Genomic DNA, 72,089 nt, shown 5'->3' with positions numbered 1-72,089 from the left:
ACCTATATGATATTAAGTACACCAAATATTACTTTTTCTCAGTTTCACCATTGTGGAAATTGCACTACTGCTTTCAAGATAAATTTTAATAACTATTATGACTATTTTGTATCTGTTTAATGCCTATTAAAATGTTTTTCCATTTGCATTGGCACATTTATCACATGTATAAATAGCACACAAAAGGAAAATGAACAGCTCAGTGAATTGTCACAAAGCAAATACCACACAGCTACCAACTCAGGTCAAATATAAAACATTGTTAGCAATTAGAACATCTCATAATCCTTTTCAATACTGTCCTGTTCCTCCTACCAAAATCAAACACTGATCCTACTTTTTAATAGTACGCCATATAAGGTTTGTCCATGTTGATCTTTTCTTTCACAAAATTTTTCTGCTATACTTGTGTTGTTATTCATCCAGAAGCTTAAAATTATTGGTCACCTTTGAAGAAGTGTGCTCTTCTTTCATTTGATACAATTTAGTCACAAAATCATCATCATCAAGTCATATACTAACATGTTTTAACATATGCAGGGCACCATCTATTGAAAAATGCCCCATTCTATGTCATTAAGAAAAAAAAGCCATTAAATATTGACTTAAAATCACTTAAAATTTTTGTTATGCATATTTAAAGATCTCTTGTAGATATACTTATACGTTAATACTTTATCATATATCATGTTTGTGCATACACTAAAAAGAAAATTATAAATGTGACAAAATTATTGAGGCATTTCTAATTTCTTAATAGGCAGGATTTGGTGCTTCTTATTTTTTTTTTTTTTTACTTAGCGTTAACATTTTCCAAAGGGTTTTCCTGCAGGATCAAAGTCTCTGTTGTCCATATATTTTCTGTGTAGCATTTCTTCAAGGAGTGCATACTGCTACTATGTTGCAAGTTTAAATGATGAGACTTTCTTGATCTCACAAGAAAGTGTCAGGGAAGGTATTCAGAGAACAACTGATATTCATATTTTCCCACAAATGGTCTTTACTTTTTAAACTTAAAAAAGTTTCAGTCTTCCAGCTACTTCATATGCATCTAGATCAAGTTAGCACATGTCATGCAACGGGAAGTGTAACATCTGCCTCCTGATCAGTATCATTTATAAGATGCCTTCAGTTGTAAGGAGCATCCTGATTTCATAAAGTTAAAAAAGTGGGGGAAAAAACTACATCTAAGAACCAATGAAATATGACTTGACCAACTTTATATATATGGAAGTAGATGGATAGTCATGTCATGATTTGAGTTTCTCTGATGTCCCTAACCTTAAAATGTGCCCTCAAATTTACAATGGCTCTAATTCTATAGAATTTGTTAGCTCAAGGCTTTGCATTCTATGAATGTTCTTAAATTAAGTATAAAACCTGAATAAAAAATATTTAAATTTTTTATCTTAAATTTGTCTAAATAGAAGATTAATTATGCACTGAAAGGTGATATAAAAAACAAGGTTCCTGAAAGAAAAAGACTCGATGTCTAGTGCTATAAACTTCACACTTAAAAAGGTTTCTTATCCTAATCAAGATGCATCTGTAAAATGAGGAAGTTATAATACCTACTTTGTTGAAATGAGTAAATGAAACAATCCATGTAAAGGACTTAACTATGGTATCTATGAAACATTCATTGTGTACTAGTTATTATTAGATACATGATTTGAGCAAATACTTTTTCTGAGCTTTAAACTCATTTTATGAAAAACAAGGATGAAGATCATTTCTAGGTTGCTTTCACTGTTTTAAAACTTTTTAAAGATGACCTTAATCTTTAAGTAGTTTTTGGTTTTATGATAGTGATTAATGCTATGGAACCCTAAGATTAGATGCCAGAACCTACAGGTGAGAAAAGAATGTTGTAATGCTTCAAATATTTTTTTCTATAGAAATAGCTTGGAGGATTCACTATTTGAGGGATGTAGGGTAGCATGCTGAATATTTTATAAAGCATGATAAATGAGAATATGATTATATATTTAGAGATCATCCTGAAACTGGGTGGCTCCTTCTGAAATTTGCTAATAGAGAATCATATTAATATAACTATCATTTATATGTGAGGGATTCAAGAAGTTCTTTTTTAAATTCTTCATACTTGTGATTTTACTTAGGTTAGTCAAATCTGGACACAAACATTGAGACCATTTTAAAAATAATAAAATAGCCAACATTAGACATTCACAAAGAAATACATTATGTTGAATTTGTATAAATAGCAGCCAATTGATTGGATTTATTTAGTCCTATGTTGCCTAGCACTGTTCTTATGAGTAAGGGTTCATCAAATTGTACACTTTCTTCAAATTAAGTTTGTAGTAGAAATGACAAAACAATCCTGGGTTTCAGAGACACATAAAAACGTTGAATATGTATGCCTAAATCTCAAAGTTGCACTCTGTTTTAGTTTTTTAAATAAATACTGCAAAGAATGTAAGTTGGTGGGACTTTACTGAATAAAATCATATCATATTCAGCTATGTAGTTAAGGAGTCGCTTACCTGTCCCCTACCAATTAATTAATTGAGAAGGCAGGATTTTTCTAAGTACTAAGGACACCTCCACTTCATGATCTTTTTATGATAATCTCTAATGCAAATACAATGTCACACTATCCATCAATTACAAAGCAGCCTCAGAATAGAGTGAGGATTTATGGTGTCAGAGAAGCTTGCAAAGCAAATGTAATTCTTTTGGTAAGAACTCATCATGGGCTTTTCATGTGAACTTTCTTCAGAAGTTGAAATTAATCAAAACAGACTCTTGTATTAGCAATACAATAATATTTTTGATCTAGCATCATATGTGAATAACTTGTTTTAAGACACTTTTTTTCCCCCATATAACTGAAGCTTATTGCTTAGGAGCTAATACCTTTAAATTTTACATATTTTTGGATGAGAATTTTATTGTATTGTGTTATATACTTGCCTGCTTTGAAAGATATAGAATGAATATCATTCAACTTTTTCTTAATGATTCCAGTAACTATAATGCTTTCTCTTTTTATTCTCTGCTATGTTACTAGCATTTTCTTTGATTCTTACTTGTTTGTTTGTTTCCCTCTGCTCCTCTTCTTTTTGTCAGTGGCACAGATGTCTGTGCCCAGCTTTGTTGGTGTACTGCTTCTAATTAGGTGTGACTCAGGAAAACAAGTTGACACAATAATTGTAGTTGTATATTAAATTAATAAAGACAATAATATGCAAAAACTGAGGTCAGTATTAGGTGGTTAATAAAGATGAACAAGATACACTACCTAAGTTAGTAATCTTTGGATGATGCTATGAATTTTTTTTCTAGACCTTAATTTCAACATTGTTCTATTCTCCTACCTGATATTAAATTGAATAGTTTTACCATTAAGGAATTTTCAGTTTAATGGGTTAAAGAAGGAGAATAAATCGATGATTATAACTAAAATGATAAATACTATCACAGTGATGTGGTCTGGAAGAGGCTTGAATACAGGAACTTTAAGGTTCGCATTAAATATACACTTGTTGGGATTGCTATTTAAGTTTGTTCACTTAGTTTTCTTGTTGCCCATTGGCTATGTTCCAGAGTAAAGTTGCCCGAAAACTAATTTTTGGATAAATCGCATGTTAGTCCTTAGACTAGTCAAACCAATATATTTTCTTCTTCTGCTATCAAAATTTGTTTTATTTTTTATGGCTCACCAATGCTGTTCTGGAATTATATCCTTCTTTACCCTCAAACATAACCTTAAATAATTTTATTAAAATAACTTTACAAAAATGCATGCAGGAGACAAACTGTCAAAATTAACTCATGAAACACTGAATTATTTTAAAGCAAATAAAATTTTTGGTAAGTAGAGCATAGCTTCACACTTTGGAGTTCTATATAACTGCATAAATTGTTTACACATTTAGCTCTGGTAATGCACCATAATGATAATGATAATAATAATAATAATCTACTCTAAAATATAATTCACAAAAATCTTGATTCATAATTAGCTAATAAGATATAGGTCAGGTGGATGCAATTTCACTGATATGCAAAGTTCCTTTATTAAATCATACAATAGGATAAAGAAATTCTAGACCTGAATAGCCATCTATTATAAATACATTTTTCATAAAATTATTATACTGTACATAGGAAATAATGATTTTAATGAAAAAAACTTCAGTTAACCTTATCCATACCCATATATTACAACAGTTTTTGCCCCTTGCAGCTATCCCAATACATCCTTTTCCTTTTTATAATACCTTGAAGTATACCGAACCCAAATACTTCAAACAATTTCTCCTACAAAATAAGCTTCCCATCAGAAAACTTGTGTAAAGTGCTAGCCCAGTGGCTAACAAAGTATAATAACTCAAGTAATGGTATCTATAGCTGTCCATAGACAAATGTGTAAATTAAAGACAATGGAGAGGTAGACTAAATTAAGTTTTTGTTAGTTTATATACTTGGTTTTTAAAACCACAGTTTTGCACATTACTTTAGGAAAATTTAGTTTGATTTTATGTGTTCTATCAATAATATCCCTCCAGGGGATATTGAAATCCCTTGAAATACTTAATATAAACTAAAATAATAAGCATCCTGATATAGAACAGGTATTCTCAACAAGGTCTGTATTATCCCCAAGGGTGCAAAAATTGGTTCTGAGGGAGGGCAAATAGCAAGAGGCAACTAAGTAATGGGTCAGAGCTACTCTGAGAAAGTACGTTGAAGCTGGCGTTTGAAGAATAGGAGTCAGCCATGTTAAGAGATGAGGAATGGAATGTGAGGGTGAATGTGCAGAGTTCATGCAGCAGAAGGGACTGGAGGGACTTTAGGAATTCCTGGACATTCCATATAGCTAGAGCATGGAAATAAAGTGCCAGGTGAGGGGCAATGCTAGAGAGGGACCATGGACACCTGATAAGACCTTTGCATTTACTCAGAGTAACAGTGGCAAGCAAAAAAACAAAACAAAACAAAACAAAAAAAAAAACCCAAAACAAAAAACAAACAACAAACAACAAACAAAACAAAACAAAACCAAAAAAAACCCGGCATAGATCTCGTTGCCACTTCGTAACATAAAGTGATCTTAATATAAAGAAATCTATGACATTTGAACTGTAGAAAAAATACTAGGAAAGATGTTGAAAGACTCCTCAAAAATGCTGATTTTGCTTGTCTTTTGATCCTTCATAAATGCTACCTCCACTTGCTGGCATGTGATGTCCACCGGATACTTACCCGACATTACCAATATTTTAACATTGTCACTCTTTATTTACATCATTAAGTTTCTGGTTTTCTTTCTGTGTTTTCCCAAATTGAATCCCTCTTAAGGCATCAGACACTATTGCTGTTAAACCTTCCCCGTAGAGGACAACCAACGTGTACTGAGAACATGTGAGAACGAAGTGCTCGTGGAGCTGCAGTCTCTTATTTTTGAGCATATAACACCCCATAACTATCAAAATAGGTAAACAAAAAACAACCCTCATTATTTTGTTGTGATATTCTAGTTTTTCTTTTCTTTTTTTCCCAAATCTAAACCATATGTTAGAAAGCATGACAGTAAAATGTGTCTGAAATTTTGGGCACAGCATTCCAGTGATACTACGTTCCATTTGAAGGTCTTTCTAGATTGGTATCTAGGTCCTTAAAGAACTCCATGGGTGAGACTATTTAATTCTCTAATCTATTCAGTTTTACATTAGCTCCTTTGACTTTGATTCTGAAGACGGCCCATATTCTTTCACAGCGAATTGATTGTCTAGAGGTTCCAAACTCTCAAATTCAGAGTATCATATTAAAACTAAGGATATTTTCTGTAGTTCACCAATCTAATTAACATGATCAGTCAGCTGAGCCAACCATCACACTAGCAAGTCAGTTGTTAGGGTCATTTGAGGTATTTTTAGATTAATGTCTTTAATAACACAGAAACAGTGATGTTGATCTTTAGGGAAAGGTAATAAAGAATTGTAAACAAAAGAAGAATAGTCCTGTCAGTTTCCCCTCTGCAGTCTGTATATGATAAATTTAATCTTGATTGTGAGCAAATAAATTAAAGGAACTTTGGCTTCTCGATACCAGACTAAGCATGTTTTTTCTTGAAATCTTCTCTGAGAATTATATTACCAGCCTTATGAAACTATTTTTATAAATATCCTCCTAATTTTTATGTCTGTTGTATGTAAGAGATTTAAATGGATGCCACATAGTACTAAAGACTGATCTAGAAGTTTAATTTTTCATCAATCTGAGCTATCACTTTATCATTTCCTATTAACTCTGTGATTAATGTTACTATCATGTAACATGCTTACCATTTCTACACTGAAGTGGAATAGGTGAGTGAGAGTTACTAGGGTAACATCCAATGGGTTAGAATGAAAGTTTTGAGGTATGCTAAGCAGCATAAGCCTGAATGTGTATAAATTGCAAAAACTGGAGATGTAGAGACTTTTGAATGGCTATTGTTAGAATTTGACTTTTTTCTCCCTCAGTCCTTCAGTCAAACTTGTTATGTATTTGGAAAAGACCCTATTTTCTATAGGCTTAGTAGAAGTGAGTTCCTATGCTGACCACTATAGACATATTTTATAAAACCAGAATCATGGCTCTCAGGAGCAACCTTGAATTTGGTCACTTACCTAAACTTTGTCTTCCTTGGTTTCTGTGGGGCCCTAATATTCCACTAATTGTTTATATTTGTGCCTAGTACAGACAGTGTTTTTGTTTCTTGTAACCAAATCATGATTCTTCAATACGTAATCAAAGTCTATAGGTTTTAATGGAAGCATAATCATTAGGAGTCTTAAGTAGGGGCCAAATAAGTCAACAGGATGGTCCAGCGATTTTGCCTTTCATCTTTGTATCTTTTATAATGTGTATAGTGAGACTTTAGTTAATAAAAATAGATACAAATAGAGGATTGCTTACTTATTTTTTGCATAAGTGCATGAAACAAAATATGGTAAGTTCGGGGTATGGAAAAGAAGAAATGACACCATGGTGGGGGGGGCGCGGGAATGGTTGTGTAAATTAAGAATCACTCTCTTCCCTGAAATCCTCTAGCAACTATTGACCATCCCTCATTTGGGATTTTGTAGGAATTTCTTAATATTTTCCTTTACATTTTAAGTTTGTGTTCTTGTATCCCTAATGACGTTCCATACCCTGTGAGAACAGAATACGTATTTTGATCTTCTCAGCTTAAGACCTAAACGTTTGAATGTTTTCACCACCATTTAGTAACTGAATATAATTCAGAATAGTCTGTTATGCTTCAGTACAAATGACCTGAAAGTCATGGCTCACACAGAGGTTTATTTCCAGCTCACACTGTATGTCCGTTGTAGATGAGCTGTGAATTTGATTTATGTAAATTTTGAAAAAGAGGGAAGGTGCATATGGGAAACTTTTGGAGGCTCTTAAACATTTTGTTCATAAGTGGCATTTGTTACTTACCCTTACATTTCATTAGATTAATCAAGACATGTGGACAAATGTGATGTCAGTTTGTCTAGGAAGTACAGTCCGCTCATAGCAAAGAACACAGAAGCAACGAGAAAAAGAATTTTCAGAAAAAGGTAATACAACACACGACAAATGATATGAACTAAAACCAATGACTTAATTCCTCCATTTGCAGAGCGGCTATAAGATGTAAATGCAAACAGTGATGAATGTAAAACATCTAACACAATACCTGACATATTTGCATATCCATGATATTTTCCCTCATAAACTTGTTATTCCAAATAATTCACCTTCTTAGGCACTCAAAACTGTCTTGAGTAGAGATAATAATGATGAAGTGATACCTATCTCACGCACACATACCCATATTCACACCCATCTACACACACCCACATACACATACATAAGTATGTAATGTATGTTTATATGCATGTGCACGTGTGTGTGTGTGTAGTACATGTAATATCATCGCTTGGGTTAAGGAGTCCGATCTGATATCAAAAATACTTAAAAATTTTCTGGACCTATGAAATTACTTTCTAATAGCTACAACTTATATATGTTTCTAACGAAAGCAGGGACTTAAAAGCTCATATTTTGGTATTTATTTAGGGAGTGCAATCTCAAGAAAGCAGAAGTGAGAGGAAAGGGTAATGAGAGGAAGAGAAAAGACAAATACATTGGTTTATTACTAGCTGACTACTGCTTAGAATCATGCTCAAATTATGATTCGATACCACTTCACTGCCTTTTTTGAGAATCTATGAATATTGTTCCTCCTCAGGAAGTCTGTTCCAAAAGATGAAAGGAGAGTACTTCGTCTATCAGATCCATTTCTCATGGGTCAGAATTTTTTTCCTACAGATACTAATTTGCCTGTGTTTCTATGTTGTGTATATGTGAGTGTCATTCACATTTTCTGGAATCATATGCTTCAGGATCAATAGCAAAACCTCAGTAAGGGAGGTGGGAGTCACAGGACGAGAGCTCAAGATGAGGTGCCGTTGAAGTTTGCTGTATGAAAGTGGTTGCTGTGGCAGCAGTGGGGCTGAGTCCACGTAGAGCTGGTTGCTATGGTGACAACTGTGCAGAACAATGGCCAAAGGCCTCAACACCAGATGGGGTTAAAGAGATCTGAGATGGCGTAAATCAGACATTATAATTTGTTCTCCATGAAGAATCATTTGAGAGTGAAGGGGGTGCTATTAACAATTACACCTGGAAAACAGGCATAAACCAGGGCAGTGTAAGGCAGATTAGCAGGTGTTGTTACCCACTGCATAAGAGGTTTGTGATAAAAGTTGTCTTTTACAAATATTGAAGAGTAACTGTAAAAACAAACAAACAAACAAACAAAAACAAAAAAACACAAAGAATACTAAGCACATGAAAATTGAGAATTTTGTATGGACAAAATATTGCAAAATAGGAAGTTTCCCAGAAGATGTATCTTCTAATTATACGACAGTAGACAAGTAGACTCACCCTTATCTAAGGATGTTGTTGTGATTACCAAAAATTACATGAAACATCAAATTAAACTTAATATTTAGAATTTAAAAATAATAAATAAGAGACAGACATAGCTCATTCTAGTTGGGATTTTGATTTTTAATTCTCTATTTTAAAATAAGAATGGGCTTCATTGGCTATATTATTATTGAATCATAACTCCAAACTTTGCTAAACATTTTCCCTAACCTGATGCTTGTTTTTTCTCACATAAGGTAATTTGATTTATCTCTGTAAACTACTTTTCTCTTTGAAGTCTGAGGTTGCTAAAATATTCAATTAACTACTTAAAAATTATGACAACTTATTGCTTAGAAAAATAGTATAAAACTATTTGTATGGTTTTCATTGGTAAATATAAATTGTTGACGTACCATTCAAATGTCTAGCATATGGTCGTATACAAGAAAATTTATTTTGGAAGTAATCAAAAAGCCTAATTTCTAGTACCAACACTGTCATTAGCACTATGACAATGTACAGGTCATGTAAGATGTCTGGACAACAATGTTTTGTTAATTTAAGAAAACATTAGGACTAGATCTAGTCAGCAATATGCAGAGTCATATGGATTTTACATAAGTGCTTTAGGAGCATGTTGAGGAGAATTCATAAATGGACAACAATCTAATGTATAACTACCTATTTCAGGAATTTTATAAAAAATTCTCTATGTCATTGGTTTTACTGATTAGGTGTCTGAAAACACTTAAATTTAGAAAGTATCTCAATTTCGAAAACCAGTGGACCCAAATCTATGAAAATGCATGATGCTGTGAAACTTGATTTTGTAACTCAAACTGAAAATTGAGCACCCTACATAATAATCTTTTGAATATAGCCAGCATACATGGACAAACTGAAGAAGAGATTCAATCACGAAACTTTTGAACTAAAAAAACAAACAAGCAAACAAAACCTCCCTAGCATCCTACCCAAAGCCACCACATTTATCTTTTATTTGTAGTCCAGGCAAATACAAAATATTTAAAATAAACAGAAAATGGCAGACCAAATCCATACAAAACTATGATAATTAAAAAATATAAATGATTAAAAAGTGTCGTTACTGAAAATTCACCTGTCAAAACTCAACTATAATCCAGAGAAAACCTATAACACAATATCCCAAGCCCCCAGAGGCTGGCAAACTCTTTTTTGAAAAATGGCAGGAGAGTAAACATTTTAAATCTGGTAGGCCACATAGAGTCTCCACTGCATTCTTTGCTTTGTTTTACCACCTTTCAAAAATGTAATGGACGTTCTGAGCTCACAGGCTCTCCAAAAAGAGATTGTAAGCCAAACTGGGCCTCAGGCCATAGTTTCCCATTCCCAGCCCTGAATTGATTTAATGTTCTTAAAAACTTTTGTAGATATTACCAAAAAAATTCCTGAATTAGACATTTAAAAACTCAGAATATAAATGTGCTAAAAAGTGGACATAGGAAATAAGAATTGACTAAACGCAGAAGAGATACTGAAATAAAACATAAATTCACCTCAACAATAATACATAAATATAAATATTTAGATATAGATATAATTTTTTTGCAGGATACCAAATGGGAATAAATTGAAGGAAAAACACAGTAGAGAGCTCTTTTAAAAGGACAAATAATGCCCAAAAGAAGGAAAACAAAATAAAGAGAAAAAAAGGAACAGAAGACAGCAAAGATTAAACATATGTATTTTAAGGGCATATGAAAAATAAAAATAAAACAATGAAAGATAGTAAATATTATAAATTATAATCAGAGAACATTGAAAACTCACAAAAGGAAAACAACCCGATAAAATATGCCAAATATTTTGGACAATTCAGGAAAGGAGATATATGGATAGCAAAGTAAGCATATGACAGATGCTCAACATCATTAGGCATTAGGTAAAGCAAACTAAATCTTACAATAATATACCACTATACACTGATTAGGATTGCTAAAAATAAGAACATTTAGCTATTCCAAGTGCTGACAAGTTTACAGAACAATTTGGTGTTTCATACTTTGATGATAAGAATGTAACATGACATAGACACTCTAGAAAACAGTTTGAGAATTTCTCAAGTTAAATATTCACTTACCATATAATCCAGTAATGTCAATACTAGGTATTTACACAAGAGAAATAAGAAAGTGTGTTTATTTAGAACCTCTGTAAGAGTGTTTATGGTGGCTTGACTTAACAACCACCTATAGCTGGGAAAACCCAAATGTCCTTAAATTTGCCCATCGATATAAAGAAAGAAAACTTGGTATATCCATGTAATGGAATATTAATCAGCAATTAAAAAAAGCAAACCACAACACAATAACATGGATGGATTTTAAATGCATTATACTAATCAGGAGTTGGCAAACTATAATCCATAGGGCAATCCTGTCCTGCTTTGGGAGCCAAATATGGCCATACCATTCATTTACATATTGTCTAAGTCTGTTTCAGGCTACACTGACAGAGTTCAGTAGTCGCGACAGAGATTGTATTGCTCACAAGCTAAAAATAGTTACTATTTGGCTCTTTACAGAAAATGTTTGCTGACCTCTGTGCTAAATGAAAGAAGTCAGATTCAATAGGTGACATACCATATGATTTCACTTATCTAGCATTCTTAAAAAGGCAAATATAGAATCAGAAAACTTATCAGTGGTTTCCAAGAACTAGAGTTCATGGGATGATTGGATTATAAAAGGACATGAGAGAATTTTTCAGAGTTAATAAAATTGTTCAATACCTTGATTATGGTTGGAGTTACCTGACAGTATGCATTTACCCAAATTAGTAGAATTCTACAATAAATTGGGTGAATTTTATGCTATGTAAACTTTATCTTCAAATAGTGGAGAAAGTAAGATGGAAAGAATAATATCAAACCAATGCAATCTTAATATTACACAAGGAAAAATTAAGGCAAAAAATAAGCATTTAAAAGAAAAAGCTGGGGGCTCTTGGGTGGCTCAGTTGGTTAAGTGTCCAACTCTTGGTTTTGGCTCATGTCATGATCTCATGGGTTGGGGAATCAAGCCCTGCACTGGGCTCTGCACTCAGTGGGGTATCTACTTGAAGATTCTCGCCCTCTGCCCCTCCCCCCACTCTCTATCTCTCCCTCTCTCTCAAATAAATAAATAATTTTTTAAAAAATTTAAAAAAATAAGAAAAAAAAAGAGCACTCCATAATGCTAAAAACTAAAATTCACAATGATAATACAAGAATAGTGAATATCTATGTACTGGATAATACCTTCAAAGAGCAGAAAATACAGAAAGTAGAAGGAGAAATAGACCAAGAAACACTGCTAATAGAATTTCTTAGACAACTTTCAATCCAAAATTGATCAATTGGATAAAGAACAAATAAAGATATTTAAGAGCTAAACTGCATAATCAATAAGTAGATCTTCTAAGTGTATATTAAGATTTAGAGACTATACAGTCTTTTCAAGCACACAGAATATTCTTAAGAATTTTCCATGTCTTCCTTTCTTCCTTCCTTCCTTCCTTCCTTCCTTCCTTCCTTCCTTCCTTCCTTCCTTCCATGTCTCAATAGCTTTTACAAACAGCATTCATGTTTTATAATAAAATAAAACTCAAGATTATCATCATATTAAAGGAATAGAAAATATTTCATTAAAAAAACTTAGCTGCAGGTGAAAATAAAACATGTCATAAATCTAATTTTATTTATTTTATTTGTGATTTGTCCTTTCTAAATCAATTTTAAAAACAAAATTAAAAGTGAGATCTTACTAAAGGCCTAAGCTCTTCTTACTTTTTTTCCAATTAATGCATTTTAACTGTCTCTTAATGTCAGTACAAATATTTCTACTTATGGAAGCACTATAATTGATTTTCCCATAATTTACCAATAGACTTTAAGTTATTTTCAGTGTTTCATAATTCCACACAATCCTGTGAAAAACATGTTTGATGCATTTGAGCACTCTTACAGAAAAAACTTCCTGTAAGCAAATTGAAGGGTCAAATGGTAAACACATAAATAATTCTAACAAATGATATCAAATTTCACACTAAAATTTTTTCGCGTATCTACTTGTTTATATGTTCCTCAAAGGTTGAAAATAAAAATGCCCATTTTATAAAGTTTTTATATTAATAGAGAAAAGTATGAGATTTTCCACATAGCTTATCCTTACTGTATACAAGCAAGCTTTTATTGTTATTTTTTTAAGGTTTTTATTTATTTGAGAGAGAGAGAGAGCATGAGAGGGGGGAGAGGCAGAGAGAGAAGCACACTCCCCACTGAGCAGGGAGCCTGACATGGGGCCCAATCCTAGGACCCTAAGATCATGACCTGAGCTGAATGCAGAGACTTAACTGACTGAGCCACCTAAGTGCCCCAGGCTTTTATTATTCTATTGTTGGAATTATATAGAAATAAATCTCTTCAGTTGATCTAATGTTCAATGGCATTATTTCAAGAAAAATAAAACACATGATATTCACATTGTTCTTGCTAGTATCATATCAGTAATTCCATTATAAGTAGTTTCCAAATCTGTAGAAATTTGAGTTGAAATATGCATTGTATCTCAACCTCTTCATCATTATTTCAGAATATCTCCATTTAAAATAAAATGATGATTGCCAGAGAGGAAGAGGGTGAGGGAATGGGCAAAATGGGTAGAAGGTTCTAAGAGATACAGTCTTCCAGTTATAGAGTGACTAAGACATGGGGATAAAAGGTACAGCATAGGGAATATAGTCAATGGTATCATAAAGCATTGTGTGGTGACAGATGGTAGCTACACTTGTGGTGTACATAGCATAACATATAGACTTATTGAATCACTATATTGTACGCCTGAAACTAATGTAACATTGTGTGTCAACTATACTAAAAAAATTTACATACACACATACATACATACATACAAAAATCTGAAATAAAGTAAAATAAAATAATGAAGTTGTAAGTGGTAAAACTGTAGGATAGAAAACAGAATAAAGGTGTTATCTGTAATTAGATTACATTTTTGCCTTCACTCATCAAAATGTTTTATAATTTAAATTAAAATTGGCAAGCATTGAAGTACTGTGCTAAAGTGCTTATTTTTCACTTAAATATATATAAATTAGTATATGCAATCCAGTTAGCTAGTTTGATCATCAGGCACATATTCTGCATTTTAAAATAAAATCTGTCACTGCATATTTAGAATATGTTTTAGCTAGTTTGCTTTTGGATAGCCACCTGCCCCAAATCATTTATTGGATAGTCAATTTATCCATTCCATTTTGTACAGTATATTCTTTCTTCAATGTATTTTAATGCCTTTTCTGTGATTCATTTAACTTCATAGACATGTAGATTTCTTCCTGCATTCTCTTTTTAATTTGACTACTTGTGTCCTATGTCATATTTCATTCTTTAAGTTACTATAGCATTATAATTAGTCCAAATATATGTAAGAAAGTCACTCTGTTTTAACTTTTTCATTATTGTCTTGGCTCTTTACTTTTCCATATAAATTTTTGGTTAGTTTGTGAAATTCCACATTATAGGTCTTCCCATATGTGAGCATGATCAGACAATTTGTATTTTGTCATTTTTACCTGAATGTATTATCTCCATAGAAGTCTTAACTTCTTTTTTAACTTTTTTAACTTAATTTTTAAGCTTTATGCCTAAATAATTTTAAATGTTGTTTCTATTATGAATGGAATCTTCACTGTAGGTTTGCAATTATTATTACCTTTTCTAGTTTTTTTTTTCAGATATATAGAAAATCTATTATTTTTTTAATTTTATTTATTTGTTTTTGAGAGAGGGAGAGAGAAACAGCAAGCACGAGCAGAGGGGAGGAGGACAGAGGGAGAAGCAGACTCCCTGCTGAGCAGGGAGCCTGACATGGGGCTTGATCCCAGGACCCCTGGATCATGACCTGAGCTGAAGGCCGACGCTTAACCAACTAAGCCACCCAGATTCCTCAGAAATCTATTATTTTTTAATGTAAATCTTGCATCTTACTAAATCTAAACATTTGTCTTTATGTTCTCCTGAGATTTTATATAGACAATCATAATTTCTACTAAACTTGGCACTTTATCTCTGATAGAGACTCTGGTCTTATTGCTCTGATCAGAATTTTAATGCAATAAAAAATAGAAGTGGAACAGTGAACAAATATGTTCTGACTTTTAATAAAAGCATCTAATATCTCACTAATATTATGTCACAGGTTAGAAAAAAACATTATTATAAGAAATAATCTTAATTTTTTTCTAAGTTTTAACATGATGGGCACTGAACTGCATCCAGTGTTTTTTCTGCACCTATTAAGATGATTATAGGTTTTTCTTTCTTCTTAGGGCATTGAACTATATTAATAGATAGATTTACTTTAAATATATTTGCATGCCTATAATTATTTTTAAAATTTACATATACTTTATACCTTACTTGACTTTACTATTATTTGGTTTACAAATTTTGCAAATATTTGCACTAGAGAGCATGACCTCTGATTTTCCTTTCTCTTTCTGTTCTTTCTAATCTTTCCACTATAAAAAGCCCCTTAAGGTGCTATATAGGAAGATATTTTTTTCAATTTTTTGGAACAATTTGCACAAATAAGAGATTAGTGTTTCCTTGAATTTTGGTCAAACTTGGCTGAAGATTCTCAGGACTTGGTTAGTTTATTTTGTGTAAATTTTTTTTCCCTAATTTGATTTCCTTGGTGAATGTAAGTTTACCTCAGCCTAATGTCTTCTTGAGAAAATTTTGGCAAATTTTATTTTTCTTTTAAATTGTCTATTTCATCTAGTTTTCAAATATATTTACATACATTTATTTAGAATATTATCCTATGAAATTCTGATCTCTACTGTATACATGACTATATGTTCTCTCTGCCTTTGATGGGGGGGTGTTTTATTTAAATGCTATGTTTTTCTTAATCACAGATCATTTTCTTTCATGAGTCTCTAGGTTTTGGTTGATCCTCACTGGGTTTCATTGTTTCTGAAATCATTAATTTTTACTTTTAAACTTTTATTTCTGTACATTTTTAGAATATGCCATGGCATTTGCTTCCTGGTTTTGTTTTTGCTTGAATATATATTTTATTAATGTTAACTTATTGTCTTTTCTGTTGTATGCTTCTAAGGTTAGAAATCATCTAAATATTTCTTAGTAAAATCTAAAAGGTCTGTATGAAATGTTTTTACCGCCTTTCACTTCTAAATATTTTATAAATTCCATTACAAATTTCATCTTTGACACATCAATTATTTAGTGGTCTTTTCTCAGTTTTCCCTAGTTGTGATGGATGCTTATCTAAGAGGTATTCTTTTATGAAGTGAATTATAATCACCTTTTTCTTGCTGTAAACATAGGATTTGTGAATTCCATATAAAACACCCCATGTTCACCACGTAGCAGTAAGATACATTCTGCTTTTCCCCATTATTATTCAGATAAAATAACTCTACTTTGAAGTGCAAACATCAATTAGGAAATAGTGGAAGAGTGGGGCACGTGGGTGGCAAAGTCGGTTGAGCGTCTTGGTTTCGTCTCAGGTTATAATCTTGGATTCCTGGGATTGAGCCCAAAATTGGGCTCCCTGCTCAGTGGGAAGTCTGAGGATTCTCTCCCTCTCCCTGTGCCCCTCCTCCACCCCATTCACATTCTCTTTCTCAAATAAATAAATCTTAAAAAAAAAGAAATAGAGGAAGAGTACTTATGATGTGCTAAGCATTCCTCAACAATATGACAGATTCATCAAACTCACAGGGAATACTTATTTTTGCAACCATTTGCCAATGGATCTTTTTCAAATATTTCATTTTTTTAAATCAGAGGTTTTGCCCAAAGACAGTAAATTCAAGTAGTATACATATATAGGACCTCTTTTATTTACTTAACTACATTTATTTACTTAACCATTTTCTCAGGTGTAAAAAGAGGGATAATAATAATACCTACTTCATTGATTTATTGTGTGCATTGAATAAATATTTCAAAGAATTTACAACAGTGTCTGGCACATAGTAAGCAATAAATCTTATTTAAATAAAGAGCATATCGTTAGGTATAAAATATTTAGCACTTTTTCTACAAAAAGCTTGTGTTAAAGCCAAGTCAAGTATTTTCTTTCATAAAAAAATAAACTAAATAAAATAACAAAATGATTTTTCAATTCAATATAGATTTTTCATAGAAAAATAGATGTTTTGCTCTTATTTCAGTGAAACCAGGGCCTAAAGTAATTTCTGAACCCCAGGAAACATATAACTGCCATGAAAACTGAGACAAACATAAGAAAAGAGCTGCATAAAATAAAATGTGTTCTTTGAACTATTGCTTATAGTCAATCATGAGCCTTTTTGTTGAAGGTTTCCAGGTCCTACCTATGTATCATAAACCACAGAAATGAAACTGGGAATTCACAAGAGGAGGAGAATATTCTTTCCACAGATCAGACCAATCTTAACTGTGTCACAAGAGTTCTGGGACTATGTCTTCTTCACTCTCTGTGAACCCTCATTCATTCCATTGGACACAGAATGATCTGCCTGATAAAAGAACATTTGAATCCAAAATGGATGAAGATGAAACCAAACTCAGACCTGGGGAGAAACAAATCAGAATTTGACAATCTTCAAGAGTACAAGAATACTGACCGATAACTGAAATGAGGAAAACCAAATGGCTTTCAAGTACATCTGTGTTTCTAAACTCCCAAACATATATGGAAATATTCTAATAAAACTTTAAAAAATCCTAGCTATAAACAAAATCCAAAAACATAACTCTGAGACAATTAATTGGAGGAGTACCATAAAGATATATAAAGGATACAGATGCAACTTAAGGCTTCTAGAAAATAGAGTTCATGTAAAATCATGAACTCTATCCTTTGAAATCTATCCTCTTTCTTATATTACTTGGAGATACAGATATCATCATATAAAATTGACACATATTATAAGGTAGGTAAGTTGATAGTAGCTATTCATGAGTCCTATGATTTAATTGAAGAGTAATTAAGCTGGGAATACTGACATTAGGATATTTATTAGTGCACACTCACTCATTCTCTCTCTTTCTCCTTCCATATCTTTAAATAACTCTAAACACTACACTTTGTTTATTTATTTTTTATTATTATGTTCAATTAGCCAGCATATACTACATCATTAGTTTTTGATGTAGAGTTCAACAATTCATTAGTTGCATATAATACCCAGGGCTCATCACCACACATGCCCTCCTTAATACCCATCACCCCGTTACCCCATCCCCCCGACCTCCTCCCTTCTGTAACCCTCAGTTTGGTTCCCGGAGTCCAAAGTCTCTCATGGTTTGTCTCCCTCTCTGATTTCTACCCATTCAGTTTTCCCTCCTTTCCCTTGTGGTCCTCCGCACCATTCCTTATGTTCCACATATGAGTGAAACCATATGATAATTGTCTTTCTCTGCTTGACTTATTTCATTTAGCATAATCCCCTCCAGTTCCATCATGTTGATGCAAATGGTGGGTATTCATCCTTTCTGATGGCTGAGTAATATTCCATTGTAAACATGAACCACATCTTCTTTATCCTTTCATCTGTTGAAGGACATCTTGGCTCCTTCCACGGTTTGGCTATTGTGGACATTGCTGCTATGAACATTGGGGTGAAGTGCCCTTCTTTTCACTAAGTCTGTATCTTTGGGGTAAATACCGAGTAGTGCAATTGCTGGGTCATAGGTTAGCTCTATTTTTAGTGTCTTGAGGAACCTCCATACTGTTTTCCAGAGTGGTTGTATCAGCTTGCATTCCCACCAACAGTGTAAGAGGGTTCCCCTTTCTCCACATCCTCGCCAACACTTGTTGTTTCCTGTCTTGTTAATTTTTGCCATTCTGACTGGTGTAAGGTGGTATCTCATTGTGGTTTTGATTTGTATTTCCCTGATGGGTAGTGATGTTAAACATTGTACATCTAATTCTGATGCTTATGACGTGTATGGCACGGGGCCCATCATTGGATCTGTCTGGGTGCAATTTCCTTATCTGTAAAATAAGCAGTTCAGTCTAAATAATCACTGTGATTCATCAGTGACCCAAATTTCTGATTCCGTGAAAACAATTAGTTATATCTTAAAAATAGTCTATCCAATCTTTGTCCCATTGTACATTTCAGTTAGGTTTTTCAGTATTCTATTGAAATACAGGTCCAGACTGTAAGAAGATTATAGAACTGAGGGCAAAGTGGATATATTGTCAAAGGGGTCTGTCTTGTTTTAGACTTGACTGGAAGTTATCCATATGGTCTTCCTTTATATCTTATCAGTCTGAATTCTGCCACGTGTACACACTAACTAAAATGCAGGCTAAGAAAATATATTTTAGTTGTATTTTTATTAATAAGGGGAAAAAAGGAGAGTAGACATCCATAAGCAAACATTTCCTGCATCATCTCTTTAATTTGCTTCAGATTCCCCAAAATAATAATATGCTTGTGATGGTTTATTTCATGTTTTAATTTGGTTAGTTAATCAAATGCTGTGTAGGTATTGTTATGAAGGTATTTTGTAGATATGACTAAGTCCACAATGTTTGACCTTAAGTAAGGGAGATTATCCTAGGTAATGAGAGTGGATGTGATTCAGGCAATTGAAAGACCTTAAGAGCACAGCTGAAGCTTTCCTGAAGAAAAATTTTTGCCTATGTATTGCAACTTCAGCTTGTTCTGTAGAGTTCCAGTGTACAACCACTCATTGGGGTTGTTGGGAGTGGGGGAATGGGTTGTCTATAAATGAGAACATGAGGGAACTTTTGGGATGATGGAAATTTTCTGTATCCCAACAGTGGTAGTGGACACAGGACTCTGAATTTCCCAAAACCCATGGAACTGTATACCAAAAAGGTTGAATTTAAAGCATGTAAATTTTAAAAAGGAAATAACAAGGATGTGGGGAGAATAAAAAATGGAATACAAACTGTAACAAAGAGATCTACCTCTAATGATTAATACAACCACATTGAAGGGGTGGGAAGAAAAGAACTAACCTAAGTAAATTTGGAAAACAATAATTTTTCCTGCGTATTATAAGACAAAAGACAACAGAACTATATACAATCACTGTACTCTAGTTAGCATTTTTTTTTACTCACAGCCATATGGATTAGCAATCCTGATATTACTTAAGAAAATAATACAGTTGAAGAAATAAATAAATATATCATAAATAAAGAGAGCAATGGTTTCCAGTGTCAGAGAAGGAAATTACAGATAAAGAAAGTGGAAAAGCTAGGATGAATCTTGTGGAGTTTGATTGGAATTGGGATATTAGTATGAACACACATTTTCAAAATATATATATAGTTAGGTACAGAAATAAATATAGATGTGTCTGTGCATAGATTAGCATATATACATATAATTCTTAGCTCTGTCTGCTCAACAGGACTAAAAGCAGGGACAATCCTTCTCACACCACTCTGGTTGCACTGTCCATCTTTCCATCACTTGAAAGAGCCTCTCTTTCTCCCATTCAAGAATCTTTGAACATATCATTCTTTCTACATGGAATGTTCTCCCCTCCTGTCTTAACATGTACCAGTTGTTCACTCTTCAAACTTAATTCACTTACACAGGGAAAACTTTCTTAACCTCCTTGATAAAACCAAGTATCTGTGTAATATGCTTTCTAAGTACCAATTTGAGAAATTTTAAGTTTATAATTACTTGCCTAATAATTTGAATAATTTTCATTTTCCTTACTAATCTATGAGATCTATGAGTATTGGGACCATGTCGGTTTTTGTTTTTTTTTTTCAGCCACTGGTTCAGTGCCTGACAATGTAAGTCATATGAACTGAATGATTTCATTGAGCAAGTACCCATTTCTTTTTCCATGGCACCCTCCTCTTGTGCATTGTCCATTCACACTGTATAAGAGAAAGTAGGATTAGGTGAATTTTTCAGCTGCCAATTTGATTTTCCGCTATTCTGAACAGTCTTGAAGCAATCCATCTCATAGGCATGGAACTACTTACCTTACCAATCTTACCTTTGGCTAATAGGGTTTGATTGGAATTGGGATATTAGTATGGTACTAATACTGTACATTGTGTAGACAGGGAAGTAGATTCCATGTCATTGGAAATTCTACTTTATGCAAATCTTCTGTCTGTAATCATTTCCCTCAAATAGAGATGGAGGCATAAGAGGCAGTTAGAGATTCATGGACTATCTTTTAGATTTGAAATATAAGTTTTGGCCTCAATGCCATAATTAGCCAACTGTAAGAACTTAGCAGGTCATACCACTTCTCTAGGGTTTCCTAGGCTCATTTGTTAGAAGACATTGTTGGTTTATCCGGTCTCACAGATCTTCTTCACTACAATATTCTATGCCAGATGCTAATGAGCTGTAAGGAATTGTTAGTAAGTTATTGTCCCTCAAGACATTATAATTAGAGTGCTATATCACTAGCTGTAAAACCGTTGGGGCTTTATAAAGAAGAAGTATTCCAGTAATGCAAACTAGTTCTGTGGTTGTAAAAATTTTATTATCGTTATAAAAATGAAAGTGCTGGTTTATAGAAAATTGATATAAATCCTAATGTTAAAACAAAAATGAATCTTGAAATAAAATTATTTCAGTGATATAAAAATCTCTTACTTGTTTACTTATTATTCTACCAAAAGTATCTCTCATTCTGACCATGGGCACAACATTATTCCATAACCACAAACACAGGGCCTACCATATGCCAGGTACTGGGAGAGAAACCAGGAATTCAAAAATGAATGAGATTTTTTTTTCCCTACAGAAAATACTCAGAGTTAACTCAGAGCTAACTCAGAGCTAACCCATAAACTAATAAACATAAAATACATTGTATATGCTGATTCAGGTAAGCATAGAGTCTTATGAAAGCACGCAAGAGCAGATAATAGCACAACCTAAGGAGAAATTGGTGAAGTTCAAGAAAGTCTTTTTGCAAGAAGTGATAACAAGTTGAATTCTAAATAACAAGCAAGATTCTGATCCATAGTTTTTTCTGTTTTCCAGATCTACATGTTTCCTCTCATTCATTTTGGGGAAAATTGCATACATATGGGAGAATTCCCCATTCGGTTGATAATAGTTACTATGAAAAGAACTCTAGAGTGCAGTTTGTGTGCTCATTGAAGTCACAGATAAGGGGGAGGGAAGCATAGAATGTAAAATAAAGGAAAGTAGAACATGTCAGTAATGAGTTAGAGACCTAGATCAATGATTTCCAATATATATTTGCAGTTATGTACTAAGAGATTTCTATGATTACTGGAGATGCCTTAAGCCATATTGGATAAAACAAGGATGGATTCCCAGGGGAAGCAAAGTAGAGGATAATAGAAAGGGGAATGTGTGTGCAAATGCCCCTCCCATAGTGAGATGATACCATATTACATGGTATAAGTTCCTATGAATTAATGACCCAGACTTTTTATATATAACAGTGTGAAATGTCTCAATAATTCATTAGTTTGTGGGGAAAAAACAGACTATAAATTGGGTACAAAAGAAGGTTTTATTCTCTATGGCATCTCAAAATTCCTGGTATTATCATCTTCATGGATAGAAGGGAAGAACTGGTATCAGTAGTTAAATCATACTTCTATGGATTCTTATTTTATTGGCCTTTGACTCTGGCTATAAGAGATGCATACTTTTTGGAAGTAATTACTCAGATTTAACTATTGATGATTTGCTTGGAAATAATTTGCTTATATTTGCTTTTTTATTATTTCATTCATTTAGTTAAAAATTTTAACCCCCTATATAAAAACTGGTATGAAAAATACGAAAATAACTCAGAAAATAAAGAAGAAATGGTGATGATAATAATAAAGTGGTGTCCATGTGTTCCAGCACTAAACCCCCCTCCACTTCCTGTGCTTAGGGAAGGGATTGCTAATTAATCATTACTTACTGAACACTGGTAGAGTCTCTAAATATTCTTCAACATAACAGTTTACCACCAGTTGATAATAATGGTACAAAAGATCAAATTAATTTGCTATTCTTGGCCAAGTTGGAGCTAAATGGCGTATACTAGAGAGGAAAATTCCCCCTTGCATTATAATTTTCTCCAATGACTCCAATTTAATTACCATAAAACAAATTCTTCAAGGTGCCTTGTAATAGTTTTGATACTAGGCTTATCCCTAGCTTTTACAGAACACCCAAGAAATATACATCCAGTTAGAGGGAGGCAATAACCCCCACGGAGTAATTAGAAAGAACTAAGTGGTACAATGTGTGGTACAGATTACTAAGTTTATATTTAGAAGGAATGATCATTGGGCTAAATTAATCCAGAAGGGCATCAGAAAAAGAGGTAGGTGTGAGAAGGCCTTCAAATCTGAGAAATTTGTGAACATGTTAAAACAAAGCCATATTCCAAAAATGAGGGGCAACTCTGAGAAATGCTTTCACTAAAGAGGTGGCAAAAACTGGTCTTCAGAAGCTTTCCAAGATTACTATTCAAAGTTAATATTCCAGTCACTTTTGCAGAACCATAATGGAATGAGTCTCAAAGATGGAGTTAGACATGTAAATCAGATATAAGATTCATATCTTTTAGGAAGAGCTTCTCATCAAGGCTGTACTGAATGTTTTCCAAAAATGTCAAATTTCTATTTTTATGAAAAGATACTAGCATTATGCATTGTCTAAAAAGTATGGTTAGGAGAATTTCAAGACAAATTGCTTATTATTAAGAGAATTTATGCAATGACTTCTTAATATGGAATATGATGAAGCTTAGTTTCTATTTTTGTTTAGAGAAGAGAAAAAAAAAAACAATCCAAATAGCAAATAATGGATAGAATTTATTGGTTAGAAACCCTAAAAGGCAGGTGGAGAATCAAAGGAAAGAGGAAAAAAAATTACAATGTACCTGGCATCTTGTCTGACACTTTAAATGTATAATCTTGCTTAAATTATATTTTATAGTAAGTGAAATTAAAATTCCACAATGTTCTTAGTTATAGAAAATCTACTCTTATTTTTTAGACTCTGGATGAGGTATTTATAATTTTACATGTAGCATCTCACAAAGTGTTCAACAAGATGTGACTCATGGGCAAAGCACCACCTCAACCACTAACGAAGAATAATTACTTTCCTGGTTGCCAATGCCAGCATATAGGTAGTACTTGGCAGAGAGAAGCTCTAAAGAGAATTCAGAAGAGAAGTCATAAACAGGTAGTCCACTTAGGAAAGGGGTAAAATTTGTTGATATTGGATCAGTTGAAGATTAAGATAACAACCTTGAAAAATGGTAGTTTTTGGCATTAGCTACCCCTAATGTTGCATGTTAGCTTTGCCATATACTAGTGTATTCATTGGATGAGCTAATTAACCTTTCTGAATCTTAGTGCCCTTGTTCATAAAATTCATAAAATAAAAACAATTATCAGCAACCTCAAAGAGTTAGGATGATAATTAAAGGAGATAATTATTATGAAGCTACTAGTATGGTGTTTGACATATAAGTGGCTCTCACATTCATTATTCCTCCTTCTTTACATGGTTTAATAGATGTTAAAGTAGTATAACAGAAATATCATTACTTTTTAAGGTTGGATACCTGAATTCTTGTTCCTGATCAATCACTGATTTGCTGTGTATCCAGTTTCATGCTGCATAAGGTAGGAATACTAGCGCTCCTCTTCTATATCCCAATAGGTAATTATGGGGATTAAAATTTTAAAATATCTAGTGGAGAAGTGCTTTGGAAGTATAAAGACCTATACTGATATACAGAAATATAACAAAATAATATTTGATTTTATAATGTCCACTTTATGATTTTTCCAGATTAATTTAATCAAATACAAAACAAGTTGGTCTTCATGCACTCTTTCTTTTCCTTAATCCTCAGGAGCACTTCCACACTTACATAGTTGGAATAGTTCACTCAGTTTTGTGGCCAAGACAAACCTTGCCAATAAAAGAAATAATTAGTTTTAAAAGCATTGCAATTTCTTTTTTTTTTTTAGCATTTCAATTTCTTATAATTTGTTAACAATAAAGACCAAAGACCATGTCCCCCAAATAGATTGCCAAGTTATAATCCCTTCTGGTAATCCAGCAGAGCCAGTAGTAATTTGACACGTTAACTGCCCTGTATCCCCTCTTGCATCTATGGTAGACATAAGTAGTTGATTGTGGTACTCTTCTGTAGCGTGACTGCAGTCTCAGAAGACATTTAGGATGCACTATTGGCAGCAACTATCCAACAACTGCAATTTACACAGAAATTTTCACCTTATTTTTTAAACCATGGCTGAAACCATTGGGGGGCTTTATAGAATCTTAAGCAAGTTGTTTTAGGAGAGGGGATATCAAAAGAAAAATATTTAAAAAATCAATCAACACTTTGCCCCACTTCCTTCCTTGATCAATATTACTGAGCCAAGTACATATGCTGTATCACCACCCTTGGGAATAGTGTTCAGGGAGAAATATCTGATTATCAATGTGAAAGCAGTTTTGCCTAAATGATGTTGCTTCTGGAGAGGAGACAAATAAATTATACTTGGTGTCATTACAAATGAAACTGACAATGAAATATTGTAAAGGTCCCACATCATTAGTCTTCCCACCTTTCAAACAAGATATTTCAGAAATCTCCTTGTCATTGCAGTTCAGCTTGAAAATACTTTTACAAGATACTATCTGTTTCTGCACTTTACCCATCCAAGCTCCTTACTAGTGACCAGGGAGTACAAAAAGCTTCATGTGCCTTGAAATAGTCTTTTAAACAGCCAACATTTTGGTGAAAAGGGGAAATGTTGGGCACACATAACACGCCTCTATTAAAATGCAAACACCTCCAAGAAAAATTATATCAATTATAATCATCCATATAAACTATGAATGGAAAAACATAATCAGGCTTTGCCAGGAATTTGGGGGAAACAGGAAAGCTGGATCCAGACAGAGGGCAGTGGTGGAGACTCAGGGATTAGAACATGAAAAAGTAATAAGGCATGATATTAGTGATGAATGGGTGAAAGCAATATGTTGCCCAATTAGAATATTTTGTCTCTGTCTAGGATTGCCCTACTTTATAATATCTCTAAAGAACATTTTATCAAACGGATATGATAGTCATTATAAAAATTAATAATTAGGTTACAAATTTTAATCAGGGCCAAAGAACTTACACAAGGGTTATTTGCATCTGCCACAGACTGGGTTTTATATAACATTTAGGAAAAAGGGATGCCATGTGCACTCTAGTTTTATTCTTCCTTCTGTAATTAACCAAGATTAATGTTAAATACGTGTTGCTGGTATGAATCTCTATCATTGAAGTCGTCAGTAAGCAATACTAATACCCTAGATTTTATTTTGCTGCAAAACTAATGAAATTTGTCAATATTAAATTTAGAAACACTTCCCTGATAGTCAAAGTGCCTGGGAAAATGTCAGAAAGTCCATTTGTGTGTATGTGGGTGACTCGTATATTTTGCCACATACGCAGTTAAAGGATCACTTCCTTCTGATGCATCTTTCATCTCTAGGAGTTGCAGAGCAAGGGAAAGGCCTGGTTTCTATTCATAAATGCAAGAACATAACCAGGCAGAGGAATATTCAATGGAAAAACAATTCAGTCAATGTTCTAAGAAATTATTAGATATGGGGAGCACCACATAGCTTATCAGAAGAATATTTCTTACAAAGTCTCAGACAGCAAGAGAGTGTACAGTCTCAGGTTTGGAATGAGAAAAATGTACAGCAAAATTATTAACAGGAAGAATAAACTGAGGGTTTTTAATTTTTTAATTTAATTTTTTTAATTTAAATTTTTTAATTTAAAATTTTTTAAATTTTTTAAATTTAAATTTCTAATACTTTATTCAGAGGGAACAACAAGGCTAGAACTGAAAATATAACTTAAAGTTGCTTTAGTACACATCTTGTTAGCTAATCTTTTTTTATTTGAAGTTTATTTATTTATATGAGAGAGAGAAAGAGTATGTGCCAGTGAGCAGGGGAAGGGGCACAGGAAGAGGTAGAGAGAGAATCCTCAAGTAGACTCCCTGCTGAGCAGAGCCCCACACAGGTCTCCACATGGGGCTCACTGAGGGCTTGATGGGGGGCTTGATGTGGGGCTCCACATGGGGCTTGATCCCAAGACCCTGATATCATGACCTGAGCCAAAAACAAAAGTCAGTCCCTTAACTGACTGAGCCACCCAAGTGCCCCACTTTGTTAGCTAATCTTTATCATTGACTTTCCCACAGGAATTGCAAAGCTGTTGTGTGTCACATCTAGTTCTAGCACAATAATTAATGAAATTACAGTTTTGAACTTTATCCCATAAGCCCATCTTTTCACACATTAATTTGGAAAATAAATATTTAGAAAGTAGTGAATATACTTTTATTTTGTGTATAGTAACATACTTCCCCAACTTCTTTCAGCATTGAGAACTGAGGAGAAAAAGTGAAAATCATATAGGATATAATTATATCCTAAAATGATAATCTTAGCTTGATGCCATATTCTTCTTGATCATAAGAAAATATTTTGCTACAGAATTTGTATAGCCACAGAAATGTTTGTCATACCTCTGAGGATCTGCTTCTCTGTAGAAAAATTTAGAAATGCAAGGCTTGCTTAGCGTTAGAAAATATATTACTGTAATTCAGTATATTGACAGATTAATATGAAAAACTGTATGATTATCAAAATAAATACAGAAAAAGTGTATAAAATTCAAGATCCAGGTTAACAAATTTTTTTTTAATATGTTGGTCATTTACTATATGCCACTTTTCTAAGCACTGAGATACACCAATGGACAAAATAGAAAATTGAGAATTCCTAACCCCTAGGAGCCTTACAGTCTTGATAAAAATGAAAATTAAAAAACAGAATTCTTAGGAAACTTTGAAGAAGAGAGAATTCTCTAAACTACCTAAAAGCTATTTATGGAAAACCTACTGAAATTATAATACTTAAGTATAAATGCTGGGAGCATTTTCTTCAAATTCAGGAAAAAGATGATGACACCCACTAACATTATTCTATTCCATACCATACAGGAGGTACAAGCCAGTCCAATAAGGCAAGAATAAGAAACAAAGCTATAAAAAATAGAAAAAAATCTGTCATTATTTACAGATGATATGATATGTGTAGAAAATCCAGAAGAAACTATAGGTAAACAGCTAAAACTAACAGTTTGATGGGTACAAAAGTAATATATGAAATTCAGTTACATATCATATCAACAACAAACATTAAGAAAATGAAATTTCAGACATACAATTTAAAATTGCAGCAAAAAGGCAAAGTAACTAGAAATAAATATAATATGTTCAAGATATTATAGAGACTATTGTAATTTGTATTAAAATATGTAAGAGAAGATCCACATTGATGAAGATATATATTATTTTCAATTAATAAAAGGCTTAATACTCTAAATGTTTTAGTTTATCCTAAATTAACCAATAGAGTCAATGCTATTCCAGTAGGAATCTCAACATGCTTTTTGATGAGTAGGTGAGAGAATTTCACAAGATGATTCTAAATTTGTATGGGAGAGAAAGAGCCAGAACCATCAAACATCCCTAAAGCCTCAGAACTAGATGGCATATTTGCCTTACTTAATGCTAATTATTATTATAAGCTATGGTTATTCATTTTATAACTGGAATAGGAATAGACAAATAGATTAGTGAATTAGAAGTCCAAATAAAAGATCCACATATATATGGACAGTCATATTTGATAGATTTGCTGTTGATGATCCATGGGGAAGAATAGACATGGGCAGTTGATTATCTATCTATTGATCTATCAATTTATCTATCCACACATATCATATACATATATGGGATATATATATATATATATATATACACACACACACACACACACACATATGGGAGATATATATATATATATATAGCATTGATTATGAAGCATGAAGTAGAACATTTATACAATGACCAATCTGACTACTTTAAAATAAAGAACTTTGTAAAATTAAATAAAAGAAGGAACTTAAGATCATGACAGATAACAAATGAAATGAAGGAAATAAAATAAGGATGAAGAGGCAAGCCATGAATTGGGGACTATAGTTGCAACATATATTATTGACCATTAATTAGTACCCCAAAATGTGAAGAATTCTGATGCATCTGTAAGAAAAAAACATGGAAATGGGCAAAAGAAATAAGTAAGAATACCACATATTCTCAAGAATGCTAAGTACCTGAAACCCCTGCCCATGAAAAGAGGTAAATAAATGGAAATGAAAATCACTAGTAACCCACCTCCATTGGGACTATTACCACAAATGTTTTAGAGTCCAATGATTTCATGGTCCTTTTTTCAAAAAATATTATATATTATTTGCATATATGTGTATGTTTATATGTGTAGTGAGTTGGTATCATACTTCCATATTGCTTTTAAACAGTTTTTAAATTTCTCTGATTGGGGCACCTGGGTGGTTCAATCAGTTAAGTATCTGTCTTCAGCTCAGGTCATGATCTCAGGGTCCTGGGATCAAGCCCCGAGTTGGGGCTACTGTGGGATCCAGCCCTGAGTTAGGCTCCTTTCATAGCAGAGAGCCTGCTTCTTCCCCTGTCTCTCCCCCTTCCCCCCCAGTTCATGCTCATTCCCTCTATCTCTCTCTCAAATAAATAAATAAAATCTTTAAAAAAATAAATAAAATAAAATAAATTTCTCTGATAATTGTCCATCTTTAAATATATTGCATTTTGTATTATAGTTGTTAACAATGGTACATTGCTACGTCATAAGGATTTACCATAATTTATTTATTTAACTAATTTTCCATTGTTGGAAACATCCTATTGTTGCTTTCATCTGACATCTATAGCTTGCAATTTATCCACTGAAGTCTGTGCTAACTTAGCCTACTCCATGTGCAGCTATAGAGGTTCATGCCAGTTCTGGGGCTGTATTGACACATAACATCAAATATAGCTCAGTGGTGACTCATATGACAATAACAAAGGTCATAGAAGATTGGGTACCAGAAAGGTTAAAAATAACTGACACAACAATAGTCCTCACTGCAAATACAATTTATTTGGGAAGAAATTCCTGATGGAATGAATATATATTTTATTCCTGAGAAGATGAAGATAGATGCTCATGACAAGTATGATGTTTATACACATCATTCATACTTTTATCTATCACTTCCTTTGGCACATGGAATATCCATGTGCCCCAAAATGCAAGAGCAAGACAAATAGTCAGGGGGAGATGGAATGTAGTTTCAACTTTTTTGAGTGAGCAATACCCTGTGGACTTTATCTTGACATGTAAGAGAAAGACGAGTGACAGTTCTGTTTTATGGAAAAATTGACAGGCTTCTTGGAGAAGTACTAGATGCTAGTAACTATGGAAAGGCAAGTTTACAATGGTTTGATCAGGGAATAGTGTGAGTATAGACAACTTTTGGCCAGTTTAATACATTTGCTTAAGTAGAATTGAGTCTCTTGTTGAACAAAACAGATGACTTTTGGGGGCAGAAACATGGGCCATACAAGTAAAGAGGTCAGCATTTGAAATTCTTGTCATTTTAGTGATGGTAGTTACTTCTCTTATTTAATCCTCTAAAGTTTAGTTATCATAATTTGATCCTTAGTAGAGGTCTGAAATACTATTTTTACCAAAATACTTAGAGTAAGGTGTGTTACAGGGATTCTGAATCCTTCAGATTTTAGAAAGGAAATATAGTGCATATACTGTGTATCAAATAATATTTCCAGTAGCATCTATGAAAGCAGTCCATAATTAAACCTCATAATATTGCCACAGTGAAACATATAAAGAGCTACACTAACCAGGAAAAATAAGGACTACAAAGAACATCACATCATTCATTTCATGTTTGCCATCAAATGAATTTGCTGAATAATTATGTAGAATTTTTTGGTTTATGGAGCTTTTTGGATTGGAATTATAAATAAAGCAGTGTAGATCAGTGTGCCATGACAGACCACATAACACAACACAACACAGGGGAGTTTAAGATAATTTACATATACTGAACAATAATTATTAGATACAAGAGTTGTACAAATCTCAAACACTCCCAGTCGGTTGAAAATATTTAGGTACCATTTGGAAATTATCATTATTCTACATATTGTACAGGACACATTGCAAAATGTCAGAAATTGAAAGTGCCTATGCTTTTAATTTAAAGATAATAAATAAATAAATAAATAAATAAATAAATAAAGATAATAAATCTTTAAATGTACAAAGAAAATTTTAATTTCTGGCTTTACAAAAATAAAGAATACATGGAAAAAAAGTTATGATGTGTAATTCCACTTGTTTTCCATCCTCAATTTCTAGTTAGTCAGAAAATACTCACAGGTACAAAACAATATAGTAGGAAACTAGTATACAGAAAAGTATGTTCTGTATGATTGAGATTAACATCTTCAGGTGTAGCTTTAGAATAGTTAGTGTCCTGCATCCTACTCCAGGTGCTATCTCTCTTTTGGGCTAGACAGTTAAAACTATTACACAAGAGACCGATAATTTATAAAGTTGAGCTTTCCTAGGATGCCATTTGAATACCATAAAATAAAGAGGCATCACTTTCAGCTTCAAATCCTTTAAGTCTTATTGAAAATTTCTTAGAAGCATACAACTAAAACAATAATAAAATAATGATAATAATAGTTGCTTAAAATTATTGGTCACCTCCTATGCATTAAACATTATTCTTTATTCTTAACTTATGATATTTAATTTAATGTTCTCAAGATCTATATGCAAAAAATTATTGGTATCTAAATATTACATGTAAAGAGCCTTGCCTAGAAAAGTAGTGACCTTTACCCAAGGTCATACAGATAAAAAGGAATAAACCCAATTTAGAAAGAGGTTCTGCCTAATCACAGAACCTGTGGTCTCAAATACTAGATTGTCTCCTTACTAGAGAACTACCTAACCTTGGGTGTTCTTTATCACCAAAGCACATACAGAATTGCTCTAATCACCCATTTTAGTTCAATTACTAGCTTATCATAGCATTTTACAAGTGTTCATAACAGGGCTAAGGGAAAATTCAAAATTGTCCTGTAATCTCTTTGAGTTCTATTTAAACCAACAAAAGGATAACTATTAGAGGTGTTCAGAAAGAATATTAAAGCAGGTTAATAAACTTTCATTTCTAAAGTAATAAAACAGTAGGGGGGTGAGGGTAAATTGGACTTCCAAAGTATTAAGGTAATAAAAAAAGATGGTGAAATAAACAGTCTTGGCAAATATAAAGCAAATATCTCTTTCAAGATAGAAATAATCTAAAACAAGACAATATGAAGAAAGAACAGAAACTGTGGGATTCCAAAATGTGTGCTCTTCCTCTGTTAACGTATCCATGTAATACTTTAACAGGTAAGTAAACATGAATCTCCCCAATTTGTAGTTAAGAAGACTGTGAGATTCTGTGAAATTAAGTCAATTGCTCAAACCTCCAGCTTAAGTCTGCTAAAAGGCCAGAATCTCTAGGCAAATACCACAAGCTCAAGCAATGACTAAACTCATCCTTTGTGTGAACAGATAATATGGATTGGATTTTCTCAGGGATTGAAATAAGTTACACAATTTTGCAGACACACAAAACCTAATTCCACAGTATCTCAGTGGGTGCTACCAATAGACCTGAATATATTTTTAAAATAATTTGTGGCACTCTCACTGTTTTTTTAAAAAAATGATATTGAAGTGGAAATGAGTGAAATGACTTCAATAGCAAACTGCTAATTAGTGGTAAAACTGAGACCGCAGGTCTTCCTACTTCCTGCCCAGAACTCTTCCCATTTTTTTGTATTTGGAGTGTGTTCTCTAGTTCTTGTCAATTCAGTCACCAGGTCTTCATCTTGCAAATTCTCTTCACAGACACAAGTGAATCCATTATTAGAGAAAACACAGAGTAATGTAACATTTTGCTTCTGCACAAATATTCCAACTTAACTATAAAGTATTTCCCCAAAATATAAGTACAGCTCTCACTGGCTTGATATGTATTGTTAATTTAATTTTTAAAATTTTATTTTAAGTAAACTCTTTGCCACACGTGGGGCTTAAACTCATGACCCTGCAGTCAGGAGTTGCATGCTCTACTGTCTGAGGCAGCCAGGTGTCCCTGTTTTGTTAATTTAAAAGAAACTTTCCAGTTATCTCTGGTTGCCATTAGAAAAAAAAACCCAAATACAATATATATATATTTTATGTTTCTGAAGATAGATAAAAGAAAGAAAGCCCTCTCAGTACAGATCTTTGCTAATGACTTGGAAGTCCTTTAGTGATACGAACACCCTAGAATAAGACAAACAATTTAGATTCCTAAGAAGTATGAAATGCATTTGAGTGACTGCCTGGCTCAGTCAGTAGAGCGTTCAACTCTTAATGATAGGGGTTGTAAATTCGAGCCCCATGTTGAATGTAGAGATTACTTAAAAATAATTTTTTTTAAAAAGTATGAAATGCATTAATAAGTAAATAATGGATAGTAACATAGAAAAGAAACTGTCAAGAGTTTAAAGATCATTTCATTGATTAATAAGATTTATATTTACTGAGATCCCCCCATGTCCAAATGTGACACTAGAAACAGAAATAAGGACACCAGCTTCCACCTCTGTTTCAGTGACACTCTCGATCCTGTAGAAATCTTTATCAAATGCCTACTATGTCTAGTATCCATGGAAGATGCTTTATATTTCATATACAAAAAATAAGGTAAAAGTAGAAACAGCCATACTTTGATCACCAAGTATGTCAAAACCTGTGATTAAAGGAGTAAAAAATAAATGGTAGTTTTCAGAAAGCCATTGAGTATTTACCATGCATTATTTACGTCTCCTTGTGATGGCAACAGAGAAGGTGCTGAAAAGCAAATCCGGATGAACAGGAAAGGTCTGATAGAGGCAAGAATTGAGCGACAGGGATAGAGACAGGGTTTGAAGAAAAGGTGGGAATCTGGCTATACAGGCAAGAATCACCTAAGGTAAGCAGGAATAAATTGTTATCTCATGTCCACAAAAGTCAGTCAGTGTCTTGGATATAGGAATACAAGGGAGGAAACAGGCAAGATTTTTACCGCGAAATATAAAAGGATTTTAGGAATTACTCTGTCATCTTCACTTTTTAAATATATCCCTTAGGACAAATAAGGTGACTAAAAGAAAACAAGTGTTGAACATGATTATAATCCCAGCTAGGAAGACATGAAAGCAATCTCAGTTATCTCATGTTAGGTATGTAGAATAAAATCTGAAGTCAGTAATGAAAATGAAGTGTTTTACTACATTTCTAAATGTTATCAAAAATTACAAGTCCTGGGGCACCTGGGTGGCTCAGTCGTTAAGCGTCTGCCTTCGGCTCAGGTCATGATCCCGGGGTCCTGGGATCGAGCCCCGCATCGGGCTCCCTGCTCAGCGGGAGGCCTGCTTCTCCCTCTCCCACTCCCCCTGCTTGTGTTCCCTCTCTCGCTGTGTCTCTCTCTGTCAAATAAATAAAATCTTTAAAAAAAAAAAAATTACAAGTCCTGAAGTTAATAGTTTGGACTCTGGAATAAATTAGGTCCAATTCAAGCCATGACTGAGCCATTTAGGAACAATGGAATATAGGAAGTTATATACTTCTATGAGCCTGACCTTCTAATTTGGAATATTGGGAGAACAATAGTGCTTACCTCATTGGAATGTTATGAATATTAATAGAGGGAGATCAGATAAAATGCAGAGTGATATTAATCCGGTAGTAAAGATTTAATAAACATAAGTTATTACTGAAATTTACATTAATCAATGTAATGTTTGTTGATAACGGTTACAAGTTTGGGTTGGATTTTCTTTGATAAGACTCTAGATCCACAGAAAAAATCAACAAACAATAGTAGAATTATTGACTTATTTTAAACAGTGACTTAGAATTATTCCCCTAGGGAACTGTCTACAATATAACTCATGACCCTATTTATACTTAGCAGTTAAAAAGTTACACTGCATAATGAAAATAGCAGTGGCCCTGAAAGCTGATATACCTGAATTGGATCCCTAATCTCTCACTACCTTATTGACTTTGATTTAATTTCTTAGATCTTCAGTTTCATCATTTGTAAAATGATAATTATAATAATCCCTACTTCAGGGACACATGGGTGGCTCAGTGGGTTGAGCATCTGACTCTTGGTTTTGGCTCAGGTCATGATCTCATGGGTGATGGGATTGAGCCCCATGTCTGGCTTTATACTCAGTGGGGAGTCTGCCTGAAGATTCTCTCCCTCTGCCCCTCCCTCCACTTGCGTGCTCTCTCCCATGCTCTCTCTCTCTCAAATAAATAAATAAATCTTTAAAAAAAGTCATCCCTACTTCGTAGAGTTGTTGTGAGGATTATGCTGGATTAAATAAATTATTTTTTTAAACATTTAGAATAGTGGGTCATAATAAGTGTTATGTGAGTGGTTGTCAAGTAAATTATGCTGAACACTACGCTTATGTAGTTTTTACTCAATAGAAGAGCAAAAGTAGAGAGGATAGAGAGAGAAAAGCAGAGAGAATACAGAGAGAGAGAGACTGAGAAAGAGAGAGAACTAAGAACCAAGAGAACTACAATTCAGGAAATAGGATGTTAGGTTTTTATCAATGCAATCAATATCTTAAGATTCCTGTTCCTGTGTTTATCAGTTAAGAGATTACACTGTTAAAATTACCTAGTTTAGAGATAATGCTATTTTCTTCTACTTTGCTAGGTAGACAAAATTTGCCTATGAAATTTATTTTATTAGACTCAGTCAGGTCTTGAGCACGATACCCAAGACCATATGGCATAGGACCACAGAATTCACCAGGTCTTCTGCAAGATCACATAGAACTCAAACACCAGAAGAATGACAAAAATTGGAGTTGCAAAAACAACTACTTCCAGTATAATTGTGTATCTGGCTTACATAGGTAAAAATACACTTTCTGGACTCTGCCTACCTTTAATTTAAGAGAAGTTTGTGATTTTCTTGAAGTAATTTGGAAGTTCAGGTAATAAACGTTGAAAAATGTTAGCATTTTCTTCCTCCTCACTTACCTTCATGACCTAATTTAAATTCAAAAATTACTGAGGCGTGCAAGAGGAGCCATTATTTTGCATATGGGACTAGAAAATGAAGTAGTAGTATCCCTGTTGTATGAGAAAATAAAATAAATCCAAGTTGCTTTGCATTTATAAAGCAGCAATGAGCTAAAAATCTCACAGCCAGATTCACATAGACACATTTCTGCAAAAAATTTTAAACCACACATTTTGGTAAGAAGTCACTTTGGGAAATACTTCTATCTTCCCTAACTTTTTTTTTTTTTTCAACAAAATCACTTTCTCTATCTCCTTCCCCCCCTCGGTCTCATTCTTTTTATTCATATGACAAATTCTAACGCGACCTATTGACTTTTCAATCCTCGCCTGATAGCAAGAGTTTGGACAAGTTTGTCATCTTAGACTTAAACCCCATGATCTTTACACATTAAACAAGGAACATATCAATGGTTGTTTAAGAGGAAGAATATAATTATTGCATTGAAATTTAGCAGAGATATTCTATTCAAAAGCCTTTCAACAATGAACAAAATGTAGAGTTTGGAAATACAAATAACTTGCATCCAAATGATGTCATGAAACAATTTTCTGGCCCAAATCTACCCTAGGTTTATCACAGAAAACAAAAATAGCCTACTAATTCTGCTGTCTTAGTCTACATTTCCAGCAAATTGAAAAGAAAAGCAAAACAAGAAATAGTAGCAACCTGTGTTTACTGGATATAGGGTCATGAGGATATTTGCACTCTCGCAGGACATTGCATTCGTCAGCTTTGCAACCCCTACAGAAACCTTGGAAGGTATCAGAGCATGCACTTGGCATATATTATTCTCTTCTCCAAGATCTTGCTGAACTGCTACCCATGCTGATCACTGCCATGTGGTATCCATAAATCAATATGATCACTTCTCTATATAGACATGACACTATTAAACCAACATAACAGGTCGTGTCACTTTTCATGGTTGGATTTAGTTGGGTTGGACAATTCTTGTTCTCTTATGCAGACTTATTTTTTATTAAAAGCATACATATTTGAGGTAACACATTGCACTGAATGATCTCATAGTCTGCAGCTAGGAAACAGAATGGAACTCACAAAGAAATCACACCCTGATATTAATTTCATTTATATAATATTGAAAACAGGACAGGTAGAAAAATACATCAGAACTTACAGGACACTGTGGTAAATTATAGTCCAATATTGCTTTTTATTCTATATAGAGAATTGGCTGGACCTGAAAATTAAACTGACATAAAACAGATTAATAGGAGAAAACATACACATTTCTACAAGTTACATGTGATATGGGAACCCTCACAAGGAATTAAGACCCAAAGAAATGGCAAAACCTACTTGCTATTATATTAAGTTGCACAAAGAGAGACAAGGGTGAAAATGTAACTAAACTATATAGGGAGGCAAAAGAAGATAAGAATTATTTTAACAAGGTCTGCTTGTACAGAATTCTTTTGGCTTTCACTCTCCATCAAAGAATGTTTCTTTTCTCCTAAAAAAGGGAGGGCATCTTTCACATGAGAGTTTCAATCTGTTTTTATAATGCTGTTTTTCAATGTCTTTAGCTCAAAATAATCATATGCCAAAGTGGTATATTTTGGGGTGGTGTATTCTGCTACTTTTCATATCTTAGGGGATTCTATAAAAATAAGGAAGGCAAGGCCATGTTCCCAACAAATCTGTCCCAGAATCCTAATGAAAAAGATATTAACACTCTGACAAGACACACACAAAATTATGTCATGTAAGTAGAGATATTGATTCACATACATATTAACAATTTTCATCATTATCTTATATTAGGAGTACATCACCATCTGTAAGTTTTGGTTAGTTATAGACAACCCTAATAGGTACCACACAGATCCAATTACTAAATGAGTCATATATACATATATATGTGTATATAGAGAGAGAGGGAGAGAGAGAGAGAGTCATATACATATATCTGGGCCCAGTCATATACATACATGAGTCATCTATATATTTATATCTTTTTTTAAAGATTTTTATTTATTTATTTCAGAGAGAGAGAGAAAGAGAGAGCCCAAGCTGGGGAGACAAGCAGAGGGAGAGAGGGAGAAGCAGACTCCCCACTAAGCAGGGAACCCCATATGGGGCTCGATCCCAGGACCCTGAGATCACGACGTGAGACGAAGGCAGACGCTTAACTGACTGAGCCACCCAGGTGCCCCTATATATCTATATCTATATCATCTGTATCTATATTTATATCTATCTATATCATCTATATCTATCTATATCATCTATCTCTATATCATCTATATCTCTATCTCTATCTGTATCATCTATATCTATATCCCCACCAATCCATACACAGAGAGACACACAAATGTGCGCGCGTGTGCATGCACACACACACACACACGTATAATACACACATATATGCTCTTTGCTTCCTCTGTATTTCTACTGCTAATACACTGGTTCAGGCTTTCAATGTCTTTCTCTCTGGGTCAATAGGCTTCTAGATGATAGTTGGCCTCAAGACATTGTCTAGGTAATCTATCTTCTATACTTCTATTAAAGTTAGCTTTCTATAAGACAGTATTTATAAAGATATGTTCTTTTTTAAGTTTTTAATTTGATTATAGTTGACACACAATGTTACATTAGTGTTAGATGTACAGTATTATGATTCAGATTCTCTGTGCTTTATGCTATGCTCACCACAAGTGTAGCTACCGTCTGCCACCATTCAACGGTGTCACAGTGTCATTGACTATATTACCTGTGCTGTGCCTTTTATTCCCATGACTTACTCATTCCATAACTGAAAGCCTGTACCTCCCACTGCCCTTCATCCATTTTTCCCATCCCCCACCCCCTTCCCTCTGGCAACCATCAATTTATTCTCTGTATTTATAGGTCTGACTCTGCTTTTTGTTTGTTTATTCATTTGTTTGTTTGTTTAGATTCTACATGTGAGATATGTTTTAATGATTCTTCTTTGGCTAGAAGATAAATCTTCAAGTCCCTAACAGTTACGGCACACAAAATCCTTGTAACTAGCTTCCAAATTCTATGTTCAGCATCTCCTGCCCCCCTCCTCCATCCACATGCAGTTTTCTCCAACTTCAGCAAAGTGCCTACTGTTCCCCATATATGCCCAATTCTTTTGGGTCTGTAAGGTTTAACAGAAATTATGCATTTCCTCTAGAAAGATTTGCTCATGAAAACTCTTATCAGGTATTACTTGCCCAGCCTATATATCACCTCCTCTGACATATATATATGTAAGGAATTTTCTGGGGTTTCTTTTCCAGACCTCAGGCATATTAAGTTGCTCCCATAAGAACTCATACAGTTTTTTTCCATTTTATAGCATGTTCCATATTATATTATAACCAAGTGTGCACTTGAGTGAGACTTCTGTCATATTACATTGTAACCAAGTGTGCACTTGAGTGAGACTTCTGTTTGATGGGCGCCTGGGTGGCTCAGTCGTTAAGCGTCTGCCTTCGGCTCAGGTCATGATCCCAGGGTCCTGGGATCGAGCCCCGCATCAGGCTCCCTGCTCAGTGGGAAGCCTGCTTCTCCCTCTCCCACTCCCCCTGCTTGTGTTCCCTCTCTCACTGTCTCGCTCTCTCTCTGTCAAAATAAATAAAACCTTTAAAAAAAAAAAGGTGGGTTTGTGGAAAAGACAGTTAATTGTCCAAAACCATAGCTGCATTGACTATTTGTTTCTGGTCTGGATGCACAATATCTATTGTAAACAGAATAAGAATACTATTCTTTATTCGCATTTGCAGTTATTTATTCTAACACTGGGAAGAGCAATTGTATCTTCTCTTTCATTGGTAAAAGATCAAATTGAAAATGAGGCTTCACAAAGAATTCAGCTTTGAAAATTTTTCTAAGTCCTTAATAAGACTCTTAAAGTTGTTCAAAATGACCTTCAGGTCATATAAAAATACTGTCAGGTTTTACCACTGAATATCTTGGGTGGGGGCTGGTTGGCTATTCTCTTTTATGCAGTACTTGGTGCTACAAGGGAACCCTGTGGGTATCTAACAAGCATTATTTCAAGATAATGAATATATAAGGAAACACTATGGCAGGCAAGATGTATAATCTTACATGTGCTCATCCTAAGTCAGAGTTATTTGAACAGCACAATGAAACTGTTACTTGATTGCAATCCTAATGAAAACACAATGAAGCATGTTTTAGGTGTCAATGCTCAAATTATAAAATAAAGTTCAATAAACTTTTTCTAGGATTTATTTTTTTTAAGTCCAGTTGTTATAATAATCATTCCTTAATGACTATGATGCTGTTTAGGTCCTTGCTGCTCAGAGTCTGGTCTATGATCTGGTGAGTTTACTCAGCATCACCTGAGAGTTCATTAGAACTGTAGAGTTTCAAGTCTTACCCTAGACCTACTGAATAAGAATCTGAATTATTTACATAATTTTCTGTTGATACAAACGCACATTTGAAGTTTGAGAGGCACTGATGTAAACCATCACCAAGGATAATTTTCTGAATTCTATTAGTTTCAAAATACCTAAGACCAGGGACACCTGGGTGGCTCAGTTGGTTGAGCGTCTGCCTTCGGCTCGGGTCATGATCCCAGGGTCCTGGGATCAAGTCCTGCGTCGGGCTCCCTGCTCAGCAGGGAGCCTGCTTCTCCCTCTGCCTGTCACTCCCCCTGCTTATGTTTTCTCTGACAAATAAATAAATAAAATCTTAAAACAAAACAAAACAAAAAAATACCTAAGACCATGAGGCTTAAAATGTAACACTTAATGTTAAATTATTCAATCATAACACACTAAGAGAAAGTGTTTATTGCCTGCTGCTGTAGCATTTTTGTCCACCAAATCATAATTAACTTAATAGCCTCCTCTTAAGAGTCGAGTAATTTTATCTGTAGCTTTCTTTGGATCCCATTTCTTACTTTGCATTTTAGTTATCTATGTACAAGCCTTATTTGCTAAACAGTACTTTGAAGTACTTGAATATAGGGATTTATTTTATACTTCATAGGACCTGAAAACAGTAGACTCTCCAACATTCAGAATTTATAATTAATATTGTAGATCCCTGATTTATTGGAAAGATAAATATAGCTTATTTGTTATTTTGGGATATACACTTTAGACATATATCACTTTTAATATCATTTGATAAGTTATATGTAGTATATTAAGTCTTCATAAATATTTGCTAAATACATACTAATATCACAGTTTTAGTAATTCCATTCATACATATAATAAAAATATATTTATTAATTATCTACTCTATGCCAAGTTATATTCAATGTGCTTGGCAAACAATAGTGAAGAAGACATCCCAAAGCTCCTTTTTTATGGAGCTTACATTTTATTTTATTTTTTTAAGATTTTATTTATTTGACAGAGAGAGTGAGCACAAGCAAGGGGAGCGGCAGAGCGAGAGGGAGAAGCAGGCTCCGTGCTGAGCAGAGAGCCCAACATGGGGCTCAATCCCAGGACCCTGGGATCAGGACCTGAACCGAAGGCAGACACTTAACTGACTGAGCCACACAGGCACCCCCTGGAGCTTAGATTTTAGTGGAGAAAACAGAAAAACAAAAACTATATATAGTAAATCATATGGTAGTATTTGCTCTGGAGAAAAATAAAGCAGCAAGGGTGATAGGGGATGCAGAGAAAATGGGAAAAGGTAGGGGCTAAATGTGGCTCCTTCAAACTTTATATAGAGACTAGAATCTAGGCGTGAAGATTAACCTTAGATGCTTGAGATTTTTAAGGAGATTGATCTAAATGGGGATAAAGGACATAAAGTGATTAGTCTTGATGGTCTCAAGGCAGATAATGATGGCAAACCTATGAGTTTTGGAGGGTTGGCAAAGAGAATAGAATCTTTGCAAGATGACAAAGTTCTGGCACCCTGTTTTTCCTCTTGGTGATGGTGACAGGGAAGCTGGGGATGGGCTAGCTTGTCTGGAGCACATAGATTTCTTGAGTTCTGACTTGAATTATATTTCTAAAAACATCATCTTTTCTGTATCTCATTTGAACCTCATTTTAAAACATGAATCAGATATCATTTTCCTTAATTTGTATTGAAGAAACCAAAGACAGGAGTTCAATTAACTGTAGTTTGCTAACACCAAGGCAAGGTTCAGACTACACTGGCTACACTGAAATAAAATCTATGTTACCCAACTAGAATGTGGCCCCAAACCTACCACTAATTCGTATCAATAAAGCATAGAGAATGTACGAAATCCTTTCTGCTGCCATAGTCCACGAGCCAATATCTTTCCAGGACTGCCCTCCAGGATTTTCAAGTCCATTGGTTAGAACACCATAATTATTCACCATTCACACTCTCAGAAGCTTTTCTGGGTTTTCGAAACCAAAATCCATTTTATTGGTCAGGAATATAAAACAAAGAGGCAATGATGAATTACAACAGAAATCCATTGTCAGAAGGGAACTTCAAGTTATCTGGAGTGTACAAAATGGCATATCCCATATACATCTACACCCTCGTGCTATAAACAAGTCATGATTTCTTCTCACTTGTTTAGCTTCAAGGCAGTCAGGCCAAGTGAGATGTTAAGCAGAAGTGACAGGAAGGCTAACAGTGTCACAAAGGAAGCATCTCACCTCAACATTTCTAAACAGAGCACTCATCCCAGAGAATAGTAGCTTTGTTACGTGAGGTAGAAGAAATCTTGACCTCCTTGTACCTCTGCTCACATATGAAACATTTAAAATAGCCCAAAGTGATGAGAGCCCCAGAAAATTCTTGAAACTGATATGCTGAATGGCAAACCTCTTACATATTCTCCAGGTAAAGTACTCTGTCTCTACCCTCTTTAGCATGGCCTTGTGAGGACTATTCTCAAATATTATCTTACGTCATGGCTCTGATGACTCAGGAGCACTGAGTGCCTGCCTTGCCTACGAATAGTTTAACTGCACAAAGTGAAAGGGAATGTGGGTTGTCAGTGCTGGACATTGCTGGACAGCAACTGATTATCTGACTCTCCAGCTCCCATTCCTATTGAAATCACTCTCAGCTGGGGAGCCATGCCATTACTAGAACCTTGAGACTTTCAATATTATTCTACAAACAACATGTAAGGGCCAGGTTATATTTAAATAACAATTAACTGCCCCTAATTATTCCCAGTGTTTTCATTTATAATCTAATCTGTCATAATCATTTGTACTCCACCTTTTATTTCATTGGAAAATACTTGGGGGATCCAGAGAGAAAAAAAAAATCATGATCTATGTAAATTACATTTTATCAGATGTACAGTTATATAGCTTGAAAACAGTTAAATTTTTTGTAAGATTTCTTACAAGAATGGATACAAGAAACAGCTACTTTGATTTCTGCCAGGGCTTTAGAGTAAGATTATCTATTTATCTATCTATCTATCTATCTATCTATCTATCTATCTATCTATCATCATCATCTAGTTATATCATCAGATTGATAAAGAAAGGAAAAGAACTAGAATTACTGAGGAAATACTGAATGCCAGGCATTTTTGTCTGCAACAACTTATTATGTATTGACTCAGCAGTCCTATGTGGTGGGATTACTCCAATTTTGTGGAAGAAGTTGTTTTGGATTAGTTGTCTCACAAACACCAGAACTGCTATCTGATTTCAAGACTTTCTGATTCAAATGGTTGTGTTTCTTCCTCCATATGATGATGCTATAGGGCCAGGAATTTGAGGGAAATCTAGACTTAGGTAGGGAAGTAATTTTATTTTTCAGTTGGCAGTCCCTCCAGGAAGAGGTTATCATTTCTTATCATTCTACATCAGACATTAGGAAGACAAATAGGTCATAATGGAATAAGACAGAAGATTTCTGGCTGTGGTCAAAATGGCATCTGAGCCAAATGAACTCATTATTGGCCCCATATATTTTTCACCTTGGTTTCTGCGCTTTTTCAAATCTAGAGAGTGTAAGACAGACTATATTTCTGTGTCCTTTGCTCTATACTTTTACTTCTTCTACGTGATAGTATAATTGATACAAGGATTAATTTATTTTGCTTCAATTTTTTAAGAGATAGATATGACTCTGGTGATTTACAAGCTAATAGGATCATCAAACTGAAATCAAAACAGTGCCTTCAGATCTTGGATTTTCTCTTTTTTTCAAATTTATTGAGGTATGATTGATGAATAAAAATTGTATAAATTTAGCTTGTACAACATGATTTTTTAAGGTATAGAACATAATGATTTAATATATATATGCATATATTGTGAAATAGTTACCACACTCAAGTTAATTAACACTACCATCACTTCACATAATTATTTGTGTGTGTGTGTGTGTGTGTGTGTGCATGGTGAGAACACTTACCATTTACTAACTTAGGAAATTTCAAGTGTACAATACAGTATTGTTAACTATAATCACTATGCTGTATGTTAGATCTCTAGAACTTATTCCTCTTACAAATGAGTTTATATGCTTTGACCGACATATCCCTATTTCTTCCACTCCCAGCCCCTAACAACTATTATTCTTTTAGCTCTGCTTATTCAACCTCTAGTATCATGATCAATTCCACAATTTTTTTCTTTTCAGAGTTAAGAATTTAAAGATCAGTGCTACCTTATTGCACAAGGATAAAAATTTAATAAATGAACAAATGGTGCTTGTTCATTACAGCTATTACCAATAAAATGTTGCTAAAATTAGAGTTTGGGAAATTATCTTCTTTCCTTTAAGATTGGAGTCATTGAGAAAGGATGTGAGCACAATCTAGCCATGAATACATTTTATTAAAAGGTTGATTAATATCGCCACAAATTAAATTATATATGTTACAAGATTCAGAAAGTGAAAGAGACATTAGAGATTACATAATCCATCACTTACTTAAAAGGAAAATGAGACCCAGGCCACTTGTGAGATTCACCCAATATTGTATTTACACAAGAGGTAACATCTGGTCCACAGCTTCTGAATTCCACTCCATCTCTTAAAACACTAATTTTTTTCCTTCTCCCCGACCCCATTTTCTTGACTCACAGATATAGCAAAAAAGCAAATTTTAATTTTGTTTTTACTTCCTACCATTATAGATCTAAAAATAGATTGAGATGGCAAAGTGACTTACAGTCAAGGCTCAACATGCATTGATTTTCAATGAATTGTGAAGATATCCCGCAGTCAGACACCTGCAGGCAATCAACCACATGCTTTACCTGCTGTACTTCACCACGGCAGTTCCTGGCATGCATATAAGTGTAGCAGTCATCCGTTGTGGTGGGCATCAAAGAACACTTCAGTGGGACAAGTGACTCAGGAACGTTTGGGCCACCCTTGGCTCTCAACTTTGCATGTCAGAAATAAGGTGTTTTCATCAGGATCCACAAACTGATGCTCACTCATTTTCCTGATCTTTGCCAACTGATTTGGATTGTCACTACCAAGCTGGGACAAGAAAGTTAAATCCCAAATTCTTTAATCCAGCCTTGACACAAAGCCTGATTTGTCCAGCACTGAAACATTGCCTGATGTAACCTTTGTATCAGAGGAAGCTTTTGGAATGTATTTACCTTTTGAATCCATTAGATTATCGTCTACGAATTTATAGCCTTAGGTAGAAAAAAAAAGATACATTTCTGAAATTTTAGCGAGCTATACCAAATGCAGTGATTCTGAAACACAATGACTTTTTCCCATAATTGAAATTAGTATCATTTTTAATTTTCCCTTTTAATATAAAAATATTGTTTAAAAAAGAATATATGTTCAGTGCAGGAAATAAACATAAAAATGCACAAAAGGAAGAAATCACGTAGACATACAAGTCACACATAATGACTTTGAAAATATTTGTATATATTTGTGTGTGAATGTGAGCCTTTCTTTTAAAAACAATGTAAGCATCATTACAAAATCTGCTTTTCTTTATCTAGGACTTTATACTAATTATTTTCCCACATTTAAAACTATATTTTTATGACATTTAAAGAGTATTTTGTATTGCGTTCTATTAAAGTACAATGATTTATTTTAGTAATTCCCTGTTGTTGGACATTTAAATTGTTTCTGATTTTTCCTATTATAAATAATGCTTGTTGAATATTACATTTATCTTTATACAGCTCAGAATGAATTACTGTAAACAAGTGGTAGGTCAAAAGGTACACCCACTTTTATCTTCAACAATTTTATATCACCTTCTACTTCTACTATTCAAGGGCTTTGTTTATTTGTTACTTTAAATAATGCTTAATGGATGCCAACTCTATGCCAGGCACATGTTTGGTGGTAGGGAAAATGTGTAAGGAAAATAGACACAGTCACAGGCCTGTGATGGATGGAAACACAGTCCAATAGAGAAAATAGGTGATTAATCAAATAATTACATCCTAATATACACTATGAAAGCAGAGTAAGGCTGTATGAGAACATTTAGTGGAGAGACTTTATTTACAGACTTTGTTAGAGACAAGGTACGTTTCCCTGAAGAACTGACCAAGAAGCCAACATGTGAAAGATGAATAAGGATGGATTCATTAGTTTAAGTGAGAAAGGGCTAAAAAGAAAGAATTCCAGGGACAAGGAAGTATTCCCACTTTTCCCAAGACTTAAGATAGTTTACATCAGAAAAAGTGACAATATTATTAATTGTAAAATTAGCATTTTCCCATCACTCAGAGAATTGGAGGAATGGGAAAAAAATAAATCAGTTATAAAGAAGAAAAAAGCTGCTTTTTCTTTGTATTATGTGTATATATTTATTCCCACTACAATGCATGCAACTTTTTCTTTTTTGTATTATTTGATTATTGGTGCAATTTAGTCATTTATAGATTATCTGGGAATGTCCTATGCCTTTTATGTTATTAGTACCAATTTTAAAATGATTTTTATATTGATAGGAATTAGTTATGTAAATACATTGACCTTTTGTCATATTTTAAAATATTTTCCTTCTAGATTTTGAGGGAAGATTATGCTTATTGATATACAAAAATTTTATTTCATGCAGTCAAATCTATCATGTTTCCTTTATGTTTTATGACATACTTAGCATTTCCCTACTAAGATTACACAAACACTCTAACCCCTTCTCGAATTTACTGTTAGAAGTACTTTTTTTGGCTTGCTAAAAAGAATTTATACTTCTCAGGAGGTGATTTAATCTTTAGTTATATATATTTAGGCATTGTTACCACATGGCCTTAAATTATATATGGCTAACCCTTTATAATCCATCTATAATATCTATCAAATAACAATCATACATGTGGAAATGGCTTTAAAACTAATACCACTTTATAAATCCATAGACATAACCTGTGGTTGCTATATATACCATGTGTTGGCCCTTACTTCCAAGTAGCCATCCACACTTGACAGTGGATTTGCATGAACAGTCGATTGTGTTACAATGGAAAAAAACTAAGCTCCCTGCAAAGGATCTTGGGTTCTGTCTCAAGTCTACCATCAACATTGTGAAATTATGGGTGTGAGTTTGACATCTGGGCCCCTAATTAAAGAAAAATTAATATCATGCCTCACCTGTTGCAAGTATTATATTATATTAGCTAATTAATTCAATAGGGATTTAGTGATTATTTTGGTATTTACTACGCTAGTCTCATGGGAATGTGCATACATTAAAACAAAATCATACACTTGAGAAACTCCAAATAAGAGAAATGCAAAAATCCAAAAGACTGACCACACAGTCTGTTCATAGGACAATGGAAGAAATGTGCTCTCATTAACTGCTCTCAAGAATTGGAAGATGAGCTTGCATTCCCAATAGTGTAAGAGGGTTCCCCTTTCTCTGCATCCTCACCAACATCTATCATTTTCTGACTTGTTAATTTTAGCCATTCCGACTGGTGTAAGATGGTATCTCATTGTGGTTTTGAATTGTATTTCCCTGATGTTGAGCATTTTTTCATGTTTCTCTTGGCCATTTGGATGTCTTTTTTGGAGAAATATTTGTTCATGTCTTCTGCCCATTGATTGACTGGATTTCTTGTTTTTTGGGTGTTGAGTTTCATAAGTTCTTATAGATCTTGGATACTAGCCCTTTATCTGATATGTCATTTGCAAATATCTTCTGACCATTTTGTAGGTTGCCTTTTAGTTTTGTTGACTGTTTCCTTTGCTGTGCAGAAGCTTTTTATCTTGATGAAGTCCAGTAGTTCATTTTTGCTTTTGCTTCCCTTACCTTTGGAGACGTGTCTAGCAAGAAGTTGCTGTGGCCGAGGTTGAAGAGGTTACTGCCTATGTTCTCCTCTAGGATTTTGATAGATTCCTCTCTCACATTTAGGCCTTTCATCCATTTTGAGTTTATCCTTGTGTATGGTGTAAAAAAATGGTCAGGTTTCATTCTTCTACATGTGGCTGTCCAATTTTCCCAGCACCATTTATTGAAGAGACTCTCCTTTTTCCATGGATATTCCTTCCTACTTTGTTGAAGATTAGTTGACCATAGAGTTGAGAGTCCATTTCTGGGTTCTCAATTCTGTTTCATTGATCCATGTGTCTGTTTTTGTGCCAGTACCATACTGTCTTGATGATTACAGCTTTGTAATATAGCTTGAAGTCTGGCACTGCGATGTGACCAGCTTTGGTTTTCTTTTTGAACAGTCCTCTGGCTATTCAGGGTCTTTTCTGGTTCCATACAAATTTTGGGATTACTTGTTCCAGCTTTGTGAAAAGTTTTGATGGTGTTTTGATAGGGACTTCATTGAATGTGTAGATTGCTCTGGGTAGCATAGACATTTTAACACTATTTATTCTTCCAATCCATGAGCATGGAATATTTTCCCATTTCTTTGTGTCTTCCTCAATTTCTTTCATAAGTGTTCCCTATTTTTTGGAGTACAGATCCTTTACCTCTTTGGTTAGGTTTATTCCTAGGTATCTTATGGTTTTTGGTGTAACTGTAAGTGGAATCGATTCCTTAATTTCTCTTTCTTCTGTCTCCTTGTTAGTTTATGGAAATGCACCTGATTTCTGTGCATTGATTTTATATCCTGTGACTTTGCTGAATGCCTGTATGAGTTCTAGCAATTTTGGGGTCTAGTCTTTTGGGCTTTCCACATAGAGTATCATGTCAGCTGTGAAGAGTGAGAATTTAACTTCTTCTTTGTGGATTTGGATGTGTTTTATTTCTTTTTGTTGCCTGATTGCTGATGCTAGGACTTCCAGTACTATGTTGAACAACAGTGGTGAGAGTGGGCATCCTTGTCGTGTTCCTGATCTTAGGGGAAAAGCTCTCAGTTTTTCCCCATTGAGAATGATATTTGCTATGGGCTTTCATATATGGCTTTTATGATATTGAGGTGTGTTCCCTCTATGCCTACACTGTGAAGAGTTTTAATCAAGAAAGGGTGCTGCATTTTGTCTTTTACTGAATCTATTGAGAGAATCATATGGTTCTTGTCCTTTCTTTTATTAATGTGATGTATCACGTTGATTGATTTGCAGATGTTGAACAACCTTGCAGCCCAGGAATAAATCCCATTTGGTCGTGGTGAATAATCCTTTTAATGTACTGTTGGATCCTATTGGCTAGTATTTTGGTGAGAATTTTTGCATTCATGTTCATCAGGGATATTGGTCTGTAATTCTCCTTTATGATAGGGTCTTTGTCTGGTTTTGGGACCAAGGTAATGCTGGCCTCAAAGAACGAGTTTGGACATTTTCCTTCCATTTCTATTTTTTGAAATAGCTTCCAAAGAATAGGTATTAGTTCTTTTTTAAATGTTTGGCAGAATTACCCTGGGAAGCCATCTGGCCATGGACTCTTGTGTGTTGGGAGATTTTTGATTACTGCTTCAATTTCCTTGCTGGTTATGGGTCTATTCAGGTTTTCTATTTCTTCCTGTTTCAGTTTTGGTAGTTTATAATTTTCTAGGAATGCATCCATTTCTTCCAGATTGCCTAACTTGTTGGCATATAGTTGCTCATAACATGTTCTTAAAATTGTATTTCCTTGGTGTTGGTTGTGATCTCTCCTTTTTACTCATGGTTTTATTAATTTGGGTCCTTCCTCTTTTCTTTTTGAGAAGTCTGGCTAGGGGTTTATTGATCTTATTAATTCTTTCAAAGAACCAGCTTCTAGTTTCAAAAATCTGTTCTACTGTCCTTCTGGTTTCTATTTAATTGATTTCTGCTCTAATCTTTATAATTTCTCTTCTCCTGCTTGGTACAGCCACTCTGGAAAATGGTATGGAGGTTCCTCCAGAAGTTAAAAATAGAGCTATCTTAGACCCAAAGTTGCATTACTATGTATTTACCCCAAAGACACAGACTTAGTGAAAAGAAGGGGCACATGCACCCCCATGTTCATAGCAGCAATGTCCACAGTAGCCAAACTGTGTAAGAAGCTGAGATGTCCTTCAACAGATGAATGGATAAAGAAGATGTGGTTCATATATACAATGGAATGTTACTCAGCCATCAGAAAGTATGAATACCCACCATTTGCATCAACATGGAAGGAACTGGGGCGTATTATGCTGAGCGAAATAAGTTAATCAGAGAAAAACAATTATCATATGGTTTCACTCATTTGTGGAATATTAAAAACAGGGCAGAGGACCATGGGGGAAGGGAGGGAAAACAGAATGGGAAGTCCTTAGAGAGGGAGAAAAACCATGAGAGACTCTTAACTATAGGAAATAAACTGAGGATTGCTAGAGGGGAGGTGGATGGGGGGATGGGATAATTGGATGATAAGCATTAAGGAGGGCATGTGATGTGATGAGCACTGGGTGTTATACGCAACTGATGAATTGTTGAACTGGGTCTAATGATGTACTATAAGTTGGCTAGTTGAATTTAAATTAAAAAAAAAAAGAATGTGAAGCTGAAGCAACTACTATGCAGAAAAATTTTGCAACATCTGTTGAAATTACAAATGCACTATCCTTTTTTTTCTGCAATCTCATTTTTGGGAATCTATCCTGTAGATGTACTTGAACTGTACAAAATAACAAATGTATAAAGTTAATCATGTGACATTGTTTTCTTTGCAGCAAACTAAAATCTAAGGTACAACTCCATACCAAAATATTGTGCAGCATTTTTAAAAATGAGAAAAATGTCCTGATATTCAGTGATCTCAAAAATATATTTTTAAATGAAAAAAAGCATTTGGACAGTATATTACAAAGAAGGGAAGAGAATATATATTAGTATTTCTTAGAATTTGCAAAAGGAAACACTGGGAAAATACACAAATTAAAAATGGGAGTAATTACATAGGGAGTCGGTATGATAGAACAAGACAAAGATTAGAACAAGACATCTTTTGTGTACTTTTTATAGTGCTTTGATTTTTATATGAATTATTCAAAATTTTAAAGTAATCTAAAGTAATAAAATACAGCCAAAATAAAAATACTACTTTATATGCTTCTACAATGTTTACAAAATTTACAGACAACTGAAGTAAAAAATATATATATAAAACAGAAAGAAGATCTGTAATTTATTTTTTTAGAGTATTTACCTTCATAGATGTTTTATGATGGAAGAACTTCAGACATTCATAACAATTATAAAATAATAAACATGGATGTCTTCTATACCATTTTACCCTCTCTGTCTCTTGGGTATAGTTGGATTGTAAAATAGAACACATATCATAACAATGATAAAAGAATAATTTTGAGGCTGCATGGGATATAAGTTGAAAAAAAATGTTTATCTCATTTATATGACTAAGTTGAGCTTCCAGAAAGTTGAATCTATTTGTGTATTATTAATATTGTAGAGATGGAATGTGTCAGTAGCTGTATGGTTTATTAAAAATAATGTTTAATTTTTTTGTTGCTCTGGGAAGTTTATTTTGGTTTCTTTTTATATACTTGATGAGAATTGCAAAGCTCCTTATAGAAACCAACCAAGGCTAAAATCAATAGCACCATCAGTCACTTGCTACTTCTCAGACCCAGGGTGTTCTGTTGTAGCATTCAAAGTCATGCCTGCGAGAAATGGAGCTTTAACCTTGAAAGTTAGAGCAATTGAATACTAAAATGGCTTTGACTACTTTAGAAGAAGTCTTTCAAAAGCCTTCAAGATTCTTCTGGTAACAAAACTATTTACTCCTACAAAGCTTCAACTCTGAATTGAATGAAAATGACAGACTTGGACAGAAATCATCAGGAAAATGTACAATCAAAACTGCCAACCCATGAATCACAGACAACCATAAAGCAACAGACAAGAAAACAACCATATCTATGGCCTTTATTGAAGGAAGGGTGTTGGATAATTAAGAGAGAGAAACCCATTCTGCCTAATATTACCTCACATTTTTGGTGGAGAAAAGAATGAATGTTCAAAACAAGAAAATAAAAGAGATTAAATTCTTCAAATTAGTAAAAGATGACAGAGGAAGAAGGGAGGAGGTGGGAACAGTAATTATTTAGTATATATTCAAATGATTCATTTAGCTTTCCAGCACAAATAGAACTAATTGTTTGTAGGAGGGGATCAAAGTTATAATCCAATGGCTTCATTGTTTTTCATTTAGTCTTCATTTTTTTGCTCCTTTTAAATAAGTCTTTTTTAAAAAAAAAAAAAGATGGGGTAGCAATAATAAAGATCTTGGCAAAGAAAATCAGTAATTTAGAGCTTGATTTACTAGCAAGTAATGGACCAGCTGAGGGATTCTACAAACAGCTGCAAGTTGCCATCTTATACATTGGTAGGGGGTTTTGATCAGCAATTAGATTTGTCAGTATCAATTCCCCAGACCTACATTTTGTTCTTGTTTCCTTGCTTGCTTTCCAGTAAAGGATCAAAACAGCAGAATTTCTTGGAAAACCATAAATAAATTAGTAGTTTCAAATAATTACTTCTAACATTTTCCTTTAATTTTTAAGCATTATTAGTCAGCTGAAAGGAGATTGGGGCATCTAGTCATTATGTGCGGATTTAAATGAAATCAGTGACACTCTAAAGTGACAGATGGAACTTCAATCGTATACAGTGAGATAAAGCTGAGGGTTCTTGGTGCACTGAATTTCAATTTAGCGGTAATAAAAAAAATAAGAATTTGAAAAGTACTCATTTCTTTTTATGAAGATGAATGATTATGAAACTACATGGCTTATGTAAATTTTGAGAATTTAAGGCATTTCTAATTCATATTGAATATAGAGAGAATAAACTGACTTGGCTGCTGGGTAGCTTTATATAAAATCTTCTCTATATAAATAACATTGCCCCCCACCACAGCTGTTATTCTCTCTGCCATTGAGCTCTGAGTTTTGAGTTCGTGCCATGTATTAGAATTAGTCTTTGTAGATTTATTTCTGTGTTTACATGTTCATTGTTTCTTTCTCCCTGTAAGCTGAGAACTACATGATGAGAAGCATCATTTATGGTTTGTTTTTTGGGTTTTTTTTTTTTTTATTGAAGATTTAGCATAGTGTAAGTGCTCAGTAAACATTTGTTGAATTAATGATTGTTAATCAGGCAATATAATAATCAAGACAGAAAGTTTTTATGTTCTATTTGGAATCCAGATGTGAGATCATATAGTTGATGCTTTGGACAAGTTTCCCAAGTTTTGGTCACTAATTTTTTTTTCTTCTGTCTTGCTTGACAGTTTTATGTACATTTTCTGCATTTATTGATTTTCTGTATAATGTATATACTTACCTGGCACATGGAAAAGGATATGTTACACCAAGCCTTAGGAGTCCTTTTATAATCTTCAGTATCTTTTCCAAGCTTATTATTTTTCTATTTCCAAGTTATTATTGGACAGTTAACCTCTGTCCTGAATATATGATGTTTCTCCTAAGAAAAATCATCCTGCCAAACCCTTTTTTTTTAAATGCTGAAAATATCACTTGCCCAGGAGAAGCTATGAGCTTATATTTTCCTACTGAGAAAAGGTACGCCCTTTTTGTGTCTGATTGCAGTTTATATGTAACTACTGTTTTAAAGCTCTGTGCAGACACTTTTCTAAAAATTGCATTTGTTACCACAGCTCTATTGGCTTGGGCATTATTTTCAACATTCCACAAATGAATAAATGAAGCCTCTGAAAGGTTAAATACCTTCCCGAAATTGTTCAGCTGGTAACTGATGGACCTAACATTCAAAACCAGGTCATCAGGGCGCCTGGGTTGCTCAAGTTGGTTAAATGTCTGCCTTCAGCTCAGGTCATGATCCCGGGGTTCTGGGATTGAGTCCCATGTTGGGCTCCCTGCTCAGTGGAGAATCTGCTTCTCCCTCTCTCTCTGTTCCTCCTCTCTTCTCATGCGCTCTCTCTCAAATAAATAAATACAAATCTTTAGAAAAAACAAAAACAAAAACACACACACACAAAAAAAACCAGGTCATCAAACTGATACTCTTAACCACTACCTTACCGCATTTATAGTTGAAACACGTACCTCGTTTTTGTCTCTGAAATAGGTAAAGGTATGGGGTTTAAGAGTTATATTGTAACCCAGGTTTTTAATAGGTAAGAGTGACGAACTGACCTCATTTCATGAGGAATGTAGACAGCAATGGCCACAGATGGGTATTTGGCTGTAAAAAATAAAAAAAAGATGAGGGGGGAAAACATGACTCTTTCCTACCTTTATGTCTCCGCATTATGTTTCTGACCTCAATGAAATTTCTACCTAGAAGGGAGTAATCTTGATTCAAATTGAGCAGAACTACATGAGCCTTAGTGTCCTCTGACCAATAATATGACATTGTGGACACAGGGAGGTAATAGCCTCATTAAACCTAATTACAATGGAATTCACAGACATGTTCTCTAACAAGGACCTCGGCCATCCTTCCAATTAGTTCTTAAGGCACTTTATGTTGGTTAACTACTACCTAGATGAGAAGATGTTTCAAACAGGAAATCACTGCTGAGTCTTCATTCTAAGTGTAGAAGACTCCATTTGGGCCATGTGGCTCTTTCTCTCTGCTGGCATGTTTCATTTGGGATTCATATAATCAGACATTATTGAGCACTTGCTGCATACAAAAAATTGAGTTACACAGCCCAAAAATACAAAGATGAATAGGTTATTCTAAAGCTGTTTTTAACTATTTTATATAGAAAACATAATTCATTTTCAGGGTAGCAATTTGGACACTGCAGAGGGAATCATTCCCCCCCTCCTAAAAATTCCTCTACCTTACCATTCTTGCCACAGTGTCATTCTCTGAATTACAGTTAGCAATTACTTCTCAATTAATAATTACTTCTCAGTTTCCTCCACCCAAAAATTGTTTTTGCAAGTAAGTGCTGTGTATATACATATGTATATTCATAATAAACTTATTTTATGTACATTAAACCATACCATAATGATGTTCTGCATCTTTTTCTCATTTAATGTAATAACAATAAATCTTGAAATACTCCAAAGCAGCACAGAAAGAATAAAATAAAATAGAATAATCCAATACATGGATGTGGCAAAATCACTTAATGAGTTTCTATTGAAGGATATTTAAGTCCTTTATTGCAACACTGCAGTGAATATTCGTACTTATATCTTTGTGCTTTCATGCAAAAATATCTGTATGATCCAGTTTTGTTAGTGGAATTGCTGGGTCAAAGAGTATATGTGTTTTAATTCAAATAGTTATTATTAAACTGCCTACCAAATAGATTTTACCCTTTGTGCTATTTATGTGCAAGAGTGGTTGGCAAGCAACTATATAAATAGCTTTTTAATAATCAAAATAAAATATTTGCATCATTAAAAATATTTAATTATAAAGAAATATTCATAATAAAAACAAGCCTTTGGTTTTTTTGTTTTGTTTTGTTTTGCATTCTCTATTCCATTTTAAAAAGGGATCAAATTTTAACCCTTTTATCTCTGTGTTAACTTATTCTGGTAATTACCTCCTTTGTTTTTGTGATTTATGATAAGAAATATATTTGGTCTTCATCCATGTTACTTGCACAGAGCTCCTAAAACCCTAAAACCCTTGAAATTCCCTAAGTAAACCAAACTATAAAGATGTCTTTGTTATGTTAATTAAGTGGCTTTTGGAAAGCACGTAAGGATGAAGCTGGTTGCAAGTGAAGTCAACCATGTGCTTGAGGGTTAGATCTTTCAGTCCTAACCCCCTGACTTTCAGGGAGGGGAAAGAGGTTGGAGTTTGAATTAATCACCAACAGCCAATGAGTTAATCAACTCTGCCTATGTAATAAATAAAGCCTCCATAAATAAACAAAATAGGAGAGGATTCAGAGAGCTTCTGGGTTGGTGAACACATGGAGGTTCTGGGAGAATGGCATGCCCAGAGAAGTCTTGCCCTCGGCATCTCTCTCTTCTGGTTGTTCCTGAGTTATGTCCTTTTATAATAAAATAGTAATCTAGTAAGTACACTGTTTCTCTGAGATCTGTGAGTCTCTAGCAAATTAATCAAACCTAAGAAGAGAATCATAGGCACTTCTGATCGGTAGTCATTAGGTCAGAAGTACAGGTAAGAACCTGAGTTTGTGACTGGCATCCTGAGTGGGAGGGAGTCATTGGAACCTCTAGTTTATAGCCAGTAGGTCAGAAGCACAGGTGACAACCTAAGCTTGTGACAGGCATCTGATGGGGTTAGGGGAGAGTCTTACAGGGTTGAATCCTTAACCTGTGGAATCTGATGCTGTCTCTGGGTAGACAGTGTCAGAATTGATTTGGACGCTCTGACAGCAGTAGAGTATCCAATTGCTTAGTGGTGGTAGGAAACCTCTCCCCTCTAAGAATTGGAATTAGGCACTCCACATCTCTAAATTATGTTTTATTAAGATCACTGATTAACACATTTTAGATATTATGTAATCTACTTCTATTATGATAAATGGGGATTTTCATACATTCTTATATTCTTAGTCACTCTAATGATTGCCAACTTCCTTTTCTCAACATAGCTGTTCCCTACAGTTAATAACTATAGTGGGTGATTTAATTGGTTAAGCATCCGACTCTTGATTTTGGCTCAGGTCATGATTTCTGGATCATGAGATCGAGGCCTGAATCGGGCTCCATGCTGGGCATGGAGCCTGCTTAAGATCCTCTCTCTCTCACTCCTTCTGCCCCTCTCCTCCCAGCTCATGCATTCTCTCTCTCTCTGTCTAAACACAAACAAACAAAACAAAACAAAACAAAAACAACCTAACAAAAAAAATTTTTTAAATAATTATACCATGTACTTCAATAACTTAATGCAGTATATAAACCTTATTTCTAGTTCCATCAAACATAGACATCTTCTCTCGAATTCACCTTTATTACTTGAAGACACTTCTCTCTTCCTTTCTTCTAGCCTTTCTACTGTCCACACATTGGGCTCTTTATTTTACTTCTATATCATAAAGATATATAATATACACATATACATAACATACACATACATAAAGATATGTAATGTAGGGTGCACCTGGGTGGCTCAGTCGTTAAGCGTCTGCCTTCGGCTCAGGTCATGATCCCAGTGTCCTGGGATCGAGCCCCACATCGGGCTTCCTGCTCGGCGGGAGGCCTGCTTCTCCCTCTCCCACTCCCCCTGCCTGTGTTCCCTCTCTCGCTGTGTCTCTCTCTGTCAAATAAATAAAATCTTAGGAAAAAAAAAAAGATACGTAATATATATAATCTGTCATAACCATTTTAAGCCTCTTACATTTTGTTCATAAGCTAATTTTAGTTTTGAAAATTAACAAAGATTTCAATTATTATGACTATGAACATAGTTTGCTGTATAGCTAAAGAGTATATTGACTCTATTTACTTTTGTATCAGTTTTACTTTTTCTTCTCTTTGAATATTATATCTTGTGTTGTTTCTAACTTTTTCCCTTCTTTCTTTACATTTTTTTGGAGTATATGACACTTCAGGCCAAATATCCCGGAGAAAATATAAATAAGAGCATGTACAAGGAATAACACAAAAGAAGCAATCTAGATGTCCAGGATATGAATGGAGATATATATACATAACATTACTAGCTTCTTTTACTCATTATTATGGTTGTGAGATGAATCTATGTTGTTACATGTAGCTACAGTTTATTGCTTTTATTCCTGAGTTATTATTCCATTGTTTGAAAATTGAGGAATATATCCATTCCCTCATTGAACATTTAGGTTCTTTCCAGTGTTTGCTTATTATGAAAAAAGTTGTTATGAACATTCTTGTATGTGTCCTTTGGTAGTGTAGGTAGATTATAAATTATTTATATGTTTAGCGTATTTTAATAGATATGACCAAACTGTTATGCAAAGTACTGTACCAATTTATAATTCCACTGGTAATGTAAATAAAAGAATCCCAGTTGTTCCTAATACTTGGCAGTAGTTGGTACTGGCAGACTTTTTAATTTTAACCATTCTAGTGGATGTGAAGTGGTATAGCAGGATTTTAATTTGAACTTTCCCAATAGCTAAATATGCTGAGGATCTTTTCATATACCTATTGGTTATTTGGATATTTTCTTTTATGAAGTATCTAAGTATTTTCCTATTTTAAATGAAATTGTTGGTCTTTTGGTTTTTGACTTGTAAGAATTCTTTTTATATTCTAGATACAAGTCTTTTGTCGGATATATATAGTATGAATATTGTGTCAGTTTACTCAGGCTGCCATAACAGAATACCAATACCATTGATTCTGTCACTTAAACAACAGAAATTTTTTTCTCATAGTTCTGGAGGCTGGAAGTCCAAGATCAAAATGCTGTTAGGGTTGGTTTCTGGTGATGTTCTTTTCTTGGCTTACGGATGGCCACCTTCTCACTGTGTCGTCATATGGCCTCTCCTTTGTGCACACAAACTCTTACTGTCTCTCTTATAAGGAATGACCTGTTAGATTAGGGATTCATTTATGATAAAGGAACGTATTTAGAAAACATAAGAGTGGCTGTATTTAAATATACAATGTGGAGAGAAAATGGGAGTGGAGTGTGGTTAAAGCATACCAGGAATCAGCAATAAAACAAACACACAAAGAATAAAGTATATATGATTATGACACACGTTAAATTGAGGAGTGTCATAGCAAGTAAATACTGTGGTGGAGAAACTTAAATGGAAATTATTTTTTAAAAAAACTTGTGAAATGTCAAAAGAGTTTTTGCATATCTTAAGATATATTTACTATACCATCATATTTGAGTGAAAGATTTGAGTACAGATTTCACTGTTGATATTGGTTTCCTATAGTACTTTATTTATTTATTTAAATTGAGGTATAATTGATATATTGTATTAGTTTTAGGTGTACAACATAATGATTCAACATTTGTATACATTGTGAAATGGTCACCAGAGTAAGTCTAGTTAGCATCCATCACCATACATAGTTATAGAATTTTTTTTCTTATGATGAGAACATTCAAAGGAAGATACATGCATCCAATGTTTATAGCAGTATTATCAACAATAGCCAAACCATGGAGAAACCCAAATGTCCATCAACTGATTAATGGAGATATATATATATATCTCACAAATGGAATATTACTCAGCCATTAAAAATAATGAAATCTTGGCATTTGCAGTGATATGGTTGGAGCTAGATTGTATTATGCTAAGTGAAATAAGTCAGAGAAAGACAAATCTATATGATCTCGCTCATATGTGGAATTTAAGAAAGAACACAGATGAACTTATGGGAAGGGGGAAAAGAAAAAAAGGAGAGAGGGAAACAAGCCATAAGAGACTCTTAATGACAGAGAACAAACTGAGGGTTGATGGAGGGAGGTGCGTGGGGGATGGGCTAGATGGGTGGTGAGCATTAAGGAGGGCACTTGTAATGATGAGCGCGGGGTGTTGCATGTAAGTGATGAATCACTGACTTCTACTCCAGAAACCAATATTGCACTGTATGTTAACTACCTAAAATTTAAATTAAAAAATAATAAAATGAAATAAAATAAAAATAAAAATAAAAGTTCCATAGTACTTTAAAAGGATTAATCTATCGGGTTTTAGCATCAAGTGTTTCTGGTGATATGTTTGATGCACGACTGATTCTTTTCCTTTTGTAGATTGCATTTTTGGTTTATTTATTTCATTCATTTTGTTTAATTGTTTATTGACAGAGCTTGTTTTTTTAATTCTATACTCTAGAAGTTTGGTTCTCAAAATGCTATGTCTAGGTATGGCTTTTTGCATTACTGTCTGGGCATATGGTGAGCATGTCAATTGTGCTTTAACTCTGGCACATTATCTTGTATTTTATCTCTGATCATTTTTTTCCTGTTCTCGTTCTTATTTGGAGAACTCACATTCGTTATTTTGGACTTTAAGAACTGATGTTCTTTTTTTCTTTTTTTCAAACTGCATATCTAGGTGTCTCTTACTTTTCCTGAGAGTAACTCACACAAAGACAATGCTAATCTTCTCTGTTTTGTTCCATTTCCTTCTATGATATGCCTTGATGATATGATCACATGCTCAATGTAATCATAGTTATTAAGAGAGATAATATATGTGATTCAAATGGTATAGTCTAGGCACCCAATAAATTTTAATTGAATTTGTGAACAAAGATATGCATACCATATTTTACATACACATAAAATTCTATTTGTCCCTAAAGTAGTTCCAAAATAATATTTAAGTACATTCACAAATGTTGTGCATGCATATATTTAAATATATATGTATAGATATATCAGTATAGATATGAGAGTCAGACACAGGAAGAATATATATGATTAAATGTATACACACACATGCTACTAAAGGACAATACCAACATATAATTTCCCTGTGCTTTGATTGCAGTCTTACATTCTTAATTAGTAATAGCTAGCCCAGGAGACTATACTGTAAGCTCTAAGCCAGTGACAATCTGTACCCTATGTTGAAATGTTCTCTGCCAACAAGTGCTTTACCATGATATCCTATTTGAGTATATTCTTTTTTTTTAGATTTATTTATTTATTTGAGAGAAAGAAAGAGAGAGAGCATGAGCTAGGGGAGGGGCAAAGGGAGAGGGAGAAGCAGAGAATCCCAAGCTGACTCCATGCTGAGTGCAGACCCCAATGTGGGGCTCGATTTTATGACCCATGAGATCGTGACCTGAGCCGAAATCAAGCTGGCTGCTTAATCAACTGAGCCACCCAGGTGCCCCAAGTGTATTCTTAATATGTGTGTAGCTTCTATTGTGAGGTCTCATTCTGCCATGTATTCAGCATCCTAGCAAAGACTTTTGACTCATCAAGACTGAGAAAATACATAAAAAGAAACCCAAGAAGAGTATTATTCTATATTTTCAAATGCAAATTTTTCAGCATCTTCAGGTAGATTTAAAAAAATACAGATTAGAAGCCAAGTATAGATTGTGGGAAGACATTTGACATTATAAAGACACTTATAAACTTCCCTGGAACCTGAAAGGAATGTCAATACTTGTGTGAATCCAATACCCTGGAATTAACTTGGCTGGTTCCCCAAAGTAATTTTTTAAATTTTTAAATGGAAAAGTAATTGCCAATATATGAGGTCAGAAACAGCTCCATAGGAGCCATGGCTACTCTGGTTCAGTCCTTTCACTACTAGTAGCTTTTCTCCTTTTGCTAAACAGGTGTTGTGTATTGGTTGGTTATGATTTCAAAGCAACTTCTTTATGACCCAGGTGAAGTTGTTTGCATCTAAGAGTGAATTTGTTTACATTGAGGAAGCTGTATCAGGATGTAGTTATCAACATCTGTTATTCTCATTAAGTACTCAATTGCTCAAATGTTAACAGGTGCTGCTGGGGACTTATCAATAAAAACACATGGACGAGAAGCTAGGATATGGCTGATCTTTAAACTTTAAATCCCAGGAATTTGTGAGGACTTACCAAGAGTGTTCAGTCTGGGCAAGACTACCCTTTGCTGATCTATATAGCTCTCCAACAACTGTGGGGCATTTGCCCCTGCCACAGCAAGGCAACTCTTTGCCAGTAGTGGTGAAAATCGTGCAGTGGCCCCTTGAAGGGAATCATCTTACCCACCAGCCCTTGCACCTTCATTTCCCTGGCCACCTGAACGTGCGCGAGCAACGTTTGACTTTTGCTCTGGCACCAGCAGCGCTTGGTTGGCAAAGCTAACTCTTCTGAGAATCAACTTGAAAGGTACACTTCAACTAAATTTTGACTTTATTTCTTACATCCACCCTTCACCTTGAACAATAGTGTAATTGATTTATTATCGGTTTGGAGTATGTTATTTTTATTGGCTTATTACGATACATTATTGCCTTGTGAAATATTATCATAAATTATAATTCCTATGGTGAACCTGTGTTAAATTATTGGCAAAGACATTCTCAGTCTCTGAGAATAATTTGCCTTGAGTAAAACAACAGGGTATATGTGAAGGAGTCCTAATACAAAAGCCAAAACATAGTTAATGCGTAGGAGCCATTATTCATGAACAATAAACTTAGACATCTGAATTCTTGGACTTATGCTAGGCAACATAAAGTTCTTTCATGATTTATATCTACCCGTATTAATTACATAAGGATGTGTGTGCATGTATGTATATACCATATACCACATTGGTCTTTTTTCTACTGGGGATGTTATTCCATCAAGCAGTTTAATAGAGAACTTAAGTATAAAAGTTGTGAGCTGAAGTATCCATATGTTAGTGAGTAAAAGGGTAAACTCCAATGTGTTTAAGTAGTAAGATGGTATAAAGATAAAGGGAATGAACAGAAGAGAATCTGGAATAAGGGCAAAGAGGCACTTGTAATAATAGAATTTAAAGTAATGCCAGAAAATATAAATTCTAAGAGCAAAAAAGAAAAAAAAAGTAGAGAAATGAGAAGTTTCTCTGAAGAGATGAGAAAATTAGCTAATTTTTTAAAGCCCATGATTCACAGGAAACAAGAAGAAAATAAAAACTGGAGACAGTATAACAACCTAAGAAAGGAGTGCTGGCAAAGAAAATGAAGTTTGCAGAATTGGAAAGAAATGAAAAAATAACTACTGACTAAAACTCACCAGGGAATACTTTTTTTAAAAAATGTGAACATACATAAACCAGCAGGACCAAATAAAATGGATCCCTGGGTGTTGAGGGAATTGACTAATGAACTTCCCAGCACAGTCACAATTGCAGTTGGAAAGTCATGGAGCACTACAGAGAACTAGAAAATTGGAAAACAACAAATGTGGCATCATTTCCTGAAAAGGGGGAAAGCATTGTTCTATCATGTACCTTCCAGTAAGCTGAATGCCAACACTTTAAAAAACAAAATAGACTATTAGAGCTGCCCTACTTGAGTTCCTCCAGGGCAGGCACTTTAGTGTGCATGGTATATGGCTCAATTTACACGACAAGGGGAAACTCCATAAATAATGCTTGCCCAAGAGGGTAACTGAGTCACAGTGAACATAACCTACTTGGCAAATTCATTTTTTTCCCACAAAATCATATACAGGATAACAAAAATTAAAAGCCCCATAGTTAAACATTCTTGATATTCACAGCATAGAATTATTCACCAAGAATAAGATTACTTTGTGATGCAATGGGATAGAGGCCATGAGTTTTAATTTTATTTCATCATAGAATTCTCAAGGGCTTAGATGTTTGGCTGGATTTCAGTCCCATCTCCCACAATCTATTTTTTGACTACAGAAATTTATCATATCTCTGAGTCATAGATTGTTCATCAGTAAAATGTCTAACAATAAGGATTATTTATTCATATGTGATGTTTTTCATTAAAAAATAGGGCAGCTACTGTGAAAATTAAAAGATAACATGAGAAAACAAGCTGATTATATAGAACAACACCTGGAAAAATAGCAGGGATTCAATAAAATTTAGTTCCATTCCCTCTCTCCATCTCTCACACAATAACATCTTCAACTCTTTAGCACAACCATTAAGTTTTGAACATAATAATGGGATAATAAGGGGATCTCTATAGGAAAATGAAAGTTCAGCCTCTTGGTAAAATATTGCACAAACTTTTGTTAAGTCTGTTCGTCACAGAGGAACTAAATCTCTAATTGTGGTTTTAGCGTCTTGTATACATTTGGACTTGAGAGGTATCAGGAGAGGAATGTGACATATTTTAATGATAGCTGAAAAATACGGGCAGTTCATTACCGCATACATGATAAAAATACGTATGTGTATAGTTTTTTTTCATTCTCTGTTAAAGGCAGCTATGTAAATTTGCTTTCTTTAAATTAAAGTTACTTCAGTTAATTCACAGGAAGGATAAACTATATAGAGTTCAAAGAAACTTGACTAGACTGTGCTCCCACTCAGATTTGTTTGGCTTTAATTTGTTTGGCTTTAATAAAAAGGCACTTCTAAAACTTACTTTAAAACGCTCCCAATCAACCAATGAGAACTTCAACTGTCCCAAAGGGACTGTCCCACACTGTGAAGGGCAACCAGTTGGTGTCAGTAACAATCCTATAACTGAGGCCAAAAGTCATCCAATTTCTATACACTTCTGTTTCTACTAGTCTACCATTTTTTGATGTCCATGTTTCCCAAAACCTCTATATAAGATCAGCAACATTCTTTGTTCAGAGATACTGTATCTTCGAAGCACAACTCTCCATTGCTGAGCAAGAAATAAACAAGAGTTTTATTTCAAATATTGAGTGGCAATTTCTTCACATACTTAATAAAATCAGAAAAGTTGAAATTACTTTTTGAGTCATTTGTAAACAATTTCAGTATCTTTGAGTCACATTTTGGTACCTTCTATTCACAATGATTTCAGAGACTAAATCAAAGAAGACTAACTCTCCTAAGGTATATAAGCAATTTTATAATTTATCTCTTGCTTAAACCACAAATAAATGATATTTTTATGCACTATCTGTGAATCAGCATTTACTTAAATTCAAAGAAAGATCTATAATCCAAGAATTACACTTTTTACTATGTTAAAATTTTATCTGAAATGAAATCCTCAAGAAAAGGAACAGGAAATGGATTTGTTCAGAAAGGAGTTCTATGTGATGCCTTTTGAGTTTCACCTCCTAACTTTACCTGGTTTAAAGGCAAAAACTAGCATCTAACCCCATCTTTGTAAGCTTTTATATGCTCAATAGTATCCCAATTTCTCCCAGGGTAGTTAGGAAATCATTAGTCATCATTCAAACTATGGGCAATACACACTGCAAAATTCATTGTTTATTCACCTAATTTATATAGAAACTTTTATACTGGTGGTCACTCCACAGGATAGAAAAGCAAACACAGACCACCAAAAAAAAAAAAATAATCCCTTTATGATATAATTATGATGAAAGTCTTTAAATTGTCTTAGTGGCACCTTAAGTCCTGGAGAACAGCTTTCCAATCACTGAAATCTTCTAAATTCCTACCTGTTCAACTTCTGTCCATCACATCCTAAAATGGTAAATACTCTCTTAAACTGATGTGGTGGGGAAAATTGACACATCTGATCTTCTATGATAAGACAGATTCTAGAATTCAAGAGAGATAATTTCAAGCTAGGACCATCCATTCCAGATAAGTCAAGCAGAGCTAGTATTCATTTTTTTTTTCCCCTCCAGCTCTCTCTTTCCTCTCCTCCATTAAATAGGTGTTAATTTTTTCATCATATCATGTCATATAGACTTTACTGGCTTTTCCATTCCTTTTTTCCCCTCTCTGTGTTTCATTTGGGATATTTCCTACTAAGTTTCCTAATTATATGATTTTTAATAATAGTTATTAATTCCATCTGTTGTATTCTTAATTTTGTGTTTTTATATTTTACTAAGAATTTTTATTATTTCCACTTGAGAAAATGCATTCGATTTCTTATAGATTCCAGAACTTTCTTAACATTATCAATGTTTTCCTTTATTTTTTTAACAGTAATCTAAAGTTCTAGCCTGCCAATACCAAATCATCTGTGTCACCTTTGCTTAGTTATTCTGGTTTTCTCTTAGTTTTGGAGCATTTGGTCCTGTTTCTTAAAATTCCAAGTGTGTCAGTTACCAGTATACTGCCTATCAGCTCCCAATATACCCGTCATTGCTCTGCTTGTGATACTGAAAAATTTCTTCTTTGCCAGGTGGCATAATTTTAAGCTTTGTTAGTAGAGGGCACTAGAGGAATGCTGGAAAGGGAAGGGGAACTTCTTCCTGATTCCTTTGTGCACTCTTTTTATAGGCTTCTCATCAGGTAGCAGTCATCAGTGCATTTCACCTCCCCATGGGCAGCAGTCCCCCCAAATCCCAGAAGGAATCCTTTCAGGTTTCTGCTACTGATTCAGTGAGTTCCATGAATGCCATTTCCCTGTGGACAACTCCCTTCAATACCCCCATAGTTGCCAGTGGATTCTTGGTATGGCATCTCCCTACTGATGGCATGGTCTGGCACCCCAGAGGGCAGATCCCTAGCCACTTTCATAGAACAGAAACTTTATATGGTTGGTTTTCTCAAACCCCAAAGGAGAGATTCCTAGAGATTTCCACTAGTGCTGCAACTCAAAGAATGTCTTTACTGTCTCATGGATAATAGCTATACCGTCTCTCAGGAGGTCCGGAGGGGGAGTACTCTTATAGATTTGTTCCTTAAATATTTGCTCTGCTTTAACCTAAGAATGATGACTTCTTTTTATATCTGATACCCCTTTTTCCTTTAGAATTCTCTTTATACCTTGGTAGGTAACACCTATTACTATAATTCCCTGTTATTGTTTAAATAATTCTTTATAAAAATATTTAGGCATTCAAATAGCTTTCTGGTTTGTGGCTCCTGATTAGCTCCTGACTAATACAGACTTGGTACTGGGAAGATAGGATTTGATCATGACTTTGGCTTCAGCATAGTTCTGAAATCCTTGCCAATTGGAAATGTGTTGCTGGTAACAAATGACATAAAGTAGGGGCGCCTGGGTGGCTCAGTTGGTTAAGCATCTGCCTTCGGCCCAGGTCATGATCCCAGGGTCCTGGGACCAAGCCCTGCATCAGGCTCTCTGCTCAGCAGGAAGCCTGCTTCTCCCTCTCCTTCTGCCTGTCGCTCTGCCTACTTGGGATCCCTCTCTCTCTCTGTGTCAAATAAATAAATAAAATCTTTAAAAAAATAAAAAAAATAAAAAAATAAATTAAAAAAATGACATAAAGTACTCTACAAGTAATCCAACTATAAACAATGGTTGTAATGAAATGCCCAGTGAAGCAAGTTTCTTGGGAGCCCATTTGGATGCCACATTTGACCTTTATGTTAGTAGTGATGACTATCAGGACTGTGGTGTGCAAGGCATCAACTGAGTACATGGTGAATAGGATCACTTAGAGAAAGAAAATGACAAGATCCTTTAATTTCAATCTTAGAAACTGTCTGATAACCAGAGAACTTCCGTGACAGCCCTAAATTAGTCTCTTATTTCTCCCACCCATGAGGCTAATATTGCTGAAAAACCAAACATAAAATCCAGTTGTACTGGTTGCTGAATTACATTGTCAGTTGAATTCACAGTCTTCAGAATTTCTATGTGAAGGTTAACACATTCATTCTGAAAGAGAGGGATCCTGAAACGGTGAAACAATCTTGAACCCTCAAATCACTTTGATCCTTTCTTACCACTGGAAGTGCCTTGTTTTCTGAGTTAACTATCTTTCCTTTGCTCTAAAATCTATAGTAACATCACCTGGGACAGATGCCTATCTTAACCCTTGTTTGACTCATTTGGCCTTTGCAGGGATTGGCTAGGTCTCAAAATAACTGTGGACTGTTAGAAATTTAATCAGATAGTGATTCCAATTGTAGCTATTCTTCAAATGTGAAACTTTTAGTGGAACAAATAATGCCTTTTCACCCATAACATTTTTCAAGGATTACCAAAAACAGTTTGCTATCGCTTGACCAGGCCAAGATGAAACCTTCAGTTTTGCCACAGACTGTGAAAATTCCCCTGTTCTATACCATAATATAGTCTACAGAGACCTTGATAATTTTTTCATTCCATAAAACATGACACCGGTCTTTAACAATATGCTGATTGGATCTGATGAACAGGAAATGGCAAGTATTTTAAATGCTTTATTAAGACATGTACAGATTATCAGATGGATGAGAAACCCTATAAACATTCAGAGGACCCCCATTTCAGTGAAGTTTCCCACAATCTCACATCACTGTCTCCTGTCTAAAACTCTGGTGGTCTAGAGCATGTTGAGATGTCTCTTACACAGTAAAAGACAAACTGCTGTTCCTTATACCTACTACCACAATAGTAGGCAAATTACTTGATAGATATTTTTAGATTTTAGAGATAACATATATGATATTTGAGTATGAGCTTTAGATCTACGTAGAATGACACAAATGTCTGCCAGCTTCAAGTAAGGAGCAGAGGAAGTGGAGGCTCTGCAATAAGGTCAGGCTGTACTTCGAACCACTCTACCACTTTGGCCTTAGGATCCAGCAGATCCAATGATAGTGTCTTTGGTGCATAGGAATGTTATATTGTACTTGCACAATAAGAGAATCATAGCACAGTTCTCTGATTACAAAACAGATTGGGCAGGTCCAGATGGTATAACTAACTTGCATAAGAAGTTAGCTCAGACTCCTTTGATATCAATTCTTTTGGCATTGATTAATCTTCTTCAGTTTATATCCATGGGCTCTTGGGGTTTGGAGTATTCCTTAAGACCAGTTGACTGAGAGGGGGGGAAAAAAAAACCCTCAAGCCTGGTTAGGAGATGGCTCAATATGACACATCAGTATTACCCAAAAGTGGACAGATGAACATACAAGACACCACAGTCCCATTCAGGGATAATCCTTAAGAAGTATGGTAAAAATAATTAATAATAATAATAATAATGAAATAAATCCACCCAATGGGAAAAACTTCAAACAATGCATTTACATTCGGTTGTCTACTTTGAGTAAGAGCCAGAAGCATGAATCCACAGTAATTCGTGGGGAGTTGCTAACTGGTTGGCTAGATCATAGCCTCTTAATGCACCACTACGGTGATTGGTGAGTTCTCTTTGTCCTGCTTCCTTTTTGACAGCTTTCCCTTGCAATTTAGAGGGTGACTTTCACAGCACAACCGCTCCCCATACATGGCATCTCCATCATCCCCAAAGGTGGAGTCCCAGAAAACTCCACAAGCACAGATCCTCTACAGAATTTTCCTGCCTTTCTATTGGCTATAACCTTACTCTCTACATGGAAGTCTGGATGCCAACCCTTGGAGGCAGGACCCCTCTCTTAGATTTCTTTCTTGTTTTCTTAATCCTAAGGGGTAGTAGCTGCTCACAATGTCTGCTCTTCTTATATTCTTCAGAGTTCTCTTTATAACTTGATAGCAAATCTCTTGTTATAGTTCTTAATTATCATTAACATATACAAATTATTGTGTAGTTTATGTCTCCTGACTATGTCCTGAGAAATTCACCTGATACTTTCTTATTGATTGCCAGACATATGTACCAAAAATTAGAGATTTGGGAAGCTGTTAACTCTCTTCAGAGAGGTATTAATGTTCTCCTGGAAGACATATAGTATAGGGAAGGGTTGTATAATATACTTAGAAAAAATATATAACAAAACATCAGGAGTGATAAGAGATAGGAGGGAAAATTAAGTAGGGCAAGGAGATACGAAGAAACAGAGTGTGACTCTTTGGATGGGCTTGTCAAGTAATGCTTCTCTGAGGAGTGTCAAAAGAGCAGATACCTGAATGATGGAGCAATAATATTCCTGAAAAAAGAACAAATGGAAAAGCCGTGAAGAAGAAAATAAACAGATAACATAGGATACAATAAACAAGAGAGGTAGATATAAACAATAAGATCAGAAAAGCAGGTGGGCTCCAGATCATGCAGGGTATATTAGGCCATATTGAAACCTCTCGTAACTATCTTAGGGTTCCTGCCAATCTCTCTTAACTACCCTTCTGTTTTGTTTTGCTTTTTGTAATGTAAAATTAACATGTAATCAGAAGGAGCATTTATAAGTAATTAGTGCTAGACCTTCAAGTATCAAAAACATACAGTAAAACTCTGCTATTACAGTGTCTTAGTTTGAGTCTCTGCCAAGTCAGAGCCTGAAACAAAGACTTGGGAGCAGATAGTTTATTTAAGCAGCTGGTACCTAGCAGCAAGAGTGAGAAAATTAAGAAGTAAAACAAGGAAGAAATAAGAGAAGATAAAGTGTTGTTACAGAGCTAGTTACTTATATGGACAACTGGGATTCACTTCCACTGGGGAACCACTGCAGGGCAAGGGTTTACATTATGAGATTATATACTAGCTTTGCCCAGGAGTGCCTTCCAACGTCCCCTCCCCTCCACCCACCCACAACCTCAGTGTATTAAATCTTGTGAACTAGGTTGCCTTGCATGGATTTGAGCAAGATCTCATGGTTTTGGAAAAACTCTGAGGCAAAAAAAAAAAAAAAAATGGAGAGAATTGGCAGGCTTTTAAAATGGAATGCTCTCCCCCGGCATAGGAATGACTCAACACAGTTGCAGGTAAAATGAGTGTTGGACTGGGGGCACAAAAATACATGAGAAGTAGGGTTCATGAAGCACAAAACTTAAATCCAGGGTCTCATTATTGCAAAGTTAGTGAAATGCACCAGTGAAACTTGTTAAGTTGCTGGCTGGGAGTTCCAGGCCAGGGATTTGGCTGAGCTATTTAAATAGAAGTCCTTCCTGCATTTGAGAGCAACCTGGTAGTCGGTTTCTGTTTAGAATTAAATATGAATGGAATGACTGTGAGTTTTCTGGCTGGCTGAGACTTGAAAAAGAGTAGCATCAATCCGTTTGAAATCTTGGAACTTATTTCCAACCTTTGGCCTTATGTAGGGATATAAAGCCTAGAAAATACTGGAGACGGGGAGATCTACTTCCTGCCTCTCTGTTGATTGTCTTCTCCCTAGTCTCACTTCCCCTCCCTCTCCACTAGTGCCCACCCATCCTCCAACTGCATAGCACAAGGTATTTGGAAGAGCGTTGGGTGGAGAATTCCAGCCAAACCAACTATATCCAAATTGGTATTGTTAAAAGACATGTTATATTGGTCATCTACTATAGCTTGCATTGAATCTCTCTAAAAATTGCTTTGAAAATTGAGAACAGTAAACATTTGCTTGATAATCTGTGATCATCACAATTAAATTCATGTGCTATTTTTTTATGTCATTGGGTGACTGTATTATATAATATCTGGCCTCAATTGTGTTTTTTTTATTTTTAGGATGTTTACATTTTATTTTCAAATTTATAATTTTTGTCTCTTCATCAATTTCTAGTTTTTCTTTTTCTTGCTCAAACTATATGCTTCATTGTAAGACTCTCTTCAGAATGTACTTGCTAAGTTTTTTAAGGCTGAGAAGCAGATGAACAATAAATAGAACCTGTACTAAGGATCTAAATGAAACTATTTTAACAGATATTTTACTCACTAGCAAATCTCTCTTCTGTTGATTTATTTTTATTGTTCCCCGATCCATATCTTTTTGTTTTGTTAACCAGGATGCCTGAGAAAAATAAAATCTGGATAAATTTCTAGAGTTCAAACGTTTATTCGGTTAGTTTTTTTTTTTTGAACTGTTATATTTTTTAACATGTCTTACTTCATTTTTTTTTTAATTTTTTTTATTGTTACGTTAATCCCCATACATTACATCATTAGTTTTAGATACAGTGTTCCATGATTCATTGTTTGTGCATAACACCCAGTGCTCCATGCAGAACGTGCCCTCCCCAATACCCATCACCAGGCCAACCCATCCTCCCACCCCCCTCCTCTCTAGAACCCTCAGTTTGTTTTTCAGAGTCCATCGTCTCTCATGGTTCTTCTCCCCCTCCGATTTCCCCCCCTTCATTCTTCCCCTCCTGCTACATTCTTCTTCTTTTTTTCTTTCTTAACATATATTGCATTATTTGTTTCAGAGGTACAGATCTGAGATTCAACAGTCTTGCACAGTTCACAGCGCTTACCAGAGCACATACCCTCCCCAGTGTCCATCACCCAGTCACCCCATCCCTCCCACCCCACCCCCCACTCCA

Source organism: Halichoerus grypus, chromosome 10 (assembly GCF_964656455.1).
Source record: "Halichoerus grypus chromosome 10, mHalGry1.hap1.1, whole genome shotgun sequence".
NCBI lineage: Eukaryota > Metazoa > Chordata > Mammalia > Carnivora > Phocidae > Halichoerus > Halichoerus grypus.
This window is presented reverse-complemented; position numbering follows the sequence as displayed.